This window comes from Rattus norvegicus, chromosome 18 (genome assembly GCF_021556685.1).
Source record: "Rattus norvegicus strain SHRSP/BbbUtx chromosome 18, alternate assembly SHRSP_T2T, whole genome shotgun sequence".
Lineage (NCBI taxonomy): Eukaryota > Metazoa > Chordata > Mammalia > Rodentia > Muridae > Rattus > Rattus norvegicus.
Genome location: NC_141551.1, coordinates 43899236 through 43971324, shown reverse-complemented (window position 1 = coordinate 43971324; position 72089 = coordinate 43899236).

Below are 72089 nucleotides of genomic sequence, written 5' to 3'. Positions count from 1 at the left end.
ACGACAAGGACACAGTGGGGTTTGGCTTCATTTTCATTATTTGCAGGCTGTGTCTCTGTAAGCATGACAGTTTGAGAAACACGTAATGTATCCCAGATATGATATTCAGATTCTGGAATACAGCAACAAACTGAGTAGTTTCCAGTCTTTACTTAGTTTAACTTCTACATTAAACACAGGAGCCCTGGACTTTTGAGCTAAGCTTGTAACAGTTACTTGGAAGGTTACTTAACGCGGAGCTACCCAAGATGCATGTGCATTGATCCTGCTTTAGTATGTCTAGAGTTAATCCTGAAGACATGATTTTCTAAACTAACAATTCTTGACCGTGAACTACACTTTGAGAATCCTAGCCTACAGAGTAATTTCTGATAAACAGGGTAATGAATAAAACAGGCAATAGACAAGGAACCAAGAGACTCATCCAGTTGGACAAACACAGAGCTCTCTTAAGAAGAAATGATATTTGATGTGATAATTGAGGGATACAGATTAACAAGAGGGAAAGTTAATATTTAATTTTTCTTTTTATTTTGTTCTATTAGCCAGCACTAGTCTCTTTTACTCTCTTTTTCTTTATTTTATTTTTATATTGGATATTTTATGTATTAACATTTCAACTGTTATCCCCTCACGCCCCCCCGCCCCCGGGATCCCCTATTCTCTCTCCTGCTTCTATGAAGATTCTCTCACTCCCACCAAACCACTCCCACCTAAACACCTTGACATTCCCTTACATGAGGAAAATGAGCCTTTACAAGACCAAGCGATTTCCTCCCTATTGATGCCAGACAATAGCATCCTCTGCTACACATGCGACTGGAGACATTGGCTCATCCATGTGTACTCTTTGGTTGGTGGTTTAGTCCCAAGGAGCTCTGGGGGGTCTGGTTGGTTGATGTTGTTGTTCTTCCTATTGGGTTGCAACTTCAGCTCCTTCTGTCTTTTCTTTAACTCCATCATTGGGGTCCCCATGCTCAGGTCGATAGTTAGCAGTAAGCATCCTCATCTGTACCACTAAGACTCTGGCAGAGCTTCTCAGGAAACATCCATTTCAGGCTCCTGTCAGCAAGCACTTTATTTCTGTTTTCTGAACAGGATTTTATTTGAGGAGCTATTTAATGGTTATATCAGTTTGTTTCTTCTCTCTCTCTCTCTCTCTCTCTCTCTCATTGGATTTTTTAAATTTACATTTTAAATATTATCCCCTTTCCCAGTTTTCCCTCCAGAAACTCTGCTATCAGATGCTTGCACACTGCTTCTATGAGGGTGCTCCCTCACCCACCCACCCATTACCTCCAAACTCTCCACTCAGACATTCACCTACACTGGGGCATCAAACCTTGACAGGACAAAGGGCTTCTCCTTCCATTGATGCCTAACAGGGCCATTCTCCGCTATATATGCAGATAGAGCCATAAGTCAATCCCTATGTTCTCTTGGGATAATGATTTAGTCCCTGGGAGCTCTGGGGGTCCTGGTTGGTTGATATCTTATTCTTATTGGGTTGCAAACCCCTTCAGCTCCTTCAGTCTTTTCTCTAACTCCTCCATTGGGAAACCGTTTTCAGTTCAATGGTTGGCTGAGAGAATCTGCCTCTGAATTTTTCAAGTTCTGGCAGAGCTTCTCAATCAGGCTCCTGTCAGCATGCACATTTTGGCATCAGCAATATTGACTGGGTTTGGTGTTGGTATATGGGATAGATTCCCCCAGGTGGGGCAGTCTCTAGATGTTTCCATATTTCCTCCTGTGAGTATTTTTGCTCCCCCTCCTAAAAAGGACTGAAGGATCCACACTTTGGTTGTCTTTCTACTTGAGCTTCATGTAGTCTGTGGATTATATCTTGGGTAACCTGAGCTTTTGGGCCAATAACCACCTTTCAGTGAGGGCATACCTTGTATATTCTTTTGTGACTGGGTTACCTCACTCAGGATGCTATTTTCGAGTTCCATCCATTTGCCTAAGAATTTCATGAAATCATTGTTTTTAATAGCTGAGTAGTATTCCATTGTGTAACTAACACATTTTCTGTGTCCATTCCTCTGTTGAAAGACATCTGGGTTCTTACTAGCTTCTGGCTATTATAAATAAGGCTGCTACGAACATAGTGGAGCATGTGTCTTTGTTAAATGTTAGAACATCTTTTGAGTTTATGCTCAGGGGTGGTATAGCTTGGTCCTCAGGTCCAATTTTCGGAGGAACTGCCAGACTGATTTCCAGAGTGGTTGTATCAGCTTAAAACCCCACCAACAATGGAGGAATGTTCCTCTTTCTCCACATCCTTGCCAGCATCTGCTATCACCTGCGGTTTTGACTTTAGCCTTTCTGACTGGTCTGAGGTGGAATCTCAGGGCTGTTTTGATTTGTATTTCCCTGATGACTAAGGATGTTGAACATTTGTTTAGGTGCTTTGTGGCCACTCAATATTCCTCAGGGGAGAATTCTTTGTTTAGATCTGTACCCCATTTTTAAAAGGGTTATTGGATTTTCTGTAGTCTAACTTCTTGAGTTCTTTGTATATATTAGATATTAGCCTTCTAACAGATGTAGGATTGATAAAGATCTTTTCCCAATCTATGGGTTGCTGTTTTGTCCTATTGACAGTGTCCATTGCCTTACAGAAGTTTTGCAATTTTATGAGGTCCCATTTGTTGATTCTTGACCTTAGAGCATAAGCCATTGGTCTTCTGTTCAGGAAATTTCCCCCTGTGCCCATGTGTTCAAGGTTCTTCTCAGCAAGCACTTCTTGGTATCAGCAATAGTGTCTTGGTTTGGTGGTTGCATATGGGATGGATACCCAGGAGGGGCAGTCTCTGGATGAACTTTCTTTCAGTCCCTGCTCCATTCTTTTTCCCTCTATTTCCTCCCATGAGTTTTTTGTTTCCCCTTCTAAGAAGGCTGGAAACATCCACACAGTCTTTCTTCTTTTGAGCGTCACATGGTCTATGAATAGTTTCTTGGTTAATCTGAGCTTTTGGGCTACTAAAAACTTATCAGTGAGTGCATACCATGTGTGCTCTTTGTGTTTGGGTTACCTCACTCAGGATGATAATTCCTAGTTCCTTCCATTTGCCTAAGAATTTCATGAAATCATTGTTTTTAATAGCTGAGTAGTACTCCATTGTATTAATAAATGTGCCACATTTTCTGTATAATATTTGCTTTGTTAATAATAAAATGTTCTTCAACAGAAGAATGGATACAGAAAATGTGGTACAAAACTTGTTGCTTGTTAAAAAGGTTTCTGATGTTTAAGTTAGCCTTTTTCTTCAGGCAATGTACTATTTGATCCTTTCAGAAAAAAAAGTTTTTTGAAGTTTATGTAAGTTTTTAAAGATTTATTTATGTATATGAGTACACTATAGATGTCTTCACACACACATCAGAATAGGGCATCAGATTCCATTTGATGTGAGCCACCATGTGGTTGCTGGAAGTTGAACTCAGGACCTCCGGAAGAACAGTCAGTGCTCTTAACCTCTGAGCCATCTCTGCAGCCCCTATGTAATTTTTTTGTAATGCAGTTAATTATACTTGCCTTGAAAGTGATCTATAAAACATTATGTGGTTTAAATTATTGGTAATACTGAATATTGACATAGACCATTGAATTCCACAATTAGCATTTACTGTTCATATTCTTGTTTCATGTAATTATAAAATGATTAAAATATTATTTCTTGACTATTTTATACCTTACCTTGAAATAAATAAGTTTTTTTAAGTCTACAGTTAATTTTATGATAAATATTTATTGGTTTTGTAGTATGACTCTGGTAAAGTAAAAAATAGAAAGTATTTATTTCCAATTTTCACTTTTCAGCAATCAGCATTATCAAAATGAGATATTTTCTAGGAAGAGTAAAGAATATATTAGAGTGCTAAATTCATCCTACAAAATGGAAAAATGTATTTGTCACCTAATCAGGTTATTTGAGGTTAATATCCAGAATATATATGGAACCCATATTAATAGGAGACACAAATGAACTGGTTATAAACAGACAAAAGTATCTAGTATACATTTTTTTTCAAAATACTATATCAAATGAACTACAGGCTATTATGATTACTCAAAATTACCAATTCTCAGTAAAATGCAAATGGCTACATTGGAATTTTATTAACATGTCATTAGCAAAAGAATAATATGCTTCTTGTTAACAAGGAATGGGAGAAAAGAAGAAAATGTTGGTGGGTATGTAAATGCCCAAAGCCTTTTCACACCATGAATGTTTCTAAAATATTAAAAGTAGTTCTACTACATGATTGTGTAACCTTATTTCTCAATATATGTCCAAAATAGGATGACATGAACAGAGACATGAACACTACCCTATCAGCTACAGCATTATTCACAGAAGCCAAGTCATGAAAACAATCTAAATGTCTAAATCAGATGAATGAATAAAGGACACAAAGTCTGTTGTCACAGTAGAAACTACTCAGCCACAGAAAGAAAGTAAATGTGCCAATTGTGACAACATAGATCAAACTGGGGGACTATGCTAGGCAAATAAAACAGGTATTAAAAATAAATGCTGCATGATTTCATACCACATGTTGATTATAAAAATGCCAACTCTAGAGGCAGAAATGAGAATGTTGGCAGCCAGTGGTTGAGGCTGTAGGTAATGTTGGTAGGGACTGGATGGGTAAATGTTGTTAATTGGGCACATCAGAAATGAAGCTTCAGAAATGACACTTTATTCTACCCTTCTTTTGAAGGGTACTTAATGGAATCAGAGGAACAGGAACTGTGGAAATTTCCATCTAAGCTTTATGTGTAGAGAATTTTTACTCTGTTCTATTGTTTGCTTTGATCTTTTACCTGAAGTTTGTCAGTTTCTTGAATAATTTTTTTTGATTTTCTGAGATTCAGAATTCCTTGCACCCAGACCCAAATGAAATAAGTCTGTTAAGCCTATAAGAAACTGATTTACACAAAGATCACTTGCTTAAAATTAGTCTTATGAAATTATGAAACATGACATAATGAAAGTTTTTAAGTAATAAAAGAATCTAGGATATCCTCAAGTTTATGATGTCTCAATTGTATATAAAATAAAAAGCTTCTGTTAAAAATTACAAATACACTTAAATGTAAAAGAGCATGTGTTAAAGATAATAAAACTATTTATAATGAATTACAAATGTTGAAGAGCTTACTGATACAAAGAAAACTACAAATTCTATAAGGAGTCTGGATATACAGCAAACGGGCTAGGAAGCACTTAGTTACCTTGCAGAGGACTGAGTTCTACTTCCAGCACCCCTGTCAGGTAGCTCATAACCACTTCTAACTACAGCTTCAGGGGCTGCCTTGTCTGGCTTCTGCTACCATCCACATACATGTGCATGCATTCACACACACACACACACACACACACACACACACACACACACACACACATCTTTAAAAAAAACTTTTAAAGCAATGATAAAAACAAAATAAAGCTATCGTATTTCAACCAAGTAATTGTCTATATTCTAGTTCTCCTTGTTTCGCTTCAAACTTGACTGCCACTTTAAGTGAATATTATTTAATAATTTTTGCAGGTTTAAAGAGACAATACAGTTTTTATTAAATTTTGCCTTTATATTGTTTAAATTTTTTCAGCTTCATAATTCCCTATTCTAATGACAGGTAAATGTATTATTGCTATCAAATAATGAAAAGTGCCACAAAAAGTTTCTCTTATCAAAAGAAATCCTCACTGGTGGAATCTCTTACTGCATTGTTTCTTACGGTTTGCAATTCAATTGGTTCCTTTGTTACCCTCATTCTTCCAGGTCAGCTTTAGTAAGATAAACCTAAAATTTACTATAATTTGTGGCATTTCAACTTCAAGATTTTCTGTCTCAACAAAAAAAATGATAATTCAGTTAGCTTAGTCATTAATCCTCTGGCATCCATCCCTACACCAGGGCATCTAGCAACAACTCATATATATGTAGAGATTAGATAAAGAGAAAGACAATGATAAAAACAAAGATAAAGATGGCAGAGGCAGAGGCAGAGGCAGAGGCAGAGGCAGAGGCAGAGGCAGAGGCAGAGGCAGAGGCAGAGGCAGAGGCAGAGGCAGAGGCAGAGGCAGAGGCAGAGGCAGAGGCAGAGGCAGAGGCAGAGGCAGAGGCAGAGGCAGAGGCAGAGGCAGACATGTCTGGTCTAAGTCCATAGGCCTAAGTAAATCAACCACAATTGCTTCCAACCCAACTCCTGCTTAGTCTTAATTTTCTTTTCCTCTTGCTGTGATAAAATAAAGAACTAAACAATAGAACAACTAAAGAGAGAAATGTTTTCTGCCTTAGAGTAGCAGAGAGATATAGTTCATTGTGAGAGGAAGGGATGGCAGAAGTCAGGGCAGGACAGGCTTGGGGGCCTGTGGTCCTTCATACTTAAAAAACAGGAGCAAACAAGAGGTAAGACATGGCAAACTGTCTAGGCTTGAGTTTTTTTATTATTATTAGTAGTATTAGTAGTATTAGTATCAGTAGTAGTAATAGTAGTGGTAGCAGTAGCAGTAATTATTATGTAATCATTTTATAGTCCAGTTTTTAATCCCCCTCCCAGTCTGCCCTCTGATTGTTCCTCATCCCATTTAACCTCCTTCATCTCCAACTCAAGCAACATCACATTCTGGCAAGGATGTGGAAAAAGAGGACCACTACTGCATAACTGGTGCGATTATAAAATGGTACAACTCCTCTGGAAATCAATCTCATGGTTCCTCAGAAAATTGGAAATACTTCTACCTGAAGACCCAGCTATACCACTCCAGGGCCTATACCTAAAAAATGTCCAGATTCCACCAGATCACAGGCTCCACTATGTTCATAGCAGCCCTATAATAGCCAGAATCTGGAAAGAACCCAGATGTCCCTCAACAGAAGATTAGATACAGAAAATGTGGTTCATTTACATAATGGGATACTATTCAGCTATTAAAAACAAGGACCTCCTAAATTTTGCAGGCAAATGGATGGAACTAGAAAGTATCATCCTGAGTGAAGACCCCAAAGTACACTCATGACAGGAGCTTGGCATGGCTGTCCTCTGAGAGGCCTTACCAGCAGCTGACTGAGCCAGATGCAGATATTTACATCCAACCATTGGACTGAAGTCTGGGATGCCTATGGTTGAATTAGGGGAAGGATTGAAGAGGCTAAAGGAGAGGGCAACTCCATAGGAAAACAACCAATCTCAATTAACCTGGACCTCTAGAAGCTCCCAGAGACTGAGCCACCAACCAGATAGGATACATAGACTGGTTAGAAGCCCCAGGCACATGTATAGCAGATGACTATCTGGTCTCCAGAGGGGAAAGATGTGCCAAATCCTCAAGAGACTTGAAGCCTCAGGGAAGTGGGGGGGGTTGCCTGGTGTGTATGTGGGGATAGCCTCTCAGAAGTAAGGGGTAGGAGAAATGGGATGAGGAAATGAGGGAAGGGAGACTGAGAGAGGGAACAATGCCTAGAATGTAAATGAATAAAACAATTTAAAAAAAAGAAAAAAACAAAAGAAAGTATCTAGGCCTGCCCCTAACGACCCAATCTTCCAGTGAGACTTTACTACAAAAAGTTTCATTACCTTGCTAAGGAGAAAAAATGTCAGCTGAGTATCAAGAGGGGCATTTCACTTGAACCACTGCACTGCTACAAATATTGTTCTACACAAAAAGTGTGTTAAAGGCTGAAATGGAGCAGAAGAGACAGCAGTCTTTATTAATTTTGGTTAAAGTGCCCTACTTTTATACATCTTACAAAAGAATAGAGCATGTTGCTAAAAAAGACACGCACACGGAAAGACTTTGACCTTTAAGCTTCATTAGCATGTGGTCTGAGTCCCATCTGAGGTTGATGTTAAAAGGCGGACATAATATTCTATGATTTGATATCAGAAAACTATTCTGAGCCAGTGGGAAATGCCATGAAAGAGTGAAAGACAATTAGCCTTGGCATCGGAATCACTAGATGTTCAAAGAATACACAGGATGAACCCTCTGCTCCAAGGCCGGTTTAATGCTTCATTTTGGTAACTGAATAACATCCTTTGCGAGTTGGTAATAATCGTCATAGTTTTACATGATAGCTATATATAAGTTTAATTAGTTGGAACAGGAGTAAAGAAGTGTTTGTTTTTATTTTCAACTAAATTTCAGTTATTATTGGATCTCTAAATTTCCTGTCAGCTGAACTTTTTAATTACTTTTATTTCATTTGCCGTTAAAACGAACCATAATATCTCAGTTTTATTCTGTAGCTTATATTTTCTTCCATTTAAATTTAAGTGCCTCAAAGGAATGGGCAATTTTTCTTCTTCTTCTTCTTCTTTTTTTTTTGTTTACTATTGCAACAGCTGACCTTATACTGGTCACTTAGTAATTATTGCTATCCTGGTACCACTAATGCATCATTTTAATTTTCATTTCTTCCCTCCAAATATATTTCATGACTTCACTTCACTATCTGCTCACATTGAACATTGAACACTGGACAATTTTTTTCCGATGATAGTTTAGAAAGTTTGGAAGGAATAAAAGAGCAGTTTCATGGCTGTGGAACTTTGGTGTTCTTTCTTGTAATAGTTTTACTATGCTTTAACATTTGATCGAGTTCAAGTCTGTGTATAAACACAAATTGAGCAAATCTAAAATTATTTCTCACAGTGGGAAAATTTTACCTTTGGTTCTACTCCTAGGAGCATTTGAAATATTTGTTATTTTCTTACAATATTTGGTATTTGTATCCAAAATTTTAATCAAATTAAAAGAATATACAAGTGTTGAATTTTTCTGGTTTTGGGTCTCAGATAATATGCCTTCTAGGTAGCTCGACAAGATTTTATTGATAGATTTTGCATTTCCTCGTTAACTGATTATTTGCACTATTTTATCCTAATTAGTGTTTATTTTGTTTATTATAAATGTTTTTTCCACAACTGGAAGATGTAAGTTAATTACCCTGGCATAATTGCACATGCCTATAATACAAGAACAAGAGCAAATCAAACAAGAAAATTATGAATTTGAGTCAGTCTGAACAATGCAATGAATTTGTAGGTAGTATAGCCTATATTTTTTGTTTCTTTAATAATACATATGCAAGTATATTCTATATGTATATAAATAATTTAAATAAAGTTAAACCACTAACGCTGGTAATGTCTCCCACAAGAACTAGGAAACAAAAGCCCCAGTTCCATTTAAGGGCATCATCTTTTCATATTGTTGGTCAGCAAGGTCCAAGACCATCAAAAAACAACATATATTATTGCCCTTGGTTGCCTCCCAGAAGTAAGTGATAAGAACCTATTGCCAAAGATACCACATATTTTATATACAGAACTTAGAAAAATTGATCTGGAACTGGCTGGGAAGGCTTCTACTTGAAAACTGACTAACCTCATATATCAGAAGTTGCTATGTTATAACTGATCTTTTGCAAGAAATTCTCAAAATAAGTAATAAAAGCTGCTTAATCTATGTAAGAATTTCCGAGGACAGTATTTAATTCATAGTGAAACATTTCTTGATTAGGAAAAGAAAAGCAAGAGGAGGAAGAAGTAAAAAGCAAAGAAACCTCGTCATGAGCAATTGATGCTTTTGAATTTTGTTTTGGGATAGGTTGTTTTTTGTTTTCTTAAATCCTTCACATGGATAACTTACCACTTTTGCTGTTTGTGTCCTTGAACCTTCTTTTAAGACTCTACCCATAACTGAATAGTGAGCAGAGGCTGAGAGATTTTGGAGCAATCAGCCCCCAAAAGGATGTCTTTATTGAATGTCTCATCTTGATACGCAGAGACCTATGCTAAAGAAGAGGCAGGAAGGCTGTAAGAAGCAGAGGTAATAAATAGATGTCGCCAAGGAAACAGCTCCTTCTAGACACAACAGGGCTGATGAATTTGTGAACTCAGAGACTGTGATGGTTCACACAAGACCTACACATGTTCAGATCAGACAAAGTCTCAGCACTGAAAACAGGAAGTAAACATAGTGTCCATTTTTTAAATAAAGAAGTTCTTTACAGTAGATTGCTTGTGGAGGGGAAAGTTTGAATTTGTCCAGTGAAGTGTTGCTGGTATATCAAACATTCCTATGGTAGGCCCTATGAATAGGAAGAGTTGACCAACACCAAATGGACTCCATGGTTTTTGTTGGCCATTGGTTTTGTTTCAGTATTTTTGTTGTTTTGTTTTGTTTTCTTTTTGTTGGTTGGTTGGATGGGTTGGTTTGGCTCTTATGTTTTGGGTTATTTTTTAAGAAAGCAAAAAAGAACAATATGTTGATTGGATAGAGAGGGTCTGGAAGGAGGTGGGAAGGATCTGGTGAGGGTTAGGGAAGAGAAAAATATGATTAAAATATATTGTATGAAAAAAATTTAGATAAGTAAAAAAAAAGAAATTCCAGTCAATGTTATAATTTGTTATTGACATTTTCTGGTTAAATTAAAAAGTTTTATGCTGCTTTATTTTATTCTCACGCACTGTCTTTCAAATAAATTATATGTGTAGCTACCATTTTTTAAACAGGGAAAAACTGAAGTTCTCTGAATTAGGGACTCAAATACTTGTGTTATGGGCCTCCTTTCCCACATCTATTTGCTGTCTTTCAGGTTGATTAGATTTCCTTATGTCATCCTTACCATGAATTCATAGTTAGAATTCCTTTAGGATGCTATGAGAGGAAAGATTTCTCTTGCTGGCTGCAACAGCTTTTCCACTATTAGTGCATGTTTCCACAAGTGCAGCTTGACTTCTGTGGGTTGCTTTTGACAGTAGGGTATATGACCTGGGCATGCTAGTGAGTGTCACTATCAATCACGAATTGCCACTGAACCTTAGCTTTAGAAAAGATGGCATCTTCCCAGGTGTCCTAGTGTTCTATTGCCGTGAAGAGACTACATTATCTCTTATAAAGGAAAACATTTTATTGGGGCTGTCCTACAGGGTCAGAGGTTTAGTCCATTATCATTATGGTGGGAAATATAGCAGCATGTAGGCAGACACGATGTTACAGAAAGAGTAGAGAACTCTACATCTTGATCCCCAGGCAACAGAAGTAGACCGAGTGACTGAAGGCACACTGGGTGCAGTTGAGCATATAAGACCTTGAAGCCCACCCACACAGTAACACGCTTTCTCAGACAAGGTCACATTTACTTCAACAAAGCCATATGTCCTAAAAGTATCATTTCCCTCTTGACCAAGCATTCAAACACATGAGTTTATGTGTGGCCATTTGTATTCAAATCACCATACCAGGACTGTTCTTACATAGATCCCATTTCTCTGCTATATAGTACACTTTCAATTCCAGTTATTCTTGGTCATGTACTATTATTTGTTACATTAAAAACCTCTTGTTGAGATTACTATATAAGTTCTACATCCTGCTCACACCTAGATTGCTACCCTTACTAGTTCTTTACATGTATTATAAAACATGTTTTTGAAACAGTCTGTAATGGGTAATCTGAAAACTATTCCAACTAGATTGAATTAGGCCATATGCATAGAGCAAACTTTAAATGTTCAATTTATTTACTGTTTTGCAATGTTGCATAAGTAGTTCTTTTATTTTAGTAAGAGAGGCACCGTTGAAGATTTGAACAGTTTCATAAAAGTTCATGCTTATTTATATAACTCAGGTCTCAGCAGGTGTTTTTTTCCTCTTTTCACAAACAGAACAGGTCAAATTACTGAATACTGTTATTGAATCTTTTCTATAAGAGAACCAAAAAAATTACTTTGTTTTTACAGTCACTTTGAGGAATTAATCTTTATCTTTGAAAGTGTTTATAATGATTCCATTAAGAACCTGATTGCTCTAAAAGATACTTCACTCAATTATTGGAAGCTATTTCATATTTATCATCATTGTCGTCGTCGTCGTCATCATCATCATCATCATCATCATCATCATCATCATCATCATCATCATCAATTTTTAACCAGAAAGATTCTTAATGCTAAGGCTGCTATCATCACAGGAGATAACTAACCACAGTTCCAGGAAATATATGAAATTATGATTATCAAAGGAGTGAAAATCTTATAGTAGCTTCCAATGCCTACAGAAGTATGAGTGAGTTTTTAAATATCCTGAGACTTTAATCTTATTTCTAGACTTCCCTGGGGACTTTTCACCAATGGTGATTGATCTCTGTAGGATGAAAGCTCAGACTTCTTATAATTTGGCAGACATTTATGGACTCCCTATAATTAAGCTTTAACAATTAGAAGTAATTTTAAAATGACATTTGTCATAAAAGAAGAAGATTTAAACATTAAAAAGCACAAAGCAACAGACTTCATCCTCAAGCCTGCCAACCAAGAAGAGGCTGGCCATATCATCACTTTAATACAAGCTTTAAAATCAGGAATTCTGAATTTTTTTTGGAGGTTGAACATAAAAGGAGATAAATTTCCGTGCAAGAATGAAAATTTTAGAGATAGTTAAATTCTTCCCTTTGGATATCACCACTAGTACAAGGGGCCCCAAGAAAGAAAGAACTTCTGCGGTCATCTTCTGTTGGACAAAGGACCAACAAAATCCTGGTGCCAGCTAGGATTGTCCCCTGGAGTAAGATTTTTACATAGGTCTGATATCTTGTCAGGCTGCTTTGGAGAGGGACATGAGGGGACAAAGATGATGTGCGTGAGAGAGACCACACCTTGGTTAGGATTGGTTGTTACACATATATTTAGTCTTCCAGGTATCCTGGGGAAGATGCGTCATGGTGAACTTCTTGAGGTGGGGCTCCTCTGGACTTCTTTGTTACTTCCTCCAAATCTTCCCACGCTGAATAAATCTTTTTCTGCTTTTCTGTATTACTTTGTCTCTTTAGATGTCTTTATTTCCCACTAGTAGTTTAGATCTGTTTGGACTGCCAGGGTTCTCCCTTTGATCCTAACAGCTCCAGTTATGAGAGTAAAAGTCAAAAGTCCAGTCCACATGTTGTTGATATTCTGAATAATTTCTTTCCATTTTTATTGTATCAAATTTATAAGCATTTACATGGCATTATACATTTTTAATAGAGCATATATATTTTTGATATTTCATCCTAAGTATTTTTGTTTGTATTAAAGCATAAAACATGGGGTTGGGATTTAGCTCAGTGGTAGAACGCTTGCCTAGCAAGTGCAAGGCCCTGGGTTCGGTCCTCAGCTCCGGAAAAAAAAATAAAGTGTAGAACATGAAATATTAAATAAGAAATAATCATTAAGCAGAATGGTATCCATCTTGATGTAAATGTTTTAAGTCTTTCTTTAGGATAAATTAATAAAAATAGGAATAGTAAATCAAGAAGAATTGAATTCCCTGATGTACTGTGTTAAATTATTAAAAGATGTGGGTTATCACCCAACAAGCCCCGGCAGCTTGTCTAATGTTCATGGCTCAACATCTACTCTGTACTATATGTCCTGGAAAGAAAGTTTGCCCATCATGAACACTTGTATTCTCTGATTTCAGTAAGTCAGGCAAAACGAATCATGCTTTAGTGTCTGTGGAAAAGGATGAAGCAAGTGTAGCCAGGTTCTGATGTTTGACCCTTCTGTTCCTGCCTTCTTCCCTGCTGTGTTGTCCATGGCTGCAATAAAGACCCTCGTTCTTTAAACTGTCCATGGTCACCACACACTCTCTTCTCTAGCAACTTTGATAATTTCTCACTTTTCTTGAACCTACCATCCTTGATATGGGGATGGTTCTTACTGTTCCAAGGTAGGGATGTTTGATTCTGTTTCAGAGCTCTTTGACATATTTCAATGGTCTGCTTCCTAAAGTTCCTTTAGTAATTAAGCTTGGTACGGTTTTCCTAGAATTCTGACAAACCCAATGTTCATGTATATGAACTTCTTTAAGCAAATTGTGTGTGTGTGTGTGTGTGTGTGTGTGTGTGTGTGTGATAATAAGTACCTGTTTTCTACAATTACATTTTTTATGTTTAGATGACTCAAGAATTGTCCATACACATGTGGGTCTGTAGTAGCAAATTTAGCTAACTGCTTTGGCTTCCAGAGGGTCATGTGTGCTTGTACTGCTCAGGAGCTCTTTGGATTCTCTAAAGAAAGGCACAGACACACCTTAGCTTAGTTTTTTTTTTCATAGTTAATGTTCATTTATTGTTATCTCTCTGCACCTATCTATTTGTACTTTTTTTTATTTTTTTTTATTTATTTATTTTTTTATTAACTTGAGTATTTCTTATATACAATTCGAGTGTTATTCCCTTTCCCGGTTTCCGGGCAAACATCCCCCTCCCCCCTCCCCTTCCTTATGGGTGTTCCCCTCCCAACCCTCCCCCCATTGCCGCCCTCCCCCCATAGACTAGTTCACTGGGGGTTCAGTCTTAGCAGGACCCAGGGCTTCCCCTTCCACTGGTGCTCTTACTAGGATATTCATTGCTACCTATGGGGTCAGAGTCCAGGGTCAGTCCATGTATAGTCTTTAGGTAGTGGCTTAGTCCCTGGAAGCTCTGGTTGCTTGGCATTGTTGTACATATGGGGTCTCGAGCCCCTTCAAGCTCTTCCAGTTCTTTCTCTGATTCCTTCAATAGGGGACCTAATCTCAGTTCAGTGGTTTGCTGCTGGCATTCGCCTCTATATTTGCTGTATTCTGGCTGTGTCTCTCAGGAGCGATCTACATCCGGCTCCTGTCGGTCTGCACTTCTTTGCTTCATCCATCTTGTCTAATTGGGTGGCTGTATATGTATGGGCCACATGTGGGGCAGCTCTGAATGGGTGTTCCTTCAGTCTCTGTTTTAATCTTTGCCTCTCCCTTCCCTGCCAAGGGTATTCTTTTTCCTCATTTAAAGAAGGAGTGAAGCATTCACATTTTGATCATCCGTCTTGAGTTTCGTTTGTTCTAGGGATCTAGGGTAATTCAAGCATTTGGGCTAATAGCCACTTATCAATGAGTGCATACCATGTATGTCTTTCTGTGATTGGGTTAGCTCACTCAGGATGATATTTTCCAGTTCCAACCATTTGCCTACGAATTTCATAAACTCGTTGTTTTTGATAGCTGAGTAATATTCCATTGTGTAGATGTACCACATTTTCTGTATCCATTCCTCTGTTGAAGGGCATCTGGGTTCTTTCCATTTTCTGGCTATTATAAATAAGGCTGCGATGAACATAGTGGAGCACGTGTCTCTTTTATATGTTGAGGCATCTTTTGGGTATATGCCCAAGAGAGGTATAGCTGGATCCTCAGGCAGTTCAATGTCCAATTTTCTGAGGAACCTCCAGACTGATTTCCAGAATGGTTTTACCAGTCTGCAATCCCACCAACAATGGAGGAGTGTTCCTCTTTCTCCACATCCTCGCCAGCATCTGCTGTCACCTGAGTTTTTGATCTTAGCCAATTGCACTGGTGTGAGGTGAAATCTCAGGGTTGTTTTGATTTGCATTTCCCTTATGACTAAAGATGTTGAACATTTCTTTAGGTGTTTCTCAGCCATTCGGCATTCCTCAGCTGTGAATTCTTTGGTTAGCTCTGAACCCCATTTTTTAATAGGGTCATTTGTTTCCCTGCGGTCTAACTTCTTGAGTTCTTTGTATATTTTGGATATAAGGCCTCTATCTGTTGTAGGATTGGTAAAGATCTTTTCCCAATCTGTTGGTTGCCGTTTTGTCCTAACCACAGTGTCCTTTGCCTTACAGAAGCTTTGCAGTTTTATGAGATCCCATTTGTCGATTCTTGATCTTAGAGCATAAGCCATTGGTGTTTTGTTCAGGAAATTTTTTCCAGTGCCCATGTGTTCCAGATGCTTCCCTAGTTTTTCTTCTATTAGTTTGAGTGTGTCTGGTTTGATGTGGAGGTCCTTGATCCACTTGGACTTAAGCTTTCTACAGGGTGATAAGCATGGATCGATCTGCATTCTTCTACATGTTGACCTCCAGTTGAACCAGCACCATTGCTGAAAATGCTATCTTTTTTCCATTGGATGGTTTTGGCTCCTTTGTCAAAAATCAAGTGACCATAGGTGTGTGGGTTCATTTCTGGGTCTTCAATTCTATTCCATTGGTCTATCTGTCTGTCTCTGTACCAATACCATGCAGTTTTTATCACTATTGCTCTGTAATACTGCTTGAGTTCAGGGATAGTGATTCCCCCTGAAGTCCTTTTATTGTTGAGGATAGCTTTAGCTATCCTGGGTTTTTTGTTATTCCAGATGAATTTGCAAATTGTTCTGTCTAACTCTTTGAAGAATTGGATTGGTATTTTGATGGGGATTGCATTGAATCTGTAGATTGCTTTTGGTAAAATGGCCATTTTTACTATATTAATCCTGCCAATCCATGAGCATGGGAGATCTTTCCATCTTCTGAGGTCTTCTTCAATTTCTTTCCTCAGTGTCTTGAAGTTCTTATTGTACAGATCTTTTACTTGCTTGGTTAAAGTCACACCGAGGTACTTTATATTATTTGGGTCTATTATGAAGGGTGTCGTTTCCCTAATTTCTTTCTCGGCTTGTTTCTCTTTTGTATAGAGGAAGGCAACTGATTTATTTGAGTTAATTTTATACCCAGCCACTTTGCTGAAGTTGTTTATCAGCTTTAGTAGTTCTCTGGTGGAACTTTTGGGATCACTTAAATATACTATCATGTCATCTGCAAATAGTGATATTTTGACCTCTTCTTTTCCGATCTGTATCCCTTTGATCTCCTTTTGTTGTCTGATTGCTCTGGCTAGAACTTCAAGAACTATATTGAATAAGTAGGGAGAGAGTGGGCAGCCTTGTCTAGTCCCTGATTTTAGTGGGATTGCTTCAAGTTTCTCTCCATTTAGTTTAATGTTAGCAACTGTTTGCTGTATATGGCTTTTACTATGTTTAGGTATGGGCCTTGAATTCCTATTCTTTCCAGGACTTTTATCATGAAGGGGTGTTGAATTTTGTCAAATGCTTTCTCAGCATCTAATGAAATGATCATGTGGTTCTGTTCTTTCAGTTTGTTTATATAATGGATCACGTTGATGGTTTTCCGTATATTAAACCATCCCTGCATGCCTGGTATGAAGCCTACTTGATCATGGTGGATGATTGTTTTGATGTGCTCTTGAATTCGGTTTGCCAGAATTTTATTGAGTATTTTTGCGTCGATATTCATAAGGGAAATTGGTCTGAAGTTCTCTTTCTTTGTTGTGTCTTTGTGTGGTTTAGGTATAAGAGTAATTGTGGCTTCGTAGAAGGAATTCGGTAGGGCTCCATCTGTTTCAATTTTGTGGAATAGTTTGGATAATATTGGTATGAGGTCTTCTATGAAGGTTTGATAGAATTCTGCACTAAACCCGTCTGGACCTGGGCTCTTTTTGGTTGGGAGACCTTTAATGATTGCTTCTATTTCCTTAGGAGTTATGGGGTTGTTTAACTGGTTTATCTGTTCCTGATTTAACTTCGATACCTGGTATCTGTCTAGGAAATTGTCCATTTCCTGAAGATTTTCAAATTTTGTTGAATATAGGTTTTTATAGTAAGATCTGATGATTTTTTGAATTTCCTCCGAATCTGTAGTTATGTCTCCCTTTTCATTTCTGATTTTGTTAATTTGGACACACTCTCTTTGTCCTCTCGTTAGTCTGGCTAAGGGTTTATCTATCTTGTTGATTTTCTCAAAGAACCAACTTTTGGTTCTGTTGATTCTTTCTATGTTCCTTTTTTTTCTACTTGGTTGATTTCAGCTCTGAGTTTGATTATTTCCTGCCTTCTACTCCTCCTGGGTGTATTTGCTTCTTTTTGTTCTAGAGCTTTTAGGTGTGCTGTCAAGCTGCTGACATATGCTCTTTCCTGTTTCTTTCTGCAGGCACTCAGCGCTATGAGTTTTCCTCTTAGCACAGCTTTCATTGTGTCCCATAAGTTTGAGTATGTTGTATCTTCATTTTCATTAAATTCTAAAAAGTTTTTAATTTCTTTCTTTATTTCTTCCTTGACCAGGTTATCATTGAGTAGAGCATTGTTCAATTTCCACGTATATGTGGGCATTCTTCCCTTTTTGTTATTGAAGACCAGTTTTAGGCCGTGGTGGTCCGATAGCACGCATGGGATTATTTCTATCTTTCTGTACCTGTTGAAGCCCGTTTTTTGACCAATTATATGGTCAATTTTGGAGAAAGTACCATGAGGAGCTGAGAAGAAGGTATATCCTTTTGCTTTAGGATAGAATGTTCTATAAATATCCGTTAAGTCCATTTGGCTCATGACTTCTCTTAGTCTGTCTACATCACTGTTTAATTTCTGTTTCCATGATCTGTCCATTGATGAGAGTGGGGTGTTGAAATCTCCCACTATTATTGTGTGAGGTGCAATGTGTGTTTTGAGCTTTAGTAAGGTTTCTTTTACGTATGTAGGTGCCCTTGTATTTGGGGCATAGATATTTAGGATTGAGAGTTCATCTTGGTTGATTTTTCCTTTGATGAATATGAAGTGTCCTTCCTTATCTTTTTTGATGACTTTTAGTTGGAAATTGATTTTATTTGATATTAGAATGGCTACTCCAGCTTGCTTCTTCTGACCATTTGCTTGGAAAGTTGTTTTCCAGCCTTTCACTCTGAGGTAGTGTCTGTCTTTGTCTCTGAGGTGTGTTTCCTGTAGGCAGCAGAATGCAGGGTCCTCGTTGCGTATCCAGTTTGTTAATCTATGTCTTTTTATTGGGGAGTTGAGGCCATTGATATTGAGAGATATTAAGGAATAGTGATTATTGCTTCCCGTTATATTCATATTTGGATGTGAGGTTATGTTTGTGTGCTTTCATTCTCTTTGTTTTGTTGCCAAGACGATTAGTTTCTTGCTTCTTCTAGGGTATAGCTTGCCTCCTTATGTTGGGCTTTACCATTTATTATCCTTTGTAGTGCTGGATTTGTAGAAAGATATTGTGTAAATTTGGTTTTGTCATGGAATATCTTGGTTTCTCCATCTATGTTAATTGAGAGTTTTGCTGGATACAGTAACCTGGGCTGGCATTTGTGTTCTCTTAGGGTCTGTATAACATCAGTCCAGGATCTTCTGGCCTTCATAGTTTCTGGCGAGAAGTCTGGTGTGATTCTGATAGGTCTCCCTTTATATGTTACTTGACCTTTTTCCCTTACTGCTTTTAATATTCTTTCTTTATTTTGTGCGTTTGGTGTTTTGACAATTATGTGACGGGAGGTGTTTCTTTTCTGGTCCAATCTATTTGGAGTTCTGTAGGCTTCTTGTATGTCTATGGGTATCTCTTTTTTTAAGTTAGGGAAGTTTTCTTCTATGATTTTGTTGAAGATATTTACTGGTCCTTTGAGCTGGGAGTCTTCACTCTCTTCTATACCTATTATCCTTAGGTTTGATCTTCTCATTGAGTCCTGGATTTCCTGTATGTTTTGGACCAGTAGCTTTTTCCGCTTTACATTATCTTTGACAGTTGAGTCAATGATTTCTATGGAATCTTCTGCTCCTGGGATTCTCTCTTCCATTTCTTGTATTCTGTTGGTGAAGCTTGTATCTACAGCTCCTTTTCTCTCTTCTTTTGGTTTTCTATATCCAGGGTTGTTTCCATGTGTTCTTTCTTGATTGCTTCTATTTCCATTTTTAATTCCTTCAACTGTTTGATTGTGTTTTCCTGGAATTCTTTCAGGGATTTTTGTGATTCCTCTCTGTAGGCTTTTACTTGTTTATTAATGTTTTCCTGTGCTTCCCTAAGTGTGTTCATGTCTTTCTTGAAGTCCTCCAGCATCTTGATCAAATATGATTTTGAAACTAGATCTTGCTTTTCTGGTGTGTTTGGATATTCCATGTTTGTTTTGGTGGGAGAATTGGGCTCCGATGATGGCATGTAGTCTTGGTTTCTGTTGCTTGGGTTCCTGTGCTTGCCTCTCGCCATCAGATTATCTCTAGTGTTACTTCGTTCTGCTATTTCTGACAGTGGCTAGACTGTCCTATAAGCCTGTGTGTCAGGAGTGCTGTAGACCTGTTTTCCTCTCTTTCATTCAGTTATGGGGACAGAGTGTTCTGCTTTCGGGCGTGTAGTTTTTCCTCTCTACAGGTCTTCAGCTGTTCCTGTGGGCCTGTGTCTTGAGTTCACCAGGCAGCTTTCTTGCAGCAGAAAATTTGGTCTTACCTGTGGTCCCGAGGCTCAGGTTTGCTCCTGGGGTGCTGCCCAGGGGCTCTCTGCAGCGGCAGCAACCAGGAAGACCTGTGCCGCCCCTTCCGGGAGGTTCAGTGCACCAGGGTTCCAGATGGTCTTTGGCTTTTTCTTCTGGCGTCCGAGATGTGTGTGCAGGGAGCAGTCTCTTCTGGTTTCCCAGGCTTGTCTTCCTCTCTGAAGTTTAGCTCTCCTTCCCACGGGATTTGGGTGCAGAGAACTGTTTATCCGGTCTGTTTCCTTCAGGGTCCGGCGGTGTCTCTGGCAGGGGTCCTGCCACTCCTGGGCCCTCCCCCACGGGAGCCCAGAGGCCTTATACAGTTTCCTCTTGGGCCAGGGATGTGGGCAGGGGTGAGCAGTGTTGGTGGTCTCTTCTGCTCTGCAGCCTCAGGAGTGCCCACCTGACCAGGTGGTTGGGTCTCTCTCTCACCGGGTCTGGGAGCAGAGAGCTGCTGCGGGCCGGGATCCGCGGGTCCTTAGCTTAGTTTTAATGTGCCATGACTAACTCTAAGGCTTGGCATCCCTAAACTGTCCCTGGTTAGCAAATACTCCTCTCTGGTACTCCTTAGTTAACATCTTTTAAAATCTATATTTTATTTCTGCTAGTCCAGGCCCAATCAGGGAAGGACCTTTAGATTTGATCTTTCTTCTTCCTCACCATGGTGAACTCTCTCTCTTCCCTTCTTTCATTTCCTAGACCACAAAATTTAAAAGTTCCACCTCTCTCTCCACCCAGCCATTAGCTCTTGTCTTTTTATTGGTTGATCAAAAACTAACTGGGGACAAGGACCTTCCACATTTGGAAATACAGACTGTCAATTAATTCAAAGCATTAGAACCAACATAGGTTCTATTTATGAGGTCTGTTATTTCTTTCTCTGGATTTTTACCAGTATTCCCAAGGAAATACTGAATGGTCTTAAATAATATAGCTTTCTGATCATTTGGAAATTAATATAGGCCTTCTAATTCCTATGCTTCAAAAATATTTAATGTATTTATTCTTTTACAATTTTGTTCATTAATATAATGTTCATGATCAAAGATTTTGATTTATCATTCCCTATTCTTTTTCCCATTCCATCAAATCTCTTCTTACAAAATTATACACCTGAATTCAAGTCTTTTCACATAAAAATTTTTGATAATTTTTGAGTCCTTTATTTATTTTAGAATTTAATCTTGATTTTTGCAAAAATCTTGTTGGTCTATATTAGCAGTTGTTCTGAGTATAAATCTCAAGTTGGATTAAATTGTAGGTTATTATTATCAAAACTTGCCTATCAAAATACTATCCATTTTACATATTTCAAGATTTTTAAAATTTCTTTTAGTACTAGGGAGATAGCTGAGTGGTTAAGAGAACATCCTGTTCTTGCAAAGAACCAAGGTTTGATTTTTAGCAACAACATGTATTTCATAGCTACCCATGATTTCAGTCCCATGGGAACAGACTCCTGTTCCTGAACTCAGTGGGCATGAAGCAAGCCTGTGTCAAATACATACATGCAATCAAACAACACACACACACACACACACACACACACACACACACACACACACACACACACCAAAGAAAACACAATAGAAAAGTTCATGTATACAATAGAATACTATTTAGCTATTAAAAATGAGGATATCATTAATTTTGCAGGCAAATGAATGGAACTAGAAAATATTATCCTGAGTGAAATAACCCAGACCCCAAAGAACATCATTGATAAGAGGATATTAATCAAAAATTTCAAAATACCCATGATACAACTCACAGATCATAAGAAGTTTAACAAAAAGGAAGGCCCAAGTGAGGATGCTTCAATCTCATTTAGAAGGGTGAACAAAGTAATCACGTGAGTCAAAATGAGGGAAGGACCTAGGTCAGGGAAAGGAGGGTGAGAAAAAAAGGGGGATGGGGAATCAGGTGTAGAGGAAGACAGAAAAGAAGCCCAGAGTTCCAGGAGAATGAATGGAAATATGCAGCTGCTGGAGGTGAGTGTTGGTGGTAGAGGTGGGATCTCTATAAAGTCCCAGAGACCTGGGGTGTCAAAGACTCCCAGGATTCGGTGGAGGTGATCTTAGCCAAATGCCCAAAAATAAGGAGATAGAAACTGAAAAGACAACCTCAGTTAGACAGGGCACCCAGTGAAAGGATAGGGACACCAATCCATCTTCAAAATTTTTGACCCAGAACTGTCCCCATCTAAAAGAAATGCAAGGGCAAAAATGAAGCATAGATTGAAGGGAAGAACATCCAATTACCAGCCCAACTTGGAATGGTTCCCTTGGGTGAGCACCAAACCCTGGATACAGATTGGGAAGGAAGAAGTCAAAATATCACTATTTGCAGATGATATGATAGTATATTTAAGTGATCCCAAAAGTTCCGTCAGAGAACTACTAAAGCTGATAAACAGCTTCAGCAAAGTGGCTGGGTATAAGATAAACTCAAATAAATCGGTAGCCTTCCTCTACACAAAAGAGAAACAAACCGAGAAAGATATTAAGGAAACGACACCGTTCAAAATAATCCAAAATAATATAAAATACCTCGGTGTGACATTAACCAAGCAAGTGAAAGATCTGTATGATGAGAACTTCAAGCCTCTCAACAAAGAAATTGAAGAAGACCTTGGAAGATGGAATGATCTCCCATGCTCATGGATTGGCAGAATTAATATAGTAAAAATGGCCATCTTACCAAACGCAATCTACGAATTCAATGCAATCCCCATCAAAATACCAATCCAATTCTTCAGAGAGTTAGACAGAACAATTTGCAAATTCATCTGGAATAACAAAACCTAAAATAGCTAAAACTATCCTCAACAATAAAAGGACTTCAGGGGGAATCACTATCCCTGAACTCAAGCAGTATTACAGAGCAATAGTGATAAAAACTGTATGGTATTGGTCAGGGACAGGCAGATAGACCAGTGGAATAGAATTGAAGACCCAGAAATGAACCCACACACCTATGGTCACTTGATTTTTGACAAAGGAGCTGAAACCATCCAATGGAAAAAAGATAGCATTTTCAGCAAATGGTGCTGTTTCAACTGGAGGTCAACATGTAGAAGAATGCAGATTGATCCATTCTTATCACCCTGTACAAAGCTTAAGTCCAAGTAAATCAAGAACCTCCACATCAAACCAGATACACTCAAACTAATAGAAGAAAAAGTGGGTAAAAGTCTCAAGCACATGGGCACTGGAGAAAATTTCCTGAACAAAACACCAATGGCTTATGCTCTAAGATCAAGAATTGACAAATAGGATCTCATAAAACTACAAAGCTTCTGTAAGGCAAAGGACACTGTTGTTAGGACAAAAATGGCAACCAACAGATTGGGAAAAGATCTTTACCAATCCTACAAGTGATAGAGGGCTTATATCCAAAATATACAAAGAACTCAAGAAGTTAGACTGCAGGGAGACAAATAACCCTATTAAAAACGGGGTTCAGAGCTAAACAAAGAATTCACAGCTGAGGAATGCTGAATGGTTGAGAAACACCTAAAGAAATGTTCAACATCTTTAGTCATAACAAATGCAAATCAAAACAACCCTGAGAGTCCACCTTACACCAGTCAGAATGGCTAAGATCAAAAACTCCAGCAACAGTATATGCTGGCGAGGATGTGGAGAAAGAGCAACACTCCTTCATTGTTGGTGGGATTGTAGACTGGTACAACCATTCTGGAAATCAGTCTGGAGCTTCCTCAGAAAATTGGACATTGCACTACCTGAGGACCCAGCTATATCTTTCTTGGAAACAGGGAAAGGTAATAACAATTGAAATGTAAATTACTAAAAATTGAAATTGAACTGTAATTACTAAAAATGGTTTTAAATATAAGTTTTCAGTGAAAAATCTGCTTAATTTAAAATCCTGGCAGCCAAACAACTGGTTTTCTTTTGCCACTGAGGACACAGAACACAAATATTAGAATAGACATTAGATTCAGTTCAACATACAAGGTGACTTCAGAGTTCACCCATTCTGAAAGATAAATTACATGTGTGGTAGGAAATTTGTCTTTTATCTATACTTTGCTGGAAATAATGAGTTAATGACTTAGCATAATCATCTATGCTGTTCCCCCACAGCATTTGATGGTTGCAGTTCTAACTTAATAAGCATCAAATAATGGGAACATCATCATATCCTTTAGGAAACAGATGTGTTTGAATTTTATTTAGAAATTCATGGGTAAAAGTTGTAAACAAGATCATTGTTTTTATGTACTTAGTGTTTGGTTTTAGGGCTCTTTGAGCTTATAAAATTAACACCTTTTTTAAAGGAGACAAAAATCTCTGCAAATATCAAAGCAATGTCACACAACAGATTGGTGTGTCTCCACAGGGCTGCAGTCTCCTCAGTGTGCACCATCCCAATTTACCAATTAAAAGTGCACATTATTTACAAACGAGATGGTTACATCTTTGCAAAGCCAGTAAATCTATGGTTGCAATGTCTGTTCCAACCTTTTAAAAGTGTTCATTATTCTTGTGTAACCGTGGAAAATAGGTATCTAACCAATATAGAGCTCTATAATGTATATTTAATTTGACTATCATATTGAATAGTGAAGACCAGTTCAATACTTCAATATTTAAGTTTGTTTGCATATAAGAAACAATCATTTTCAATTATAGAAAAAAACCAATAAAGATTTGGAGCAAATTCTGTTTTTAATATCTGGAAGTTGACCTACAATAACACCTTGATTAGATAAGAATCTATGCATTTTTTGTGTAGTGTTCCATATTTTTCTTTGTGTACAAAGAATAAAGAAATGAAGGCTTTAAAAAAAAAGAGTCTATGCATCGAATCCACACATGGATGACTTCCTTCAAATACTATGGAATTAAAATAAATGCAGATCAATATTAAATGAAATGAGTTTAAACATTTGAATATTGAAGGAAACTTTTGTGTAGATAACTTCAGTAATGGTTCTAAATCAATATGCCAGCTAGTATGTGAATGTCTATGTTATACGCATAGAACAGGATATATATATATATATATATATGTTTATATATATATATATATATAGTGTGTGTGTGTGTGTGTGTGTGTGTGTGTGTGTTGAACATTGTATATGCAGAAACTTACCTAGTAAGTGGGGTTAAATCAATTTCAGTAATTGTTTTTTGTAACATTTATGCACTTAACATTTTATTAGGCTCTGCTCTTTGCTTTGTTTGTCTTCTCTGAACTTGTAAACTAGATAACATCTAAGGGGGTCTAAGCTTACACGTAAGTAATTAGTGTAACATTGACCTCAAACTTTGCTGCTGTACACTTTTGAATGTTAATCAGTTCTTGGTTATATCTTTCTTAACTCTATGAAAATCATTTTTTTCAATGAATGTATTTCCAAATTACTTCTTCCATTTTTACCCAGTGTTTTGGATTTTTTTTGTCCCTCTTCTGCTTTTTTAAATTTACAAAATATTCCTTGGGGAATTGGACAATCAGATTAAGATTTCAGGAAAATTTTAAAGTTCCAGAAATTTGCTTTATTATAAAATATTCCATTGTACACATACATCTCAAGTATTTGCTCTGTAAATTCAACTGAGAATATATTTACTTTGTTTTGCATACAGAGAAAAGTCTGTATTTATTTATTGATTTATTTATTGTTATATTCGTTTAATTTCTTTGACTCTAGTACCATTAGAAAAAATCTATGCAACTGATAGTTCCTAGGGAAAATTTTAATATTTTTATTTAATAAATACTAAATAACAAACCTCATTTGTGTCCATCCTAAACAAATGTTTTTTAAATCTGAAGGAGTCATGAACTATATTTTAATTATATTGCTTCTACTCACCCAAGATCTTTTTTTTTTTCTTTTTTTTCGGAGCTGGGTACGAACTCAGGGCCTTGCGCTTGTTAGGCAAGCGCTCTACCACTGAGCTAAATCCCCAACCCCATTAAAATGTGATGTTTCAGAGAGTATGTTTGAGAAAGTACAATTCAATAGTTCTATTTTTTCCCCCCGAGCTGGGGACTGAACCCAGGGCCTTGAGCTTTCTAGGCAAGGGCTCTACCATTGAGCTAAATCCCCAACCCCCTCCTCCTAGATCTTACTCCACAGTGTTTCTAAACCTTTTCTGGGAATCAGAAAATAAGCTGGGACTTATGATGGTTTTCTCTCTAGATTCTGTCTTATTCTTTAAATAGTCCTTGGTGCCAAGTTCTGATCTTCATCAAACAGAACTAATTATGTCACAGTTTAATTAGTAAAGATAATTTCATTTTTCCAGTTTACAGACATTCTAGATCGTAAGTAATCTCTGAAAATATCTTGGCTTGATTTTGTTTTGTTTCTGAAACATACTTTTCTTTGCCTTTTCAGGGATATAATATAGATTGATCCTCTCATCCTAAATCTGTATTTTTTACTTTATAATCCTTGTTCTGTAAGGAGATTGCCATTTTTCATTTTGATACACATGTAAACATTCATTTATACTTGAGCTCACATCTATAAATATGCATTATATATACATATTTATATATTGATTTGGGGATATTATCTTATATATTCAAGTCCTGGAAAAGTTGACTGGCTTTAGGCCATAAGAGTATCTAAAACAAATCAAGGTATAATGAATAAACACTAGAAATTTAACCATTGATTTTTATTAGTGTCAACAATTATACAACACTGACATTTTACATAGTAACCCATTGACATCAAGAAGGACTTAATAATTAACCATAGATATTTAGAATATCTTCTTTTTGTAGTTTTAGTAAAGATATGATTTTCAATCTTCTGTGGTAAGAAAGTGGACTTCTTTTGCTAGTATATGGAGATGACAAGGTTTGGAAGCCAGCTGTAGTTAACAGCCTTGGGCAAGCACACTGATAAGTTAGTCAAATGTAATGTTCTTTTCATTTAATATTATTTTTAAAATTAGCTTAGCTAAATAATCACCTTCCCTCACCTCAAGATGGAAACTCCTGCTTGACTCTTTGTAATCTTCTAGAAAATAAACCAGTCATCGCTCCCGTAATAAACAAGTCATGACTCCTTTTTATGTTACTAGTACTATTTCGAGTTTTAAAATGTTTATATGTAAGAAAACACTCACATTTTTTAAAGTGGGCATTTCTGATCGGGATCCCCTCAAAAAATTAAGCCTTATTGTGTCTTTGGCTCATTATACAAATTTCCCATAGGTTTGTTCCAGGAGAATTGGCTAGAAGGTACTGCCGAGTTTAGTTGTATTTATGATATATCTTCTGGTTATTTTCTCATCTCTTGCTGTGTGGTGGGAAACATTGTAGTGGTTACTGCTGAGGTCCCTTTCTGTTTTACCTTTCCTATATTCTTCTTTTAAGTAAAAAATTCCATTCATCCCTTAGATGCCAACTGACGTCAAAGTAGAAGTACATAGATGTGAACGTTGACTACTAAGGCTTGATCTACCATGAAAGATCTTCCTTATCTCTTCTCTTGCTCATTACATTTCATTGCAACCCAAATGCAGATTCTTATTAGCCTTAGCTTCTCAAATATTGGTTTCTATAAGACTGAAATATTCAGAAAACACAGATGAACCTCTCTAAATAGTTCCAGGGCAGACTTCAATACTTGTCTTTTAATGTGAGCAGGGATGTTGCATTTCCTTCATATCCTACATAGACAGGGATAATGTAGGCAATATATTACAAATGAAATTCCCATTAGTTTATGTGCATTTTCTCTGAAAACATTCTCATTTTTCAGTTTCAAAAGTACCATATACTTTGCATAGCTCAATCTATACACTTTATATTTTACACAGTTCTATGTATACATTTTTTATGAATGCATGATCCTTAGGAGGATTCTCTCAACACCAGATTTCACATTTGTCATATTAGTCTATGTCACATCTAGCTAAAATACCTTTTTCTTGAATTTGTATCTTTAAGAGGCTTTCATCATCTTAACTGTTTGCAATCCAATGACCAGAGCCAAATTTAAGTAAGAAATATATGCAAACAATAAGAAAAATTCATCTGCATAAATAAGAAATAGCTTCTTTAAAAAATTTGTTTTCTACTCAGTTTCTTCAGTTAAGTGATGATTCAAACCACTAGTAAAACTAATTTAGTAACTGAAAACTTAAAAAAAATTACCTCCTTGTTCTCTCTCAAATTCATGACTTGCTCTTTAGTTGTTATTATTATATGCATAAATGCATTATATAACTAGATATATAACATAATGTGTAAATATCATTATCTGTGTCTGAATATTATTGTTTAATAATAATATTAAATATAAATAAATATCTAAATCTATATGTATATCTATCTAATCTCTATATATCATAAATATGTATTCTACATGAATATCTAGATATCTTTCTAATATACATAGATTTTATATATAGATTTTATTCATAGGGCTGACCATTTTGTATTAAAAATGCAATTAGGGAACTCATCTTGAAAGAACACTAATTTGCCATCTCTCCGCATCCCTTCGGTACATGCCTTAGAATCTAGTATGCCTATTACTGTTGTCATTATTTGATTCTTGTTTAGGCAGCCATATTGTGAGGTATCTATCATATGTGTGGCTTATCCATTAGGTTTATTACAGACCTCCTGGCCCCCTGGACCTTACGACCTTTTTATCCTCCTCTACCATGATGTTCCCTGAGCCTTGGGTGGAGAAGATATGTTGTAGTTGTATCTATTGGGGGGTGAGCCTTCCAATATCAGTTGTTCTCTGCATTTCAAACAGTTGTGGTTATGAAATGCTTTACATTTGCTGCTAAGAGAATATTCCTTAATGAGGACTAAGAGATATATTTATCTATATGTATAAATATTAGATTTCCCTTAGAAATAATGATGGCTTAGTAAATTGAAGATATTAGTTTCTCCTGTAAGGTCCATGACCTCAGTAACTTTGGGTAGGAGGATGTGTTTTCAGTATAATAAGTGATTTCCCTCCTGATGAGCAAGCCTTAAGCCCTACCAGATAGCTATTCATTACCACTAAGATATGAGTGCCACTATTTACTTTGAAAGATATCTTGCCACATTGGCAGTTGTTGGCATAGATGTTATACCTGGGTAGGGCTAGCAGTTTCTTCCCTCTCTTGGCAGCTTGTATAGCACCTTCTGGTGCTGTTAAAGCTAGTCTTCAGGTGGAGGATTTCAAGACAGAGCAGCTCAAATTCTCTGAGTCTTATATCTAAAGTGCATAGTATCTTCGACAATAAAGATTTATCTTCAATTTCTAGTAGGCAACCAAACCTATATTGTTTTTGAGTCTCTTGAATTTCCATGACCAATATAATGAAATGTCAAATCTTATGACTAGTATAGGGATATTTTGTCAGTCTATGGCTCCTAAGAAATATCTATCTATCTATCTATCTATCTATCTATCTATCTATCTATCTATCTATCACATATATATATGTATGTGTGTGCATGTGCATGTGTGTGCATGTGTGTGTGTTGTGTATGTGTATTGTGTGTAAATGTCATATATTCGTATACATATTTGTATATGTATTACATGACATTATAGGTAAATGAAAATTAATATGATTCCTTATGAATTTGGAAATTATATATATGTTTGGATGTATGTTCATTGGTTTTAGGATGGAAATAATCTCACAGATCATTTAAATCAACCATATATCATTTTAGGCAAATATGTAATTACAACTATACTACCAATATTTAAACAGATTTTGAATGTGGTAACTGTAAATTGTGAGTGGTTTTCAAGTCTGAAGAGACATACTATAGCATGGCCAAGTTCCTTTATATTTATAATGGACAATAATTTGTACCTGAGGTTGGATTTGGAAGACTGAATTCTAGAAATGTTTATGCTATGAAGTTAAATAGATCTAAATAAAATAGATTTCTGTGGTAGGTCTTTGTGGAACAACTGTAAATATAATGACCATTAGAAAAAGGAAATATATTATGACAATTTTCTTTTAATTCTAAGAACAAATGTAATTACTCCTAAGCATGAAAAGTACATACAATGTAGCATGCTGAAATGGGGTGTAATGTAATGGGGCGTAGGTGAATAGGTTTCCACATGGGATATTTTAGTTCAGAGGAAATGAACATGTTTCCTGCTAAAGGCAGGATGGACCATTTGGAAGTAGTCCTTAATCAGGATCTGGATAATCCACGTCTGGAGTCAGGAAAGAGGATCCTTAGGATGATGGGCTCGTTTCTCATCCTGTTTTTGCTGACCTGAGCAGGATGAAATTTGTTCCCTGCTAGTCCTTTGTCACTACTCACGGTATTCAGTTTCTGAGTCAGACTGCCTAATAGGTGAACAGAGAGTAAAATCAAATATAAAATCACTAGGAAGAAACATACTGTAAATACCCGGGGAATTAAAGAAAAGAGTTTATAGGCTACTTGTGTGCAAATGAAGGCATTTAATTGTAATATGTCTTTAGTGATAAATTGAGGGAAAAAGTCTTGAATAAATTTCCCATTATGAAATGAGAAATTGTCAAGCGTTGCCCTTTTCATTTGCTCCTTGAGAAAGGTGAACTCTAAAAACCTCCACAGCCGCAGCAGAGCTGCCTTGATTCAGCTAATGAACTGCAGTAACTTGGGGAATGGCATGGTACTGGATTATATTCCGGGCAGGAATAATAACACTCCTATATTATCTAATTAACAGTGGGATTTTATACAAACCAATTTTATTTTCCATCAATTTTTCCTCGAAAATAATGAGTGACAGACAAGTAGGAGAGGACATAGAAGCTGCACCAATCGAAGCTTCCTTGGCTAATAATGGTCCCTGGAGCCTTACCCAGGCAGGTCATTTTCACAAATGTGCTTTTCTAGTTCTGGTTGAAGATGCGCTTTGGCACTGAATGGTGTTTTCTGAAACTTCAGCACGGCAGATGTTGCCTTCTGGAGGATAGACAGTTCGTTATGGTTTCTGTGTGTAAGCCGGAATGGACACGATTTAAAGTTGGCAATTTAAGAGTGAGAACCAGGGTTTCCTTTGGAGTATCACGTCCCTCTTCCTGATTTATCCACAAGGGGGAAATGATGGGGAATGAAGTGTGGCACGAACAAACGGAAGGCAGTTGGCAAACAAAAGAGGAGTCAAGGGCACAGGCACAATTCTGAAAGAAAAAAATGTTGTTTTCTGATCTGATAACTAATTCCATCTCCACATTTCCATCACAATGGCTGTATTCATGCTGGTATTGAAGCCGTCTTTATCATTCTAATTCTTCAGCTATGATAGGCAGGAGAAATGCAGAGAATTCTCTTCCCTGTTTGTATTAAGCTGGCGGTTAATACAGTTTCAAAATCACTTATCTATGATTCTAATTTCTCCTACAATACATATTGCAGACAGTCTTTAAATTTACTGAGAACCCTTGATTATGGAGTACCATGAAAATCATTTGTTGAGAACAAATTCAATTGCTGCATTTGATACAAGTAGCCTAATTTCCCAGGCGGACACTTCACTGTTTTGCTCTAGACCAGTGGTTCTCATCCTTGTGGGTCAGGATCCCTTTGGAGTCAAAGGATCCTTTCATGAAGTCACCTAAGTCCATCAGACTATGGAACTATGTACAGATCTTTACATTGTTATGTGTGACAGTAGCAAAATTACACTTATAAGTTAGCATGGAAAGTAATTTATGGTTGGAGGTCACCCGAACATGGCGAAGGATGGGAACTATTTGTCTAAGCTAAGGCTAGCATTATGGAGTGCAGGTTTTGCTTTTTCTGTGCGATGGCGGTATTAGTTAAAGCGAAACCACAAAAACATTTTTATGAGCAAAAGATCTGAGTGGGCCGTGCAAAAGTAATATTAAATTCTCTGTCACCTCCCTCATTACTTTGGTAGATATCTTACATTTAATGCAGTGAAGTGAAGCAGGGAATTGGTAACCTGGGTCTCAACCATGTCTGCAGTGCCACAGATATACAATTTACACAGAAATTATGCATGCTATGTATGCCTTCTTAGAATATCTGTGCACTGGTGTAGAAAGTATGCCTTTATTATGATTCTTCAAGGTGCTGCTATTACAAATTATGAGTGGAAAGTTCTGTTATTAATAAGCAATACCAGACTACTAGTAAATATTGAAAGAAGAGCCATAGTTTATACATCATCCATAATATTTTCATGTGTGCACAAGTGCTGGTATGAAATTTATACTTCTATTGAAAATTCTGTTAAAAATTTTGAGCTAACATTTGTTATGTTAGAAATCAACTCAAAATTTATAGCCATATGTAAATCACTGAGAAGTTTCCTTTTTTTTCGCAACTGAAGTAGCTTTGCAATTCTTTTTAAGGAAAGATATGATTCCCTTAACTTAAAGAAGAAATGAGCTTCAAGTCTCTCAATTTTAGGAATCTCACATAATTGTGAAAGTCACATTCATTTTCTATGATCGTGTATCCTGTATGTTCTCCAGTCATTAAATCCATTAACTTGCATCTGGATAGAAACCCTGATCCATGCCTATGTGTTTCTCTCTAGTTTTCTTGACTCTGTAGCATTTATTAATGACTTAGCCCTACGAAGGGAAAATGTGAAGGACACCAGATGGAATTTGTAAGTAGAAGATTAGGCAAGCTGACTCAAACTCAGCAGGAACAAAAAAAACATATACATTCTCCCTCATATGTGGAGCCTATAGTATAATGTATACATGTATATATGCAAATGGGTGTGGCCAAGAGACAATAATAATAGTGAAGAGGAAGAATGGCTGTTGGCAAAAGGACATATAAGTCATGAAAGTTTACAAAGCTGTTGTTTTTATTGTTTGAACTCAACCATCGTTTTTCTTTCTTCTCTTTCCATGATGGATAAGTGTATTTAACTTTCTGGGTATTGAAATAGCAAACACCACAATAAATAAGAAAAACATGTCATTGATGGTGAGAATGTGAAACCCTATGAAGCAAAGACCTTTCTCAATTGCAGATTTTAAACCTATGTATCATTTAGGAATGGCACTATAAGTTCAACAGTAACTCAGGGAGCCAGAGCTAAGGACTCACTGTGTGAGTTATCCAATGGGATAATGAGCAGATATAGAAAGTATATTTCTGTACACCATTGGCAACAAAGTGACTTGAAGACCTGCCCTTGTAGCTTTATAACCAATATGATTTCTCCTATTTTCACTTGTTTTAGAAGAAATTCTACAATAGATGGAGTGGTTTGCTGAAATATTAAATATTACCTATTCATCTTATTTTATTGAACTAGAATTATCTTTCTGACTTTTCTGTGTCACTAGTTCTTTGACCATTTATGCTCATGGTTTCTTTCCACTCATACTCTTTCAAGTCTTCCTCTCAGGTAGGTACCAGCAGATTGAAATATCCTGTTCATATCAATATGAATAGAGTAATTGCATCAGTACTTATGAGGAGCACGAGCAGACAACCTATTAGTTTCCAAAGGCTTGGAAGCTAGATATCTTTGCAATTAGAATCTTTGAGAATAATTCAAATTTCATTTGGAGTTTAAGCCCTGAATTAAGCATTGATGTCATGAGTTCCTCTTTACACATCTCCTTCCTTTCTGTCTGTCTGTCTGTCTGTCTGTCTGTCTGTCTGTCTGTCTGCCTTTTGTTCTTTCCTTCTAACAACATCTTTGTATGGTTTTGAAAATCTAATAGCCTTAGCTTCTTTTAGGTCTTCATGCTCAAAGCAGTGTATTTTTGATGTCTTATCAGGGAATAATTTGGTTGACACACAGCAGGGAAGGCAATCTACCTGTTCAAAGTACTCTGTACACCTTAAAAAAAGAATTATTAAAAAACCCTACAAAATTCATGTATTAAGATTGCAGAGAAATTGAACATAAACAACTGCTCTGCAAAGAAAGCAGCAGCCACACAAATCACCGAGAACCAATCTTGCTGCTCTAGGCAAGGGCGAACAAATCACAGAGCCCACAGACTCCATGCATCTGTTAATTTGTGCCAGCTGCCCAGTCAACAGAAGTAAACTCCTTTTGTCTTTCACATACAGTCTTGACATTCAGAACCTCATTGAAGACCCCAAATACTTTTCTGATAATGTTTCATCTTCAATTGTAAAACCATCAAATTCCACAGGATGTAAAAATCCTGACTATACTTCCTCTGAACTGCTTGTCTTTCACACATTACAATGGATTCCAAATTATCCATTTTCAGATAAAATAGTTATAGCTATAAGAAATTCTGGAGCAATAGCTATAATATAGAGACCATGACCCATCTATTCAAGTGTCTCCCATGGATAGTGTTTATGAAGTAATTTAAACTTAATTTAAGGATATAATTGAAACTCAACTTCTCTGGCTAATGTTTATAACATTCAAAGGTAAACCACAAAGGCAGCAAAGGTATAGAACTAAAAAATAAGTCTCTTGGAGAAAGAATCAATGTGATTACTTTATAAGAGGAGAACTGGATACATCACAGAAAGAAACAATGAAGGTTCCAGGTTGTTAAATATAGAGCAAGTATTAGGTTGTTGAATCTATTAGGCAGAGTTATCTAGAGGAACAGAACACATTCAATATTTAGCCTTTCTGTACACTATGTATTATAAAAGGTGGTTTACTGGAATGCCTTACAACTGCTAGGATGATGAGTAGTCTAACAATGGCCATAGTATGCTGGTGAGATAAGAATATGGTAGCCAATTAGTCTGTAAGGCTATACACATCCACAGTCTCAATCTGGCTGGAAGGTCTGACAGTTGCTGTGACCATCACTAGTTTTCAGTTCTGCAAGGAAGCTGAAGTCTGATGTCATCAAAAGTCAGATACCACGGAAATGCAAAAACAGATACAGTGACCAGCAAATAGCAAGCAAGCAACCCTGAGTTGTCCTAGAACTGTGTCTGGGTAATCCACCCAAAGGTACCACTGGGGAGTCTTCCCACTCCGTTTGATATTTACTAAAGAAACCCTCACAGACCCGTCCAGAGGCACATCTTTTGGTTGACTCTAGATCCAGTCCAGTTGACAATCAAGATTAACAACTACAATAACCAAGTTTTTTCCTAAAAGCTCAGTAATTGCTGGTGGCAACAAATATATATCAAGAGTAAAGTCTAGTATGAGATCCCCCTAGTTTAAATTCAAGCTATACTACTCACAGACACACTCAGGCAAGCTCTCTCATCTTTACAACATGGATAAGAAAATTGTATAATTGAGACAATGTTTCTAAAAAACCAATCATTATGAATATTTTTGAATACTATATGAAAAGAATTGGGGGTGGGGTTAAATGATTCCAGTTAAACAAAAGTTCAAAAGAATTAACTACCTTTGAGCATCTAGCAGCCCTAAGGGGTTGGTTATTTTTGCAAATGAGAGGCATTAAAAGTTGGTGAGAGGGCCACCCAGTACAATTTATTTTGCATCTACTCTCTTGCCTAAGCCTCAGTGATGTGTGTCTCACTGTGTTTCCTCCCTATGCTTAGATTCTCTCCATGTTTTCTTTACTTAATCATTTCTCACTGTTAATTTAAACATAAGTATGTAACTTTTTATCTTCAGAGCCAGTCCTCAGGGCATGTGGACTCTGTGTGTGTGTGTGTGTGTGTGTGTGTGTGTGTGTGTGTGTGTGTGTGTGTGTATTGTGTGTATATATTATTATAGATGAGTGCAATGAAAGCCTTTAAGAGAGCCTTTCTGGCCAATTATCTTTATAGAAACATATACCAGAAAGTATAAGAACTCCATGCCTCCCCCCCGATTTTCTACTCTAGATGCACAGTTTCCTTTGACATCTTTTACTAAGAAATTCTCAGTATTACAATTGAGGAGCCAAAATTCTTACTTTATTATTAATTTCCCTGATATTTATATAAAATGCATTCTGGGGTGGGCAGGTCTATGGGTTAGGAAAGATCTATAAATACTGATAATCACTATTTTAGAGTCATGTGGAATATTTTCACCATCATAAACATACTTAGTTCTGATCTTTTTATTGTTCTTCCCCATCCAAGCTTCCTAGTGAGGACTTTCTCTTAGGCTGCCTCAAAATTTTGTTTTCCCAGAATGTTTTATACATGACATTAGAAAATAATATCCATTTTACATATTGACTTCATTAACTTATCAGTATGCCCTTATTCTTTTTCATGTTCCTTTGTGTAACGATAAATCATTTCTTTTTATTGGGTAGACTTTATAAATGCATTAGAATACAGTACAAATTGACAATGTCAATATAGAGTACAGTAGGTGAATGTGTAAAGTATACTCACTTACTTAAGAGAATTGTGGTAGTTTCCAATTTTGTCTATTATGGCTAAAGTTTCTATAAATTCTATATGTGGGTGTTGCATAGATGTATTTTTAAATTTACTTAAGTAAAAGAAAATAAGTAAAATTATTGAATAAATGCTATGAGCATTTTTTCTTTGTAAGTAACTGATAAATTACCTCTAATCTATCTGTAGCCTTGTATATTTCATAAACAAGGATGAGATCATCTGTTGGTTTGTATGGTTTCCGGCATCTAGTGCTTGTTCCTGGGTAGATTCCTTTTAGTGATTTCTTGTTCTGCAATAGTAATGAATGCAACGTAGGTTACTGTAGCTAAAACATATCTGGAATATCCAGAAATTACTTCATCAATTGATAGCTAAGTGGAATTGTTCCTAGTCACTGAAGGACCCATCTTAGTGTCTTGGACATCTCCGACCATCTCCAAAGTTACTTTCCTCATAACTGTGCTAATGAGCCAAAGGATGGGAGATAAGCTGAGGACATGACACCACTTTTTTAATGGTTTAATTCCGGTGTGAAAACAACTGGTTCTCCCATTCCCATATGACAACTGGTTACATGACCACACCTAGCTGAAAGGGCAGCTAAACTGTCATCTCATTGTAGGCAGTAATTTTCCAGAAATGACAGTTACTAAGAAGTGTCAGGTCAAGAACTCCTGGATACCATTTAGTAGTACTTTTCACATTTGCTGGAACAAGTTCTGTCAGTTTTAATTGAATGCATTTTTCATTATCTACTTCAGGAACTAATTGGCTATCCAGTAATACAAGCAACGACTTCTTGGAACCAGTGGTAATTGGGAACAACTCTGTCCTCGGTGAGGTGTTATAATCATTGACTATTATCACAGGACCTCCTGCAACACTTCATGGGTCCTCAGACCAGAGGCTTGAGAACCACATTTTTGTATCATCCAGAAAGTAAAGGTTCTGAAAGAAAAAGAATCTAGTATGATTTAATTGACAAAAGGCAAATAACTAGCTTTCTGCCATATTGTTTCTGTTAGAGGGTGGTGAGAAGAGGAAGGGAAAATAATTACAGACTTCAAAATGCAATCATTCCTGTGTACTCTCATTGCTATTCTCCTTATGTGCATAGTAATTTAGGTTTTGTTTTGACAGGAACAGAGAGATGTCCCTAAAATGAAAGGCAATATTTACTGACTTAGTTTTAGTAGGTATCTTATCAGAAAGGCATAATAAGTGCCCTAAATTTCTGAAAACCTGGCTCAGAACATATGCCAATTTTTTCATCAGTTGATTAAATTAATGGAGGTTATTTATAAATACATTTAAATAAATCCTTGTCTCTAAAAGATATTCCAAGTATATATTGAATTGTCTGTCAGACTCTTGAAATATGATGACAGTAATACTATTCTTCACAAAGAACGTTGGGCTCAGTGGTAGAACAATGGTGTTAGTTTGATCAACACCCTACGTTTGTTTACTATTACTATAAACAGCAAGACTATCAAACCCTCAGAGTTATCTTTATACATGGCCAATGGGGTACTAATAAGCTATTTTAATATTAATTTTAACCTATTCTCTAATATCAAATTTTCACATGGGACTGATTTAGATGCTTCACACAGATGTTACAGTTGTCAGTCTTCATGTGGGACTCCTAACAGTGGGATCAGGGCTATCTCTGACTCTGTTGCTTGGCTCTGTGATGCTTTACTCCACTGGGCTGCCTCAACCAGCCTTAATAACAGAGGAAGCCTGGTCCTAAGGCAACATGATACGCTAGGGCTGTTTGGTATCCATGGGAGAGTTGACTTTTCTGAAGAGAAAAGGAGGAATAGTAGATGAGGGGCTACGATGGGAGGTGGAAGAAAAGACTGAGAGGAGAGGAGGAAAGGTAACTGTGGTTGAGATGTAAAATACATACATACATACATACATACATACATACATACATACATACACATATTTTTCTCACTTAATGTATTTCTGCATCTCGTTTGAAGGATTGTGAAACTACAACCTAAGAGGGAAGGAGGAGAAGACAAATTCAGGATAGATCCCTATGTTGTAAAATTTCATGATCACACCAGCTACTCAGTATCAAGGTAGCAATTAGTTTTCTACATGCTCACGATTTTCTAAGAAACATTCAGCTTTAGACAAATGCTGGGCTCATTTTAGAGTGTATGGTTTCTCCTGGTTTATGCCAAAATTCCATTCAGGATGCTAAAATGTATATTTTGCTTTCAGGTTTGTTTGCTTTGTTTAGTATGGGGAAAGTTATAGGTGTGTAATTGTTCCTTTGTGTTATACGCACGTATGTACATGTTTAAGTAAGCATGTACTCATGTGTAATGGGGATTTTTATGCAAATGGATACCTGTCATTGGTGTCAGGTGTCTTCCTCTAACATTGCTTTTATGTTTATTATTATTATTATTATCATTATCATCATTATTATTACTATAATCTTTCTAATCCATTGCCCTCTACATTATTAAATTTTAGAAAACCATCTTCTTGAACCTAGCAATAAGCATTATAGCTGGATTGTGTAGTCAAGAGCTCTAGAGATCTTCTTGTCATAGATCCCAACCCTCTGGTGCTATGATTACAAACTTGTGCCACTACATGGCCTTTACCTGATTGAGGGAGTTCTAAAATCACTCCCTCATGTTTCAGCAGCAGAGATTTCTCCCGCTGAGACTTTCTCCAAGCTGATACCTGCTGTTTCCTATTTTTCCTTTCTCTCTTAGGCTACTTGAGCTGAAGTTCAGTGTGTGACACTAGCAAATCTTAAGTATCTATAAGAAGAATTCACTAATTAGTACTTGCAAGTTTAACAGCAATAATACATAGCAAAGTTGTCTCAGGTCGTCAGAGTAACTGGTTCTCATAAATAAAAGCCATTATGAAATGAATAATTTTTGATTCTCCAAACCAATTCTACACTTAAGCATTACAAATTTTAATCTGTGGAACATTTTTAATAGATGGTTATTAATGTCAAATATATAACACTCTACATATTTTAAAGAGATAAGTGGTCTAATTATTTGCAGACCTTGTCTTTGATGGCAAAGAAGAAACTTTTAAAGGTGTGCAGTATTTCTTTTCTCAGAAAAAAAACACAAAAAACAGCAACAACAACACAAAAAAAACCCTCTAACCTGTAGCTGTCACATGAAATATTTGTTGACACACTTCTTCTTGAGTTATAACTGATTCTTGATACTGTAAACACAGGTAGATTTACTTGCTTTTATGGCCATATGCCTTTCACACTTGTCCCTTCTAGGCCCACTGAACTTTAAGACTGTATCAACATGTATAGCAGAGAAAGCTCCACCCTGATTTATAGCAAGGTGCTTTAATTTGCTTCTGTCTACATGTATTTGTTTACCGGTTTTTCTACTTTGTACAACTTGGCAGTTTCACTATTCCTTTTAAAAACAATTGACAGAGAGTTTTCACTCTTGTGTTTCAAACTGAAGTGATGTTACTGCAAATGAGTCTAATCTGAAATGGGCCAGTGTGTCTTACGGAAGTACTTGGGAGCAAGGAACTTTTGAGTGTTCAGAGTTTTCACCTTGACTTCACAAGATGGCTCCTGACTCTGCTCATTTATTTCTATTGCCTGGAACATTTTCAACCATGGCTCTGGAGGCAACAGGGTTCCAGTTAAAGGGCTATGACTCTCAGAGATGGTAAATTTCACTTCAGTATAAGAAGACTATCAAAAATTAAAAGGAAAATGAACTATAATCCTGATCACCTGCTTCTTTGTCTATCCAAATATTTTGAACTTGGCACAAGTATTAAAGTTTCTTACATGTGCTATCACTTATAATGACATGGTTCAGATTTTATAAAATACATTGATATAAAAGGGAAATATATTCATGTTTTCAATTCCTCAGAAGAAAATGATTAAGATCAATTTCTTTTGTTGCTACAGTGTTGACTAGGTGCTTGCCTAAGAACTGTCTGAGAGGGGATGACTGGTACTTGAAGTTAATTTTAACCTACTTAAAATGATTCTTTTATTTTCTAATATAATGATACAAGATAAAAAATCAAGTTCCCTCAATAACTCCAAGAATTTACAAACAATGGGAGAGACAGCTATATACTCTAAGGATATGTCCTTTGCACATGACATAAAATGTTTATCAATTAAAATGATAGAAAACAAATGTATTTATGTCCTTTGAACATTACTTGCATACATCAAATGTTTATTAATTAAGATGATAAAATTGTATTTTCAGATTTTTTTATTATTTTGCTTCATTGCATTTATTTATACATATATTGGAAGGAAAATAACTCAATATAAATATGCAATAATTTATATTTCAAAAAATCTTCATAAATTATCATTCTTTTCTGACAGCAACCCTACAGAAAAACATACAAAAATAAGTTGAGGCTTTTGTCTTCCAGTGTACTTTCTGGGATCATAAAAATCTTGTGAATTACTATAGAGCAGCAGTTGAACAGAAATCCTGTGGGTGAATATACATCATATTAACCTTCCATTACAAACAAAAATTAACACTTCACAATTCTCATTTAGACTCTGGACATCGCTTCTTGGCCTTTTGGCTAAGATCAAGTATAGACTCTGGACATTTCTCTGTCTACCTATAAATTGTGCAGATTGTATACTCCTACAGGGGTCATATGCTATTGATTATTAAATCTTTTAAAAGTTTTTCATCATTTAGTGAAACTATTTTCTTCTAGTTACCACCAGTTTTCAGATGCCTTAATGTAACCCCAAATTTTAATTTTAATTTTTCATTTTAATTTGTGAAACTATCCCTTCCCACTCATTGATCTCTCTACCTCAGTGCCTGTCTGTTCACCATCTATCCCTTTAGATTTTTAACATGTGTGCCCTTTCTTCTGTGTTTGGTTTCTGACTAAGTTTCTTGACTAGTGATGCTACAGAATGAATATCTATCAGAGAGTAGTCCTTAATCAGCAGAGCTGTTCTGTGTCAAGGGTACCCAAGATTACTCTCAATCTCAGTGATTCACTGAAAAGATTCTCAGGGCTCAGCAAAACACTTAAATTACATTTATAGATTATCCCTGAGATAGCTCCCAGAATACAATAAGCAGGGATCATGGGGACGAAGTTCAAGAGAAGCCAACTCTAAGTTTTGATGGGCAAAAGACCATCAGTGGAGTCTCATAAAAATTGCTTTCTCATGACAGAAATGTATGAAAACATGTTCAACCTATTGTTAGCCAGAAAATTCACTGATGTCATGGTGTCCAGAGCATTCGTTGAAGGACAGTCATATCTGACCTCATCGGCCTAGATTTTAGCTGCCAAAGTGAAAGCACACATAAGTAGCCATATTAGTATAAAATATTTGGTCGAATTAGTATCTAATAGTTTACACAATCAAGCTCTAAAACAAACAAAATTCCAACAAACCAAACAAAAGACAATAAACAACCACAAGAAAAAGCCCCACTTGGACCTAGCATAATCCAGTCATAAAGATGGGATTTCCAATGTTATGCAGAGTCTGGTCAACTCAGATTACTGAAATATTTTTCTGCATTTGACTCACACAGACATGTCTATCCTATGCACTGATTATATGTGACTGGACAAATGGAGGACATACCCCATCCCCTACCTAGCTATGTATGAGGTAACTCAGAAGATACAGGAGGATCAAGCAAGTATGCAGGCAGCATCCAAGGGGCAGATCTCACATTTCCTGTGCCCACAGGAAAGTCAGAATTGATAATAAATATTGGCATTCAATAAATTCTATCATTCTCCCTACTCTGAGTCTCAGATTCTAAGATTGGATTTTTTATTTTCCTTTGGTTGCCAAAGTGCCTATTGCTCTTAGTTCCCTGGATATTGTAACTGCTTCCTTCCTACATGATCTTGTCTCTTACTGAGCAGCTGTGTGTACAGCCCCTCCTCCCTCTCTGGCTTAACACTGACACTCTAATTCACTCTGTATGTGACTGATCACATTCCATTGTTAAAAAGCATCTTTGATCATTTTGCTCTCCCTGTCAAAAACCTTTTATGATTCTCCGTTGCTTGCAAGATGAAAATTTACTGCTCTCAGTTTGGCATTCATTCTCTTGGTCTGTTTCAAAGTATCATTTCAAGGTAGGTCTTTATTTTGCTTGTGATGCATGTTTCTTTTTGATGTAATTTAAATATATATATATATATATATATATATATATATATATATATATATATATATATGGTAAAAATCCCAAAATCCTCCCAGTCTTTCGAACTTGAGATTGTAAGGGTGTGGGATTTTAGTTGTATTTGTTTGATCTGATGTATGAGAGTGCTTTTCTACAAATACCATAAACATCTCCTTCCCTGTTAAATATTAAAGTTTTAAATTTTTCTTGCAATCTTGAAACTCTAATGTACTCTAAATTAGGACTCACTTTTGAGACAAGGCCTCACTAATTATCATAGGCTGGCCTTAAACTCTAAAGCCGCCCCACTAGACTAAAACTGGTAGATTACAGGTTGTAGCTGCCACTTCTGTCTGAGGTGTGTGTTCTCAGGCTTGTGACTTGTTTCTTCAATTTTATAAAACCTCCCGTGGAAACTCTTCATTTCCCTACCTCGATATGCTACACATGTCACAAAATTAACTGAGGAATATATACATGCCAGCCTTGATATACTATTTCTTTTTTAAAAATTTTTAATGGTTATTTTGTTTATTTACATTTCAAATGTTATTCCCCTTCCCCGTTTCCTCTCTGAAACCCTCCCAATTCCACCCCCTCCTTCTGCCTCCACAAGGATGCACTTTTACCCCACTGCCCTAGCATTCCCTTACACTGGGGCCCCGAGCCTTCACAGGACCTAGGGCCTCTCTTTGATGTCAGACAAGGCCATCCTCTGCTACACATGCACCTGGAGCCAGGGGTATTCTTCAGTTGTTGGTTTTGTCCCTGGGAGCTCTGAAGGATCTGGTTGGTTGATATTGTTGTTATTCCTACGGTGTTGCAAATCCCCTCAGTTCCTTCAATCCTTCCCCTAACTCATCCATTGGGGTACCCCTGCTCAGTCTGATGGTTGGCTCCAAGTATCCGCATCTATACTGGTCAGGCTCTGGCAAAGCCTCTCAGAAGATAGGTATACCAGGCTCCTGTCAGCAAGCACTTCTTGGCACTAGCAATGATGTCTGGTTTGGTGGCTGCATATGGGATGGGTTCCCAGATAGGACAGTCTCTGGATGGCCTTTCCTTTAGTCTCTGCTCCACACTTTGTTCTATATTTCCTTTAGAGAGGAGCAATTCAGGGTTAAAATTTTGAGAAGGGTGGTAGTCCCATCCCTCAATCAGGCGCCATGCCTAACCTCTTGATAAGGTCTCTACAGATTCTCTCACCCCTTTGTTGGGTTATTTCAGCTGATGTCATCTCTGTTGCTTCCAGAGACTTGCTTTTCGGGTGTCTGGGACTGTCCAGTTCCCCATCCCCCACTGCTACACACATCCAATTTCCTGACCCTCTGAACATCTCCCCTGTCTCCTCCCACACCTGATCCTGCACCCGTTTTTCTCTCCCCCTCTTCTCTTTCTCCCAAGTCTAATATATACAGATTTTAACACCCAACCAATCTTAAAGGTCCCAATACACGTGCACACACACACACACACACACACACACACACACACACACACACACACACACACACATAAATGTTTCTTGGCATTTCAAATGTCATTTTATTTTTTATTTTATAATTTTCATTTTTGGCTGTACTGTCAGATATTTTTGCTTGTATGATATTTTAAGCTTAACTCATTTAAACAGCATTTAATGGCATTTCATCTTGGATTGCGTAAGCATGGTGTTTTGTATTACAAAATGTGAGCAATTAACATATTTTGTCATTGCATTCGAAAACATAGTATAGTATTTTAATAAAGTTTACATTTTTGTAAAGTTTTATAATTTTCTTCTGTTACTTTTGCAGTTTGATTTTGCATACTAGGATGTATTCTATAAAATCTATTTTGATTTTTAGGAACAGGATTCATGTAAATTATTTCTTACTTGTATATAGAAAAGCTATCACGTTTTATATAAATCTTATATGAGAAATATCTCATATAAAATTGCCACTATTTTTCAGTTAGCATTAGAGAAAAGACAATTTACTAAATTACAAAAGAACTTTCAAACATACTTTCAGAACAGTATATACTTTCAGGGAGTAGGGGAGTTGCAGGGACAATTTGGACACTGAACAAACAATAGTTTTGCAGTAGATAATGTCTATTTGTAATATATCTTTGTTGTATATACTTAATGTGTATAACACAATGTTTCCATGGACATATTTAGTAGAATAATTATATAGTCAGATCAATTAATATATCCTCCATTTTAAATGCTTACCTAGTCCTTTTCTATGATAAATGTATTGCAAATTTCATGCAAATAATAAATATTATTAACTCTATATGCTGTGCTTTAAATCTCTAGACATGTTTGCCCCGCATAAGTACAGCTGTATTGTGTACACTTTGCACCAACTCTCTGAAACCACAGACATGGACGCTATGGTTCTAAATCAATCTTATATATTTATTCATATTTCACCCCAGATTCCATATACAAATAGGAATGTACCATGGTTAGTTGTTTGTTTGTTTGTTTTGTCAGTGTGATGCAGCTAGAAACATCTGGGAAGGGTAAACATCAATTACAAATTTGCCTTTATCAGATTGCCTCAAGGCAACTCTGTGGTTCATTTTCTTGATTTATGGTTGATGTTGAAAAGCAAAGCCAACTTTGGGCAATTTTACTCACGGCTAGATGGCCCTGGGTGGTATAAGAAAGCAGAGTGAGCAAGCAATGGCCAAGCAACCCAAAAAACAGCACTCTAATATGGTCTCTGCTTTAATTCCTGCCTCTAGTTCCTGCCCTGGCTTCTCTTTAGTAGACTGTGAAAAAGATATGCCAGCCGAATTAATCCTGTACTTTCCAAATTGGTCATAGTCTTTTTAATCACAACAATATAAATATAAACAAAGAAATATAAACAAAGTCAGAGGTTCTTTTGGGTTTTATAGAACTATATAATATTTTACTGTACAAATTCCATACTTTTATATACAATATTTCATTTTAAATAGAATACATGGTTTATAAACTATCAAAATATACTCTATGTAGAATGTAATAAAAACACCACAAGTTTTCCTGTTCACTATCTTGTGTATAATCATGTTGTACCTCTACATTGTGTGTTATGTGTCTGACAAGAATGTCAATAGTTGTATGAGGCATTGACTTCATTTTCTTTCATATACACTCAGAAGAGGAATTGCTAGGTCATATGTCACTCTTATTTGGGAGAAGAATGAGAAGAAACTTCTATAATATTTTCCATAATGCCTGTTCTATCTTTTGTTTCCACCAAACAACAGTGGACATGGTTTTTCTTTCTCTATGTTCTTTCTAGCAATACTGTCTCACTGATAATAGATACCCAACCTATGTGAAGTTACTAATCGTTTGGTTTTAATTTTCATTTCCCTGATGACTTGTTAAATCATCTTTTATGTCCCTGTTGAGGATCTTTATAACCTATTTGAAGAAATGTCTAGTTTGAACACTAACGTTTTAGAACCAATAAAGCTGAGGGGTAATATTACCTGCTCCCTTTAAGTAACCATCTCAAGGAGACATTTGACAGGTAACTTTCTCAGGACAGGGAAACTCTAGACTGAAGTACCTCATTACATATTTCTAATGGGAAAAGATGATGTTTACTCATTTGATAATGGGTGTTGGTTGGATGATTATAAACTAGTGCAACTAACCAAAACCAGTATGAAATTTCAGTGTTCCATTACTAACCATTGCCCATTCAAACAGGGTAAGGTCATTGACTCTTCAACCTCAGGTCCTGAAATAGATAGAGCTCAGTTCTCCCAGCCAGCATCATAGGGAAGGGAAACTGCTCCACCACCCACAATCACTGTTGTCTTTGAAGTCTGTTCTATTCCTGACAGGCTGACTTTTTTGTTTCCCTCCCTGTTGCTGTTTCTTTACTTTATAGGAAGTTAACTCCAGAGGAAAAGTTTTACTTCTTCAAAGTTATAAAATTTACAATAATGGAATTTGGGGATTCAGGAAACAGTTAGCTTATTCAACAATGGGAAGCTATAATTTTTACTGAAAAATAATATTAGCCTTGGGAAATGTTATTAAGACAAAGCTTTCTCAAGGGGCTTATTTCAACTTGGCACAGAGGAACTTTGAGTCTTCCATCACCATACCAACTCAGAAAAGTCTGACATTCAGAAATAAAACAAGAATAATTAGAATAGGGAAAATAATCAGGGGCATGTGAAGAGAATGGAGAGATGGATAGGTTTGAACCTTAACTTCTCAGGTAGCTCATAAATTACCAGATATGGCTCCTCATTCAGGAAAAATTTTAGATCACAAACTCTCTCTAAACAAGACAATCTGCCCTATGATTCTTATCAAATCTAATATGTATCCATCAAATGGATTCTTCCATACTCATTCAGATTTTCTAATGGCATGAAATCATCAGATTCATGGATATGTTGTGCTTTGGTCAAGTCCACCCTCATTTCTCATTTTCTTTCCTTTGGTTTCTTCTCCTTATTTCTCTCTTGTTCGTCTTTTACTTTTAGGCCATCCTATATAATTATATTTGTTTGCTTCTAGCTTATTTCACTCAACATTAACACCCTCTATTCTGCACATTGTCTTAAAAATGAAGTAAGTTTATTGTTCCTTATTGTTTAACTGTAGTCCATTGTGTATCCAAACTTCATTTCCGTTTTCCATTTGGGTGTTGATGTTTACCTAGGTGGTTCACATCTTCAATGAGTGAATATTGCCACAGAGTCTGTGTTTCACTCTGACTTCATTTCCTTCATTTAAATACTGAGCAGTACAATAGCTGAATCATATTTTGGGACTATTGAATAAAAAGCTCAGTCTATGATATATTAACTCCTTATGAGCCATTGGTTAGAGAAGCCATAAATACAGGCCTATGCTATTCCCTCTGTTGCAAAGATTGTTGAACAGTCTCTCTTGCTTAAGAAAACACACACCTTGATTGAAAGATTCAGAAAAAGCAAGTTTCAACTAAGCTTGGGCTTCCTTTCTACTGGCTAGCTTGGTGTTGATAGATGCTATGCAAATTGTTTTGGGTGAAAAGGCACCAAGGATTTTATCTAGCTTTGAAACACAAAAACTATAATGCTTACCTCTAAGGCAAGACTTTATCACTGGTATATATGTAGCAAATTATTATGAAGTTGGCCAACAACTCTCTAATTGGATACGAGACAAGTGTCACAAGAGACTATTCACGTTCAGGAATATAAATACAGCCAAACTCCATAGCTGAGGAGGCCTTATCCCAGAAAGAAGATATTACTGTTATTACTGATTACTGTATTGTGTTTTCAAGCTGGCTTTTAATATCTGTATTCATAGTCCAGTTGCACATTATTCTTGGCCTTAGTCAGAGAAACTTCTTTTTGCAATGAGTTACTGAAGGGTAGAAGACACCAAGACACAAGCTGCTCAAGGTGCTGAGTACAAGCAACGGTTGAGTGGTCATCCAAAACAGGACATTTACACCATCCCCACAAGGCCCAGGAAACAAGATAGACAAAGATGAGAGAAAGGAAGACCTGGAAGATAGGGAATTTCTTCTAAAACGGGCACAGAATATGATCATGATATCATCATAGCTATGGTTACCAGCAGTGGACCTGTTTATGACTGGGATAGTCAGCAGTCAATTAACGGCCCAGGAAGGAATCACTGGGTAACTGATAACATTACAGAGGAGGGGTAGAAATTGTCTACAATTTTGTAGACAATAGACACTGTAGCCTGTCCTATGGGGCTCCCAAGGGTGTCCAAATCCATGGTCACCAGACAGCTAGTCAAAACGAAACAAAAACAATGGAAGACAGAAAGGAGCTTGTACAGAAGAGAATAATAGTAAAGGATTTGAGGTTGATTTGTGGGGAGTAGTAATCAGAATGTACCATATACATTCACAGAAGCATCAAAGGATATATTTAATAAAGAGTACAAAACAATTCTGCCAACAGCACCATAAGGAAATAAGAGATGTATTTTGACTTCAAGTTCCAGAGGGATATAGTTCATCAAGGTGGGAACACATGACAGCTGTCAGGGGAGACATGGTAGAAGTATCAATAGCTTGGTTATTCACACTGTACCCATTCTTAGGAAGCAAAGAGTGAATGGGAAATTGGGCAGGACTATAAAGCCTCAGCATCCTGTGATCCACGTGTTCCTGAATGCTCTAATTCTTAAGGATTTCTTAACTTTTCCAAACATCATCAGCTGGTGATCATCTGTTGAAAGATGCAACTCTTTGGAGGACATTTTACACTTAAATCACAACCCTGAAAGACCAATGTTTTTCATGGCTATTGAATACAGCAGATAGTAAAGGAAAGGCCATTCAGACACTGTCCCACCTTGGGATACGGGAGTGTGTAGACACCAAACCCTGCTACTATAGCTGATACCAAGAAGTGCTACCAGGCAGTGGTCTGGTATGGCTGTCCTTTGAGAGGCCCCACCAGCATCTAACTAAGACAGGTGAGGATACTCATAGCCAACCATCAGACTGAGCCTGGGGACCCCAATGGAAGAGTTAGGGGAAGGATTGAAGGAGCTAAAGGGGATTGCAACCCCATAGGAAGAAAAACAATATCAATTATTTGGACCACTCTCCAGAGCTCCCAGGGACTCTTTGATTATATATCCCAGGGACCAACGATTATATATGGATGTGTCAATGGCTCCAGCTGCATATGTTGCAGAGGGTTGTCTTATTTGGCATCAATGGAGAGGAGGCCCTTGGTCCAGTGGAGGCAGCATAGGGGGATGCTAGAGAGGATTGGTAGGAGTAGGTGGGTGGGGGAGCACCCTCTTAGAGTGAAGAGGAAGGGTGTTATGGGGGTATTGTGGAGGGAAGACTGGGAAGGAGAACAACATCTGAAATTCAAATAAATAAAATAACCAATTTAAGAAAAGAAAAAGAAAGATCATATTCTTTCAAAGATGACAACTGCAAACAAAACCATACTTATTCTAATGATATTTATGTTACAAAATATATTTATTGATCTTCTACCACATTGTCCACCAATGTTTTTTTACAAGGGATTTATTGTCCATTTGTGCCTTTCACAGAACTTTTTCCACTTTCATTTATTAAGGAATTAAATGAACTCTTTTGCTCTATCTCATAAGTAGTTTAATAGTTTAATATTCCTCATTCAACTTTCATTGAGATGATTTTATGAACAAATATTAGCTTTCTGTACTTTAATGCTTGCACAGGATCTCATGAATTTTTATTTTTAATTAAAAACTGACTCACTGATTGCTAATCCTTTTTTTCTTATTCTTCAGCTTATTTGCATCATCTAAGCAACTTTCCCTCAGCCAATTTCTTTTCTATGGTACTTTGATGTAGTCTTATGGGTGGGTACTATTCATTGCATTATTCTCACAACCATCAAGTAGGTTTTTACCGAGTACTTTCTTCGGTGCTAAAAATAAAATCTCTTGAAAAGAAATCACATAGTTCAAATGAGCATACAACAACCACCTTTGTTTTAGAGTGTGTTCATGCTTCATTGGAAAATAAATATTGAAATTATCTATTTTTAAGAGGACTCAAAATAACAGAACAATATTACCACTGCTTACAAAACACTGTTTTTATCATGAAAAAGGAAGACTAGGTCAAACAAATAACACTACAAAATATATTTGCTGATCTTCTACCCTATTGCCCAATGCATCTCTTACAAGGCATTTATTCTCCATTTGTGCAAGGTAAAGGCTAGCAGGGAATCCCCAAGAGAAGCTGCAAGTGGGAAAAGATTGCTAATGAGTACATAGTCCAGACTTAAATTCCTAAGTGGAAGTTGCTTTGCTTTGAAAGCTGTTAATAGGATCTTATTCCATTGCCTTAAGAACTCTATAGTAGCTGCTGTACCTGGAAAATATTAAGTAGTCATAATTTTACCTAAGTAACAAAACTCAGTGGGAGAATGGTTCAATAAAGTGGACATTCATAGAGGAATATATTTGTTCTAGAATTCAATAAGATCCTGAAAGTGATATGTGGCTTTAGAAAATGTGGATAAGACAGGGAATAATCCCTGAATCATCAAAGAGGTGAACTTTCATGATTGAATATCTCTGTACACATTATTTTCAAATCATTCTGTTTATTAAAAATGTTGTATTTAAAGACACTCTTACACAATGTATTTTAAAAACCTATTAATCACCTGAAAAAACACAAACTTCATACTGCACGACAATCTTTTTATTTAGAAAGAATGTGAGGATCCGGTACTTCTGCATCACAAGACTTACACATGCAAAGCTATCAACAAATTATGACAGAAAATTTTGAACACAACTCCAGCACTGTGATGAGATGCAATGAGTTGTGAAAGACTCTTGGACCACAAGGAACTGTGCTGCACAGTTTCTTTTAGCTTTGTTTTCAGGGATCAACCGCTGCCGAGTAGGTTCTAATTGTGTGTCAGAATGGATGTTCCCTGCTCCTGAGTATCGTTCCAATTTTAGTATATGTGCTGCCGAAGCGAGCACGCTCCTGAGTATCTTCTTTAAGTTTTCTCCATTTCATCTTTATCAGTAATGCAGGAGGCCATTCTCTCCCATTCCTATCTTTTTCCAGGGAAAATGAATATTTTGATGATATTGTAAAGGAGAGTCTTTTGTGTAAAAGCAATGCCATCTTGTCTTCTAAGCACTTCTCTGTGCAGAATGTGAAGAACCGAGCACATGAGACTTACTGTGTTAAATAGAGTTTTAGAAGGTAGGGCTGTATAACGATAAAGAATGCAATGGGCAGGGAATCCAGGCAAAAGGGACAAAAGAGAGGGAGCAGGATAGCTTTCCTGGTCTCCATCATGCTCAAGCAACGCAAAAGCTCTACGGCCACCGGTTTACAAGCTTCTGTCTATCCAGTGATAGAGTGTGTCAGCTTGTTTAGCAAACATGAAGAACTTCAATGCCTACTCTGGATATTATTCTACTCTCTGCCAGTATGTCAGTAAAGCCCTCCTTCCTAGATTGTGGCCATCAGTTATTCATTTGTTAATAGATAACATTGTGTTTACTGTTGGAAATGACAATACAGTTTTTAATTTATGGCAGCAATGTTTGTGTACAGATTTGACTTTTTGACTTTCTTATTTATACATACACTCTCCCCTCTTCTCTCTCTCTCTCTCTCTATCTCTCTCTCTCTCTCACACACACACACACACACACACACACACACACACACACACACAGAGAGAGAGAGAGAGAGAGAGAGAGAGAGAGAGAGAGAGAGAGAGAGAGAGAGAGAAAAGAGGGAGGAATGGAGTGAGGAGGGAAGGAGGGAGAGGAAGAAGAAGAAAAGGAGATAAATAAAAACTCACAAACAAAAATGATAATATATATTAATTTTTGTGGAAAGAGACAAGGCTTGACTTGCTTTCTAAAGTTTAAATGGAATTTTATAGGCAATATCTAAAGAGAACAAGAACTAAAGCAACATGAAGCTACCTTACAAGAATAGGCAGAATGAAAACTCTTTACAGCTGTTTTATCGGATGAAGACAAGGTAGGGATTCTGAGACTTCTCACTCTGTGAACCAATGAACAGTAGTCACTGTGCTTGTCACATTGAGCCACAGGACTTATTCCACAGGCAATGGAACATCCCATGAATAATAACCTGTTCTTAAATATTTTCACCTTGAATTTTTATACTTGTGGTGTCAAGAGAGGAAATGCAATTAAGTTTGAAATGAGATTTGTATTAGAAAACTGATGGCTAAGATTTAATATTTATCCCAGTTATATGGCATGAGACTCAGTCATGCCCCAAGTCCATTAGGATTGCATCGGGTGTTCTTATATAATAAATGTCATCTTTATGGAAGTTTCTACTCTTTTACTTTTTGTTTTCTACACTGAAAATGTCCTTATAACATTTTTATAAAAATATATTTTACAATTTAAACATCAAGTCATTTTAAAGGATGTGATTTATTTAGTTCAATACTATAAATATATCTAAGGTTCATTGATATTCTTATTGTGTATACTATCTTTGGACATACAGCATAGAGAAGCATGTTTATGTTTGGATACTGCAATTATTAAAATTACTTAATAGGTTTCCTATAATAGAAGTATATTCTTTTCCTTTTTTCCCTTTTTTTCTACCCTCCGATCCATGTGGCATATGTGGTATAGTTTTAAAAACTACATCTGAGGTAACAGCTGTTCTTTGTAGAAATTCTAACACTTCTGGTATTTTGAATATAGCTTTGTTGCCCCTAGAAGTTGAAGTATAAATAAAACTTTTAAAAAGTAAAGTGTGTGTTTGTGTGTGTGTGCGTGCGTGAGAGAGAGAGAGAGAGAGAGAGAGAGAGAGAGAGAGAGACTCAACAGTCACACTGCATGCGTATGCTTGCTTTAGAAGAACTCTTTTTAGAGTGAAGCCATTCTTTATCTTCCAGGTTATGGTTAAGGCATGGAGTCCACTCTTGGATCTTGACAGTCTGATGGAGTTTGCCTTTTTTTTTTAGCATGCACACATATAGAATATTAACAGAAGAGATCACCAATTGTTGGAACTCTTTTTTGCGTCTCTTGAAGATTCTTTCTAATGTTATCATCTAGTATTTCAGTGGACTCATACAAAATACTACAAGTGAATGCTTATGAAGTATTGTGAAGGACAGCCCCAGAAAATGCGTGATGGATAAAACCTTTTCCATCATCGCCCTCACCTGCTACCATTGAATTTACCACTGTATCTGTTAATTGGGGGCCTATGTTACATTGTGGAATTCAGAACTGATGTTTCCCATATAAATAGCATAAAATATACTATGAGGTTTAATTTAATTACAAGTGACATTTTAATTCAGAAATGAAAGTAAAATCATAAATGAAGGCAACAAGTATACTGGGCACTAAGTAGGCTGTCTCATGTGTGCTGCTCCAGTAAACCTTGACAGTTACGTACTAGGAGAGGTGAGACAGGAATTCCGTTTGTGTAGATGAGAAAATGGATAGCACAGAATGGTTAGGAACGTGAGTAAGGAAATTCCCAAGAAAAGAGATCGACTGTCATGACAAACAGTTTAATTCCAATGGCAAATTACCATGGTTGCACAGACTTATTTGACTTGTTTGGGAAGTGATCATTTAGCAAATACTTTGCGAACTTTTGGAGTAGTCTGACCACCTTATATCAGTAAGGAAAAGGGACATTAAAGGCTCCCATTTTAGAATCAAGTGGAACAAAGGCAGGAAAGTTGTCTGTTTGTATACTTCCTTGGTATCTACCTTCATCGCCACTTCTCTTCTGCCCAGCACTCCCATCTATTTAATTTGGAGATTAGCTGTCACCTACATGGGATTTAGTGCTTTTCCAATCACCTTTGTGTTGAATTGCATCAGATAGCCTAGCCAAATAAGATCAATGAATACAAGCTTGGGAAGAAAGAAGCAAATTCTGTTTACACAAAATAGAAAATAATTGTTCATGTAAAAATTTCCAAAACCTGTACTAACTAACCAGTTTCTAATTTACAGTTAAATGAATTTTTATTTTTAACAAGAAAATTCAATAGCAAGAAAGTTATATTTTAAAAAAAGTAGATAAAGAAGAGGAAGGGAAGACTAGTAAGAAAAGAAAACAGGAGTAGAGATGAAGCCAGCCATCAATTCAATCCAGCACTTAATGTGAGAGGTCTGGTCTATATAGCCAGGCCCAAATGGCTGCACTGTAAGTCTGTGTCTCCAAAGAAAATAGAAAAAAAAATAATGCTTAGATGGTAGAGACTTATGCACAAAAAATCCAATAACTTCTGGATCAAATAATCTATCAAAATCTAACACAATGAAACAAACAGAGCTAAAGTACCCACTCCTGGAGTAAATTTTATATATGATATTGTATACATACATACACACACACACACACATATATATATATATACATATGTGTATATGATAAATATACATATATACATATAAGTTTTATATATAGACTATATAATAAATATATGTATTTAAATTTTACAATATTTACAAATATTGATATAATATATCAAATCTAACTAATGGTTTCTTTTTTTTTTTTTTTTTTTTTTTTTTTTATTCCCTTTCCCGGTTTCCGGGCAAACATCCCCCTCCCCCCTCCCCTTCCTTATGGGTGTTCCCCTCCCAACCCTCCCCCCATTGCCGCCCTCCCCCCATAGACTAGTTCACTGGGGGTTCAGTCTTAGCAGGACCCAGGGCTTCCCCTTCCACTGGTGCTCTTACTAGGATATTCATTGCTACCTATGGGGTCAGAGTCCAGGGTCAGTCCATGTATAGTCTTTAGGTAGTGGCTTAGTCCCTGGAAGCTCTGGTTGCTTGGCATTGTTGTACTTTTGGGGTCTCGAGCCCCTTCAAGCTCTTCCAGTTCTTTCTCTGATTCCTTCAATAGGGGACCTATTCTCAGTTCAGTGGTTTGCTGCTGGCATTCGCCTCTATATTTGCTGTATTCTGGCTGTGTCTCTCAGGAGCGATCTACATCCGGCTCCTGTCGGTCTGCACTACTTTGCTTCATCCATCTTGTCTAATTGGGTGGCTGTATATGTATGGGCCACATGTGGGGCAGGCTCTGAATGGGTGTTCCTTCAGTCTCTGTTTTAATCTTTGCCTCTCCCTTCCCTGCCAAGGGTATTCTTTTTCCTCATTTAAAGAAGGAGTGAAGCATTCACATTTTGATCATCCGTCTTGAGTTTCGTTTGTTCTAGGGATCTAGGGTAATTCAAGCATTTGGGCTAATAGCCACTTATCAATGAGTGCATACCATGTATGTCTTTCTGTGATTGGGTTAGCTCACTCAGGATGATATTTTCCAGTTCCAACCATTTGCCTACGAATTTCATAAACTCGTTGTTTTTGATAGCTGAGTAATATTCCATTGTGTAGATGTACCACATTTTCTGTATCAATTCCTCTGTTGAAGGGCATCTGGGTTCTTTCCAGCTTCTGGCAATTATAAATAAGGCTGCGATGAACATAGTGGAGCACGTGTCTCTTTTATATGTTGAGGCATCTTTTGGGTATATGCCCAAGAGAGGTATAGCTGGATCCTCAGGCAGTTCAATGTCCAATTTTCTGAGGAACCTCCAGACTGATTTCCAGAATGGTTGTACCAGTCTGCAATCCCACCAACAATGGAGGAGTGTTCCTCTTTCTCCACATCCTCGCCAGCATCTGCTGTCATCTGAGTTTTTGATCTTAGCCAATCGCACTGGTGTGAGGTGAAATCTCAGGGTTGTTTTGATTTGCATTTCCCTTATGACTAAAGATGTTGAACATTTCTTTAGGTGTTTCTCAGCCATTCGGCATTCCTCAGCTGTGAATTCTTTGTTTAGCTCTGAACCCCATTTTTTAATAGGGTTATTTGTTTCCCTGCGGTCTAACTTCTTGAGTTCTTTGTATATTTTGGAAATAAGGCCTCTATCTGTTGTAGGATTGGTAAAGATCTTTTCCCAATCTGTTGGTTGCCGTTTTGTCCTAACCACAGTGTCCTTTGCCTTACAGAAGCTTTGCAGTTTTATGAGATCCCATTTGTCGATTCTTGATCTTAGAGCATAAGCCATTGGTGTTTTGTTCAGGAAATTTTTTCCAGTGCCCGTGTGTTCCAGATACTTCCCTAGTTTTTCTTCTATTAGTTTGAGTGTGTCTGGTTTGATGTGGAGGTCCTTGATCCACTTGGACTTAAGCTTTGTACAGGGTGATAAGGATGGATCGATCTGCATTCTTCTACATGTTGCCCTCCAGTTGAACCAGCACCATTTGCTGAAAATACTATCTTTTTTCCATTGGATGGTTTTGGCTCCTTTGTCAAAAATCAAGTGACCATAGGTGTGTGGGTTCATTTCTGGGTCTTCAATTCTATTCCATTGGTCTATCTGTCTGTCTCTGTACCAATACCATGCAGTTTTTATCACTATTGCTCTGTAATACTGCTTGAGTTCAGGGATAGTGATTCCCCCTGAAGTCCTTTTATTGTTGAGGATAGCTTTAGCTATCCTGGGTTTTTTGTTATTCCAGATGAATTTGCAAATTGTTCTGTCTAACTCTTTGAAGAATTGGATTGGTATTTTGATGGGGATTGCATTGAATCTGTAGATTGCTTTTGGTAAAATGGCCATTTTTACCATATTAATCCTGCCAATCCATGAGCATGGGAGATCTTTCCATCTTCTGAGGTCTTCTTCAATTTCTTTCCTCAGTGTCTTGAAGTTCTTATTGTACAGATCTTTTACTTGCTTGGTTAAAATCACACCGAGGTACTTTATATTATTTGGGTCTATTATGAAGGGTGTCGTTTCCCTAATTTCTTTCTCGGCTTGTTTCTCTTTTGTATAGAGGAAGGCAACTGATTTATTTGAGTTAATTTTATACCCAGCCACTTTGCTGAAGTTGTTTATCAGCTTTAGTAGTTCTCTGGTGGAACTTTTGGGATCACTTAAATATACTATCATGTCATCTGCAAATAGTGATATTTTGACCTCTTCTTTTCCGATCTGTATCCCTTTGATCTCCTTTTGTTGTCTGATTGCTCTGGCTAGAACTTCAAGAACTATACTGAATAAGTAGGGAGAGAGTGGGCAGCCTTGTCTAGTCCCTGATTTTAGTGGGATTGCTTCAAGTTTCTCTCCATTTAGTTTAATGTTAGCAACTGGTTTGCTGTATATGGCTTTTACTATGTTTAGGTATGGGCCTTGAATTCCTATTCTTTCCAGGACTTTTATCATGAAGGGGTGTTGAATTTTGTCAAATGCTTTCTCAGCCTCTAATGAAATGATCATGTGGTTTTGTTCTTTCAGTTTGTTTATATAATGGATCACGTTGATGGTTTTCCGTATATTAAACCATCCCTGCATGCCTGGGATGAAGCCTACTTGATCATGGTGGATGATTGTTTTGATGTGCTCTTGAATTCGGTTTGCCAGAATTTTATTGAGTATTTTTGCGTCGATATTCATAAGGGAAATTGGTCTGAAGTTCTCTTTCTTTGTTGTGTCTTTGTGTGGTTTAGGTATAAGAGTAATTGTGGCTTCGTAGAAGGAATTCGGTAGGGCTCCATCTGTTTCAATTTTGTGGAATAGTTTGGATAATATTGGTATGAGGTCTTCTATGAAGGTTTGATAGAATTCTGCACTAAACCCGTCTGGACCTGGGCTCTTTTTGGTTGGGAGACCTTTAATGACTGCTTCTATTTCCTTAGGAGTTATGGGGTTGTTTAACTGGTTTATCTGTTCCTGATTTAACTTCGATACCTGGTATCTGTTTAGGAAATTGTCCATTTCCTGAAGATTTTCAAATTTTGTTGAATATAGGTTTTTATAGTAAGATCTGATGATTTTTTGAATTTCCTCCGAATCTGTAGTTATGTCTCCCTTTTCATTTCTGATTTTGTTAATTTGGACACACTCTCTGTGTCCTCTCGTTAGTCTGGCTAAGGGTTTATCTATCTTGTTGATTTTCTCAAAGAACCAACTTTTGGTTCTGTTGATTCTTTCTATGGTCCTTTTTGTTTCTACTTGGTTGATTTCAGCTCTGAGTTTGATTATTTCCTGCCTTCTACTCCTCCTGGGTGTATTTGCTTCTTTTTGTTCTAGAGCTTTTAGGTGTGCTGTCAAGCTGCTGACATATGCTCTTTCCTGTTTCTTTCTGCAGGCACTCAGCGCTATGAGTTTTCCTCTTAGCACAGCTTTCATTGTGTCCCATAAGTTTGAGTATGTTGTATCTTCATTTTCATTAAATTCTAAAAAGTTTTTAATTTCTTTCTTTATTTCTTCCTTGACCAGGTTATCATTGAGTAGAGCATTGTTCAATTTCCACGTATATGTGGGCATTCTTCCCTTATTGTTATTGAAGACCAGTTTTAGGCCGTGGTGGTCCGATAGCACGCATGGGATTATTTCTATCTTTCTGTACCTGTTGAGGCCCGTTTTTTGACCAATTATATGGTCAATTTTGGAGAAAGTACCATGAGGAGCTGAGAAGAAGGTATATCCTTTTGCTTTAGGATAGAATGTTCTATAAATATCCGTTAAGTCCATTTGGCTCATGACTTCTCTTAGTCTGTCTACATCACTGTTTAATTTCTGTTTCCATGATCTGTCCATTGATGAGAGTGGGGTGTTGAAATCTCCCACTATTATTGTGTGAGGTGCAATGTGTGTTTTGAGCTTTAGTAAGGTTTCTTTTACATATGTAGGTGCCCTTGTATTTGGGGCATAGATATTTAGGATTGAGAGTTCATCTTGGTTGATTTTTCCTTTGATGAATATGAAGTGTCCTTCCTTATCTTTTTTGATGACTTTTAGTTGGAAATTGATTTTATTTGATATTAGAATGGCTACTCCAGCTTGCTTCTTCTGACCATTTGCTTGGAAAGTTGTTTTCCAGCCTTTCACTCTGAGGTAGTGTCTGTCTTTGTCTCTGAGGTGTGTTTCCTGTAGGCAGCAGAATGCAGGGTCCTCGTTGCGTATCCAGTTTGTTAATCTATGTCTTTTTATTGGGGAGTTGAGGCCATTGATATTGAGAGATATTAAGGAATAGTGATTATTGCTTCCCGTTATATTCATATTTGATGTGAGGTTATGTTTGTGTGCTTTCATTCTCTTTGTTTTGTTGCCAAGACGATTAGTTTCTTGCTTCTTCTAGGGTATAGCTTGCCTCCTTATGTTGGGCTTTACCATTTATTATCCTTTGTAGTGCTGGATTTGTAGAAAGATATTGTGTAAATTTGGTTTTGTCATGGAATATCTTGGTTTCTCCATCAATGTTAATTGAGAGTTTTGCTGGATACAGTAATCTGGGCTGGCATTTGTGTTCTCTTAGGGTCTGTATAACATCAGTCCAGGATCTTCTGGCCTTCATAGTTCTGGCGAGAAGTCTGGTGTGATTCTGATAGGTCTCCCTTTATATGTTACTTGACCTTTTTCCCTTACTGCTTTTAATATTCTTTCTTTATTTTGTGCGTTTGGTGTTTTGACAATTATGTGACGGGAGGTGTTTCTTTTCTGGTCCAATCTATTTGGAGTTCTGTAGGCTTCCTGTATGTCTATGGGTATCTCTTTTTTTAGGTTAGGGAAGTTTTCTTCTATGATTTTGTTGAAGATATTTACTGGTCCTTTGAGCTGGGAGTCTTCACTCTCTTCTATACCTATTATCCTTAGGTTTGATCTTCTCATTGAGTCCTGGATTTCCTGTATGTTTTGGACCAGTAGCTTTTTCCGCTTTACATTATCTTTGACAGTTGAGTCAATGATTTCTATGGAATCTTCTGCTCCTGAGATTCTCTCTTCCATCTCTTGTATTCTGTTGGTGAAGCTTGTATCTACAGCTCCTTGTCTCTTCTTTTGGTTTTCTATATCCAGGGTTGTTTCCATGTGTTCTTTCTTGATTGCTTCTATTTCCATTTTTAATTCCTTCAACTGTTTGATTGTGTTTTCCTGGAATTCTTTCAGGGATTTTTGCGATTCCTCTCTGTAGGCTTTTACTTGTTTATTAATGTTTTCCTGTGCTTCCCTAAGTGTGTTCAGGTCTTTCCTGAAGTCCTCCAGCATCATGATCAAATATGATTTTGAAACTAGATCTTGCTTTTCTGGTGTGTTTGGATATTCCATGTTTGTTTTGGTGGGAGAATTGGGCTCCGATGATGGCATGTAGTCTTGGTTTCTGTTGCTTGGGTTCCTGCGCTTGCCTCTCGCCATCAGATTATCTCTAGTGTTACTTTGTTCTGCTATTTCTGACAGTGGCTAGACTGTCCTATAAGCCTGTGTCAGGAGTGCTGTATACCTGTTTTCCTCTCTTTCCGTCAGTTATGGGGACAGAGTGTTCTGCTTTCGGGCGTGTAGTTTTTCCTCTCTACAGGTCTTCAGCTGTTCCTGTGGGCCTGTGTCTTGAGTTCACCAGGCAGCTTTCTTGCAGCAGAAAATTTGGTCTTACCTGTGGTCCCGAGGCTCAGGTTTGCTCGTGGGGTACTGTCCAGGGGCTCTCTGCAGCGGCAGCAACCAGGAAGACCTGTGCCGCCCCTTCCGGGAGCTTCAGTGCACCAGGGTTCCAGATGGTCTTTGGCTTTTTCCTCTGGCGTCCGAGATGTGTGTGCAGGGAGCAGTCTCTTCTGGTTTCCCAGGCCTGTCTGCCTCTCTGAAGGTTTAGCTCTCCCTCCCACGGGATTTGGGTGCAGAGAACTGTTTATCCGGTCTGTTTCCTTCAGGGTCCGGCGGTGTCTGTAACTAATGGTTTCTTAAATATAAAACATAGCTTTGCTATAATTCTATTTAAAGTGAAAATACTTTTTTGCATAGGTCATAGTATATACTTAGAATTCACTCATAGATCACAGCAGACATAAAACAATGGGTTATGAACAACAGATAATAACACTGACATAATGCAAAAAAGATCACATACTTAGAGATACTAGGATGGAAGCAAAGTGTTTTTAGTAATATCTGTGTATTCGATAGAATTCAAATAGTGGCCCACCAGCTAATGAAATCTGTGCTTGATCAGTGCTTATTTTCTGTAACTATTAGTTATTCGATTAATTCGGTCTTTGGGGTATTCATGTTGTGATACAGTTTAATAAGGAATACCAGAAAAATCTAAAAATATTTGTAACTAAAGATTCTTAGAGTTTATCAGCCCTTTAGATCTGAATTTTCTAAAAAGGCACTTATTTTTATCTGTATAGTTCAAAAATACAAGGTATGTTAAGATAAAGATATGAGGGAACAATGAAGTATTCTCAGAGTATGTGTGTGTTCGGAGCAGGAGGGCGGGATGGAGAATCAAGAGGGAGAGTGGGGAAATAGACTTCACCCGCCACCCAAAAGGCAAGTTCCGTCTATGTCCTTCTTGTTTCTAAATACGTCAAAGCCATCACGTGCTCTTTGCAAGCTATGGAGACTAGCATACGCTATGGAGGAGCTGAGGTGAGACTCCCCAATGGTATTACAGCTTGCGCATTTGCCTTGTGTGACTTCATGGTGCTGGGACACTGTGCGGAATGAGGACTTCTTGCCACCTGCATCTTTTCATAAAATATTGTCAGAGCTCTCGTCTCAGCTCTCAGCTACACAGTGATATGGAAGGAGGAAGAGAAGAGGTCAGAGCCTCAGGAAGGAAGATGACTTCATTTCTAGCAGGCTTTCTTATCTTCTGTAGGGTCATTGTCTTCTGGTCTAAGCATAGTATCTTATGCGCATCCCTTGAGGGAAAACAAGGGTCAAATGGTTGGGATCCACACTGTGCTGGGTGTGTGGTAGTGTTTAAGGAGAAAGAAGTAGGTTTGCCTTTCTAAAAGTTGATTTTATCTTAAGTGTATTGAAATGGCCAAATATCTCTTTGCACAAGCAGAAGTGTGATCACTCTATAACATGAAACGATAATTATCTCAGATCTCAGATGGAAGTCAGCCTGATTGCCATTTTTATCTGCTTTAATCAGGGGGATGTAGAACAGATCATGGAGAAATCTTTTATCTGTTAGTGGCTTCAGTTGACAATCAGAAAATCATGAAAAAACATGAGTCTTATTTGTCACAGTGAGGTATAAAGTAAATCAAAGAGGCATAAAGTAAAATTAAAAGATGGAAAAGAAAATTTGATTTTTGTAACTATAATTAATGGAGTAATCATTTTGGGATAGTATTTAAAATCTCTCCTTCTCTCATTCCCCCTCACTCTCTCTTTCTCTCCCTACTTTTCTCTTCCTCTCCTTCCTCTCTCCCTCCTTCTCTTTTCTCTCTCTCTCTTTTCCCTCTCCCTCTTTCTCTCCTTCAGCAGGGAAAGAGTTAAACCATCTACACATGCATCATCTAATAAAAGAATGACCTGGGCTCCCCCACCCCTGTTTTTTTTCTCTTCGTTGCATGAGAACTACAGGGTGTCTTGAAAGATCAGGCTATATTATTTTATATTCACATATCTGTAGCATTTACTTCATGTGTCATGGAATTCAGTTTTGATTATCTTGAGCCAAGATCTGCAGGATAAGTTTACTTCTAAACCTTGTCTCTAAGTTCTTTGCTAGGTCACAAAAGAAAAATATGTATGATAGGAAAACCATCCCCAGTGACAAGCACTGCAGATCCAAAGGCCCAGTTGTACCATTCTTGTTTAAATGTCTGAGCCAAGTGCTTGTGCTGCCTGTAGACTGCATATTTTAAGAACTATCTCATGTGCTTCTGGAGGACATAGCACATGAATCATAAGCTCAACCTAGGGGTTCAATGGCTTTCAGTTTTCCTTCCATTAGCATCCATCTTAGTTAAATATTTAAACCAGGTTCCTTGAATTTCATTGGCCGGCAGAGGCTCTGGTCATTTATGCTGCCTGGAACTATCAGGAAGACAGAGGCTGCTGCTAAACGAGATATGCTAGGAGAACAATCTTATGCAAGCTGCTTTCTTCCTGTTGTTGGAAAAGAAAGTTTTATCTCCTTGTAACCTTGAAATATTGTGATTTGGCATTACTGCCAGCAAAAAGTATGAAGTGCCTACATTTTAGGACCCCAAAGTCATGACCACATTTTTAAGTTGTAAAAGAAAATCAGAATTAAATTCTATTCTACTCAGATTCTCAACACTGATTAATTAAAAACAGATGCACTTCACAAAGTTGTTTACTTGGCATATTAAGTATATTTATTTTCTTAGAAATTAAGACTTGAGATATATACAGCATATTTTAGTACTGTGTTGAGAACCCTAATTCATTTCTCATCAAAATGTTTTCCATGATGATAAAATTCACAGAACAACCCACAAAAAATACTACTCAAAACCATATAATAGACAGACTATGTTAATTATGTCTTAACACTGATTGCAATGTTCTATTTATTCAAGCGCATTCATACTTCCAGACTGACAGGAATGAGTCTGGTAAGGCCATGAGGATGGGGGGAATGACTCTCTAGGGAAAGGATGGTGACTTTCACCTACAGGGCACAGTTCATTCACATAAATTCGAGCAGTAGACTCTTTCTAAGAACAATGCATCTAAGGCTGAGCAATACTGGGTGACCAACCCAGCCACTACTTCAACCCCCAAGTTCTGTTTTTCAGATACTGACTACTCAGACTGTGTTGGCATAGATTTTTTTAATTTAATTTTTAATTTTGGGGAATTTCATATATCAGTACTACATTTTTATTATTACTACCTCTTTGACTTTGCCTCTAACTTTTGTCCCCCCCCATTTTCCACAAATTCATAACCTTTTAAAACTGCATATTATATTTGTCTATTTTATCTGCCTATCATTTACTTATCTATCTATCTATCTATCTGTCTGTCTGTCTGTCTGTCTGTCTGTCTGTCTGTCTGTCTATTGTCTACCATCTATCTACCTACCTATGTACTTACCCACCTACCTACCTACCAATCTTTTGAACCTCTCTACCATCTACAGAGTTCAATAATGTTGATCTTGCATGAATGTGTTTAGGGCTGACTTCTTGGGATTGGATAACATATCAGGCTCATCCCAGGAGAAGAAAAATATCTTCCCTCAAATTCCATTATTTCATTTACCATTTCATCTGCAAGTAGGACTTTCAAGGTTTCTCCAATCCTAATTATCATGTCAACAATTTCATGTTCAGGTCTTGATTATGTGATTATAATTTTTAGATTTCATTATTATATCTCCCCTGTCTCATTTAGGGGTCACTATCTCATTTAGGAGTCACTATCTCAGAGCAGACACCCTGGTCCTCTGTTCTTGGACTTTTTCTGTCCTCTCTTCTGTGATGTTTCTTGAAGGGTTAATATAATTTATTAAATGTCTGTCTGTACTTCATAATATGTTCTTTGTATTTTGATTAGTTTATGATTACCATAATGGTCTCTGCCTGCTGAAAGACAGACAGACAGACAGACACACACAAACACACATACACACTCACAGGGGGGGGCAGAGACGGACAGGGACAGACAGAAACAGACAGAAGGAGAATGCTTAAATGAAGAGTGACAGTTAAAACTTTCCTATGGCTATAAGTACAGACCTTTAGAATACACATAGATATTATTTTGGTTTTTGGAAGGCAGCAGTATAGTAGGTTTTCTTCTAGAGTTCTTGATTTTCCCAGCCAAGGGTAATTGGCTGAACTACAGTACCAGGCATGGGTTCCCTACTATTAAGAAGGATTTCGGTACAGTTACATGAATGTTGGTTAGATACAAGTGCTCCTATTATACCCTTGGGAATGTGTAGCCATGGTGTCCAGTGCTGTGTTTCATAGGCTTTATAGCTTGTAGGATTACTGGTTGTTTCAGCCTGCATAGCAGCATCTTAAATTCCGAGAACTCATTGCTCAGTCACGTCCATCATGGACTCTCTCTGATGTTTCATGAAACAAATTCAGTGTTACTGTTTTCTCTAGTTCCTAAAAATGCTTCAAAATTCATTTTCCAAGGATTATTTAATTATTTTCCATGTATATCTTTCCTTAATCTGATGCTAACTCTATCGGGACCATCTTGTCAATCAAGAATAATTTTCCTACACCAGAAAACTGTAAAGGGTCTCTTTGCTTAATGATGTGAAGAAACATTGAGATTACCATATTGGAATTAGCACTCAGCTCACAAGAGCCATGGTACTGGCCAGATGATCATGATCAATTGTGATTGTAACTAGAATCAGGACATCCAAAAAGGCAGTTTCAATTTGGCCACTGAGTTTTGACAGGAGGACATGATGCTCCTCCAAAGACAAGTGATGGAAATTTTTTCATAGTAGAATGCTTAGAAAATAGGAATTAGTTTGACATGACTTAAAAATAATACCAGGGGAGATTTGCAAAACAATGAAACTAGAGGTAAGATGAAGCCATAATGATCTTTACTTGCCAAGATACAGGATGTTTCCCTGTGAACTGTAGTAATTACGGCTTTCATTGACTCTATAACTAATTCAATAAGGATTATTGGACTCTTTACCTAGCCTTTGTGTGGTATTCTAGAAATATACCTTTCATGCATTAAAAAAAATCTCTAAAAGTTAGAGAGAGCATCCCATCTTTTATCTGTCTCCCACCTTTCATCATTGCTTCCTGTTTGATGTCTGATATGTTGGCTCCTAGTTTTTGATACTATTTAAAAAAACAAATATTATGCATGTCCAACTCAAATTGACCTTAAAATCCCAATTTTGATAACAATTAAACTAGAGATAGGATTGGGTTCACCTAAGAGCATCTACTTCCTTACTTTAGAAAAGAAAAAAAAAATCGAAAGACCTTTCAGTATGCAAATTGAAGCCGCAAAATTGGCAATTTCAAGAGAGTGATGTTGTAGAAAGGTTTGTGTGTTATGTCTTTGGGTGACTTAATTTTATAGAATAAATGCCTTTCTTCTGTGAGAAGGCTCAGAGGAAAGAGTCTACCCATTTGGGTAAGTGGTAGGAACCTGAGAGGACTTGTAGGTGAGCAACAGAAAACAGTCTGCATCGGTGTCTCCAATGACACAAGAGGATGAGCTGATGAAAGAAAGCCCACTTCCTGTATGCATTGCTGTGTAACTTCTACGAGGATTCTCAGCTATGTGGAGAGGCAATTCTAATAAAGTTGGACTTGCTGAGCTCAGGTCTTGTGAGGGTTATATTGTTTTTTTAATTAGACACTAAGGGGAAATGACCACAGACCTATAGGGCATACACATTTCTATTGGCATAGCTACCAAACTATAAGTAACATGGGTTCAGGCATGAATTCAGTAGTTCTCTCTACTTAATGTATTGTTAAAATCAGTTGTGGTGAAAGAATTTTTTTGCTCTCAATACATTCAGTTCCCTTGTTGCCCTTTGGAGGGGGTCCATCAGGTAATTTGTTTACATCGCTCTCTTTTTCTTATCAGGTTTGAGATCAGCAACTTCCTGACTTGGAAAACTTTCAGTAAGATCAGGCATTCTAAAATCCCTTTCAGCAAGTACTCACGGGTCAGACTGTTTACAGTCACCATTAGAGCGAAGTCTGTTCTCGTATAAGTCTCTCTGCTTGTGGGATTTCTGGTGACTCTTCTATTCTGTAAAAATTGATTATAGTTCAACTTGAGTGGTCTTTTTGCTTGAAGACAGCAGAAGAAACTCTGTGGAATATTATTAAATGTAACCTGGGCAGATTGTCTTCTAGGATGATTGTTGTCTTGGGGTGCAAAAGGGGAAGCTTATTTCCATTTTACTTCATCACAAGAGTGTGAACATATCCGATAATGCCAGTGTAATGCTCATATGTGATTTGTGATGTCTTCCAGCTACTAAAATTGCCAGTTTGAATATTAGCAATGGAGACAGAGGATGATATCTCTAATAAGCTTTGCATAATTTTTAAATACCACTGCTGTTTCATGCCATTTGGAAAAACATGCTGCAGTGATATTTCTCCTTAGGGTAAAAATGCCAGTGACCTTGCTCCTTTCTGAGTAATGGCTTTTATAAAAGGAATTTATAATCCTTTCTGCTTTGCAACCTCACTGACACTGCCTAACCCACTGTAACATGCTTTGTGTCACCGCCATTCCAGAGAAAGAAATCCACACAATATCAGCTGTAACAGAAGTCACAGAAGCTCTTAGGCTTTACTTCTTATATTTCTCATCTCAGCCATATCTGCCCCTGTTACAAGTATCTCATTGAACTTAACTTCATTGAACCTTTTATTTTTTATGTTAGATAGTTCTAAATCACTCTATAGTATCTATAGCGTTATGTTCCATAGACATTTTCTCTTTCTCTCCTCAATATTCTACCGAAGTCCTTAGACTAGTAACTTCTAAGTGAGTATCTGTCATGCAGAATCTTTCTTAAACGGCATAAGACTATACAACATATACTCTTGTGCTGCTTTAGTACTTTGTGTCTTACAGTATTGATATTAAACTGATTCATCTTCCCCATGGGACTGAATGGAATCACTATTCACCCAGCCTCCAAGTTAAAACATCAAAATTGTGTATCCTGACCTGACTGTGCTTTATCCTGCAAAAACAGATTCAAGTAATAACATTTTATCAGAGAAATGAAAGAGTAGCCTCCCGAGGAACAGCAGCAATGACATATGAATCAAGGCAATATGTAACTCTGTGGTGTGATCCTTGTTGGTTCCAGCTTTTACAACAGGCTGTAAAGGAGCAGAAACTCTTTCATGGCTTGTCTTTCCTGAGCATGAATTCCTTCTGTAACCATGCTAGAATCTGAAACAATGGCTTTAAATAGTCTGCAGAAAAAACAAATGGAAAAAGAAATAATTTCCCTATTTATAATCATAAATTTGGTTCCTTTCTTTTGTACCAACAAGGAAAGAGTGTTTAGGTTATGTAATCTGGGCTCCTGATAGTCAATTAAGAAGGTAGGATACCTTCTTCCAGGTTAAATTCCACTGTTAGGGTAGAATGAAGTAAATGACTCAGGAAATGTGAGAATGACAGAAGTGTCATTACATCCTAATCCATTTTTCCAGACTGATTCCTGAGTCTCAAATGTTCACACTGGATCCATTAGCATATATCATTATATCTCATAGTATATCTCATATCTCCTCTTATTTCATGAAGTTGTAAGGTCATTGAAATATTTCTTAGTCTCCTTATCTCATCTTGCTTGTCTCTGCTATATTCTAAATCACATGTCAGATGATCTCTTCAAAGGTAAAAATCTGGTTGCTTCCCTGTACTGTGCAAACACTTTCACTGTCTCTCTGTTAGTTCTAGTAAAACCCCATTATTACCACAGAGCAAAACGTCCTCTGAATCTGGCCTTTGTTTCCACATATAACACATTGTCTCTTGTCATTTCTCAGTGATCATCATATGACCACTAATACTGCTGGTTTCATTCATAAAATTCAGCAATCTGCCTCCTAATCTTTATCACGATATGAACTAATTCACTAGACCAAATAAAAAGAAAACCCAATAAAATATTTTGTGATTCATTTATTTATTCAACTAATATTCATTCAGTTATCAGGCTATTTTTTAATGGTTGGAAGAAGCAGCAGTTAATTGTAACAAAACTATGTATATTCCTATAATACTCCTACTGAGAAGGTAGGGAACAGACAGCATAAATGAAATGTATAAATGCTAATATACAAAAAATCCTGTCAAGTGAGAAATAAAAAGGAGGCAAATTAAACAAGGAGATAATTTAGAATTGTTTGAGGTTGTAATTTTAGGTGAAGTGAACTAGGAAGATCCTGCCAGTGAGATTATTTCTTAGTAAAGACTTGGAAAAGATACTAGATTATCCTGTGAGAAATGCTTAGGAAAAGAAGACCTGATGCAAGAAAGTAAGTGGAAATTATAAAGTAACTTGGGCTAAAAAGGTACCTGGATTGCCTATGAATTAAAAAAAAAAAGCCGGGGCAAACTGGGGACAGAGGCAAAGGGTGAGAAAGTAAGTTAAAAACAGAACAGGCTGTCAGAGAATAGTGTACAGATATCTGACTTATTGTTTTTCTCCTTTGAGCATAAAGGAAGCTATTGATGAAACTTAAGCAGAAAGCATAACATGGCTAAGGCTGTGATGCTGAGGGCAGAACACAGGAACAAGGCCTGGAGGAAGCTAGGGTGGCATTTTAATAGTCCAGTGTGTGATTCCAGCGGCTCCCTGGCATAGCAGAAGTGCCACACAGTAGTGAAAGCTGCACACATTCTGAGGACACATCTTATACAGGTGTCGATTTAGATAGGTAAGGAATGTTGCCACAAGCAATTAAAATGGAAACACAGGAACATGTTTGGGAAGGAGTGGAGTCTCAGATAGGTTAGGTGTGAGATAACTAAGAATTATTCAGATTTTCATGCAAATTAGCAGTTGGGTTAATTAGTCTGGACTCCTTGAGGAAAAATCTTTGCCAGAGATTGACATTTATAAGTATGAATTTGAGTAGAATTGAGGGTACCAGAGAGTTCATGGATATATGGCATGGTAGAGAAATATTGACCAATGAAAATAGATTGTTTGATTTTAAAAGCAAGAAAATACTTTCCCATGTGTGTTTTGCACCAGAAATTAGTGAGAAATATTTGAGGAGATAGATATATTATGTATACAGGTATTGAAGCAACTCATGGTGCTGCATTAATCTGTAAACCCTTTGTGATTTTCTACATTGGTTTACAAATATCATTAGGAGCTGGAGAGAGAGAGTTCCACAGCTAAGAACATTTGCTATTCTTGCATTCAGTTCACACTCACATAGTGGCTTATGGTCACCTATAAGTACAAGTGTAGCTATCTAATGTCATCTTCTGGCTTCCATAGATACAAGGCATGAACATGGTGCACACGGATGCATGCAGGCACTCACACAGACACATAGACTAAATTAATCTTTAAAAATATTTTTATAGAATCATCATCGATAAGGATGGCATTTAAATCCATGAGATAAAATGACTTAGTTTCTCACTCAGAGTGAAATAAAAATTCAATAGGATACAAAGAGTGAAGACATGTGCTGAGAAAATTCAAGAATGATTTTAAATTTAAGAGTTAAGGTTTTAAAGGCACCAGGAAAGAGACTAAGAAAGAATTACCAGTTAAGAAGAAAGAAGCTTTGAACAAATATTTAATGGTTTCAGCAAAACAGATAGTTTTTCTCCCTCGCTAATCTTTTTGAGACACATTTTCCAAAGGAAAAGGCACCAGTGTTTCATGTTACAAGTGAGCTATTCAAGGTCCCTCTAGGTCTAACTGATCCTGCCATTCTCCCCACCATCACTGTCTGCATTTAAGAGTCAAAAGTAGAACAATTATGGGAGAGAACCTATCTACTCTTTTATTAGGCCTGGGAGAGGTATGCAAATCACTTCCTTGTGTGCTCCCATATTCTATTAGTATACACCATGTCTGCGAATAAGGCTTGGGAATATGGTCTAGCTGTGCATCATGTTAGAATAAACAGACCTTAAAAAACAAATCAATAAATAGTGTTCTATTTTATACTCTGTGAAGACATTTTCCACATTATTTCTTTGAATTTTCATTTCCCTGTATTTTTATGCTCCAGTGGACTCATTGCCAGCACTTTTGTCTAAATATTTAATGGTTTGTCTATTGACTGAGTATAGGCATGCTCAAAACATATCACTGAATAAAGAGATGGAAACATTAAAGTACTATAATACTTTATAGTTTATAATATAGTCACATATTTTCAATATCAAGCCTACTTCGATCAGTTACATGAAACTCGGAAAGGTGAACTGCCTTGTATAAGATCACCCCACAGGTATGTGATAGATGTGTCCTTCCTTGAACTCAGCCTTCCTTATTTCAGAAAGATGAGTGGCTTTGATCATTCTTCTCCCTTAGATTCAATTGCAAGGGGCCTAAAGTGAAAATGAAATATTCTGATATGTAATTTACTAAGAGGTTTATGGTGACATTTATTTAAGTACCGATCTAGGATTATGATACAGACTGTGAGCTATATTTGTTTCTAATAAGATTATATTGTGTGGAATGTCTAGTGACAGGAACATTGACATTAAAATTTTAAACTACTGAACCAATATATGAAACATGCTACACATGCTTTAAATTTTTAATCACATGGCAACTCATGAAATAGATCAAAGATGATTTGATTAAAGGACTACAGGGTAGAATAGAGACAAATACCAGCAGTAGTACCATTGAAACAATGAATAAGAGACTCCCATGCCAAGAGTCAGGATAGTGCATTGAAGAAACCTAAATATCATCTTCCTTTTGGTAAAGGCTTGACCAGTGAGCTTTTGGAAGACCAGATTCATTGGTAGGCTCTGGACTCTGGAGTCCACTTCATAAAACCACACAGTGTCCATTTCTAAGGAATATTTTTAAGAAAGCTGTTGATTATGAATATTATCAGGTAACTGGAACTTAGTAAAGGTGTTTGTACTTGTGAAAGGAATCGTTAATCTTAGAGTCATTCTTTTCTCTTTGTCCTTCATGGATTGTCTTTTTTTTTCCAACAGGTTAGCAGCTTTTTCATGATGATGTCATTGCAGCAGGACTCATGCTCTTAGTGCCTTTGGTCAGAATCCAGAACAAAACAAAGCTGAAGTGTGGGTAGGTATGCAGTGGTGGCCTTCCAGGCGAGGACTTCCTATCCTGTAAGAACAAGTATCGAGACTGAAGCTAGCAGGATTGAAGTTCAGGGAGGATGGCAAGGGAATTTCAAGAGAGGCAACTATTTCTCAAAAGGAACACAAGGTGGATAAGACTTGATTTTTGCTTTATTCTTTGTAGGGAGCTAGTAAAACCTTAGTGAATGTGTATTGCTTCACACACACACACACACACACACACACACACACACACACATGCATACACGTGCACACACACATCAAATTTCCCAATCTCAGTCCCATGGGAAATGAAATTTGTAGGTGGACTATGCTCACAGAAATAGCATATCCTTCACCAGGGTAAGCTCATGCAAATGGCAACAACTTCTGTCCTAGTCTATGACTA